This window comes from Phycodurus eques, chromosome 1 (genome assembly GCF_024500275.1).
Source record: "Phycodurus eques isolate BA_2022a chromosome 1, UOR_Pequ_1.1, whole genome shotgun sequence".
Lineage (NCBI taxonomy): Eukaryota > Metazoa > Chordata > Actinopteri > Syngnathiformes > Syngnathidae > Phycodurus > Phycodurus eques.
This window is the reverse complement of record NC_084525.1, coordinates 29,551,350-29,623,438: the sequence shown is the minus strand read 5'-3', so window position 1 is coordinate 29,623,438 and position 72,089 is coordinate 29,551,350. Positions and strand designations below refer to the sequence as shown.

General features: G+C 41.4%; 2 protein-coding genes across 2 annotated transcripts in view; one reads left to right on the top strand and one right to left on the bottom strand.

Annotated features, from left to right (window-relative positions):
- The window catches only part of vwa5b1 (von Willebrand factor A domain containing 5B1), a 47,013-nt gene extending 45,338 nt beyond the window's left edge, over positions 1-1,675 (top strand). Inside the window, exon 22 of the mRNA XM_061686500.1 lies at positions 1,130-1,675. Coding sequence (XP_061542484.1) covers positions 1,130-1,675 — 546 coding nt within the window. The remainder of the gene's footprint in view (positions 1-1,129) is intronic.
- Positions 1,676-11,778: 10,103 nt separating this feature from the next.
- Positions 11,779-66,720, bottom strand: LOC133414187 (XK-related protein 7-like). The gene is made up of 4 exons (XM_061699419.1): positions 66,122-66,720; positions 17,599-17,798; positions 13,984-14,203; positions 11,779-13,543 (listed from the first exon to the last, which is right to left on the bottom strand). Exons 1-4 carry the CDS (start codon positions 66,718-66,720, stop codon positions 12,739-12,741), a joined length of 1,824 nt encoding a protein of 607 aa, XP_061555403.1. The 3' UTR covers positions 11,779-12,738.
- Between the last annotated feature and the right edge of the window lie 5,369 nt (positions 66,721-72,089).

Here is a 72,089-nt window from a genome sequence, read left to right as displayed (position 1 = left end):
TAAATCCATCCATCCATCCATTTTCATTACCGCTTATCCTCACTTGGGTCGCGGGCTGCTGGAGCCAATCCCAGCTATCTTCGGGCGGGAGGCGCGGTACACCCTGAACCGGTCGCCAGCCAATCGCATGGCACATATAAACAAACAACCGTTCGCACTCACATTCACACCTACGGGCAATTTAGAGTCTCCAATCAACCTACCACGCATGTTTTTGGAATGTGGGAGGAAACCGGAGTGCCCGAAGAAAACCCACTCAGGCAACGGGAGAACATGCAAACGCCACACAGGCGGGGCCGGGATTTGAACCCCGGTCCCCGGAACTGTGAGGCAGATGTACTAACCAGTCGTTCAGCATGCCAGCTCCGGATGTAAATATACCGATTTAAATCATTTTAAAAGGTAATCAGTCGATTTTATTGATACAGGGAAATAATCCCCTGGATTGAAGCACGGCAGGTTTTACGTAGAAGGGTGTATGTTTTTTAAGAAAGTAATTGAAATAGTTACACTACTATTACATTTTCAACAGCATAAATTGTAATTGTAATCAACTACATTACCAAAGTAATCTTCCCAACACTGCACGTGAGTAACATTGTATGCTATGTTTGTATATGTTGCTGCTGTGGGTGTTAAAGTAGCAGTTGTTTGAAGGTTCATAATAACCATAACATCGATGCTAATTTCACTTAGCTCGTGTATGGCGTTTCACATGATACAGTATGTACGCATTCAGCTGTAAATGTGTTTTTAAGTATACAATGTTTGATATTATTTGGTTATATATGCCTGTTTTACAGTAAACTTTAACTGGGGGTGACAAAAAAAAACTGTTTGAAGCAAGCACGCTTTGCCTCTGTGTGGGCGAGAATATCTTCTTTTAGTTTGCTCAAAGTAATGTCATTAAAATAGTCTCCATTCCTTGACAGCGAGAGAGTGAGACCAGAGGCGAAGGAATACTTTATTAAAAAGTGTGTTTTAATAAGTTTGTGGGAGAAGTAAAACTATTAAGTGTATTTTTATATGGTCTCCATATATTGTTTTTCACCAATCGCGGGTTGGTCTGGAACGTGTAACCTGCGATAAACGGAGGTTGATTGTCAGAATTGTGTTTGGTACTCCGCAGGTGTTGCTGCAGCTGGCGTGCGGCGCTTTCCCGCTTGACCCAGCCCTGTGTGATGCCATCAACGTGCCCATGGACAAACTCAAGTGGACATCCCCCTTTACGAGCCACCGCACCAGCCTGGGACACCTGTCCCACTCGAGCAGCCGGCGTCCAGAGAGCGCCGAAAATGATTCGGGACCATCATGTGACCCACAAACATGTCCGAAACATCCCCTGCCATCCGCCAGATACCAGGTGGACGGAGGATCAGGCGCTCCGGAGACGAGCGCTCCTAGCGATGCACAAAGGAGGATGCTGGACCCGGAGAGCCTGGTGTGGGCAACGGCGGTAGCCCTGGCCTGGCTGGAGCACAGCTCTGCCAGCTACTTCATCGAGTGGGAGCTGGTGGCCGCCAAGGCCAGCTTGTGGCTCAGCGGCCAGGACATCCCGGAAGGCCGGGATGTCGCGTCGGTCAAGGCGGCCGCCAACCAGCTCTTCATCATCCTCAGACACTGGGACGACAACCTGCAGTTGAACATGCTCTGCTATAACCCCAACAGTGTGTGATGCTAATGCTACCTGCCCACGCTTGTCTCTCTGGAGTCTGTCAGTGTTGTGAGCAATGTGCATGCTCTTTGGTGTGCATGTGTCCTTCAAACATATCAGAGTCAGTACGTTTACATGTGCAGTATATCTCCACTAAGACATTGAAATCAACTGGTTGCATACTACATATGCAGAATGCGCAGAAAATTACTGTCCAAAGTATGCCAGCTACCATCGGTAGCGCTTTGCCTTCTAATTATACTCTACTCTACCTACTGGACCTCTTATTAAGCCACAGACCACCCTCAAATATGTATCCCTGTGCATTCCATCAGTGTGTTGTACACCTGTGCTACAAATGACCTGCATACTTGGGTACATTTACACAACATTTATTCTTTCAAGTTTCAAAAAGAGACTCACTAATGGTGGAGAGGTATAATTGTCTGACTTCAGTACAGGCAGTGTAGTTAGGTGATGGTGTGAATGTGAGTGAGTGGTTGTCTGTCTCTATATGTGCCGTGCCACTGACTGGCGACCAGTCCAGGGTGTTGTCGGCCTTTCGCCTGGAGTCAGCTAGGCTAGGTACTAGCTCGACGTGATCCTGAAGAGGATAAGCGATATAGAAAATGGATGGATGGAAGATTTACATTCGCACAGACACAATGTAATTTGCATGCCAGACAAGTAGTTGCTCATGTCCCTTTGAGAAGAAACACGACATGCATGATAACCAACTGATTGTTTTCCTAAAAAATATTTTGTTGTCTGGAGGTAATGTGAGTCACTTGTACACATTAGTGGTGTCGTAAATGTGCACTTGGATGGAGACGTGTAAATTCAACAGCTTTGTTGTCAACCATTGTTGTTATACTTGTAAACTACCTGAGTGTTAACACTTGCGCATATGCATATTATCATCCCATGTTTTAAAAGTTTGCGTTTTCGGGATCTAAAGTGCTGCTGTCATGTAAACAATCGGGGAAAGCAACAGCGCAACTCCCAAAATCTGTTTTCAGCTCAAAACTGGTTTAGATAATTCTCCGTGCGCATTAGCTCGGTTTTGTACTATTTCAGTCATGCGCACATGCGGTATAAAAGTCCAGTTTCATAAATAATTCAATTAACGCCATGTAAACATACTGGCCCTTCTTCCTGAAGCTGAAATCAGTGTTAGGTTTGTATACTTCAAAACAATTTTGTTCACGTTATTTCACTTTTTTAACACACATTGTCTCGTACTTAAGAACATTTTGCCAAGTTATTTAGTGTTTTATGTTAACCAGTCCATAAAAGGCATTTACACATTACAACCTTACGAACAATTATGAGCTAAATGTGAACAATTACTCATGTAGCAGACAGAACAAGCCAAGTCAAAGAACAAACTTTATGGTTAGCAGCTCTTTACTTGCAAATGGCAAAGTAAAACAAATGGCAGTTAAAGTTATTATTTCTGCTGATTTTTATTTATTTTTTTTCAACTCGGAAACAACATTTTAATCTATATTCTAGTATTGTAACTAGAATGGCACATGGTAGAAATCCTGGAGCTACTCCGTCTAGGAATAATAAAAATGATCTTCAATCTGTATTTTTTTTTAGAATCCCACTAATGAACGAATGAGCTAGCCTGCTAACTAGATAACTAACAAACTAACTACAGTAACTGACAGAATGACAATTATCATTCATAATGATATTAATAGCAACAAAATATCCTATACAACTCAAAATTCAAATATAGAAATATTTTAGTCTAAATGACATTCTTGTCAATTGAATATTTCTCACAATGATGTCAAAATGGGAAAATAAATTATGAAATGAAAATGTCTTGAGTTTTGAATTGATTAGACGATAGTTTACTAACTATTTTACTTTACTAGTGGCCCAAAAATGACTGTTAACTGAATATGTTGTGTGGAACCTAAATAGAGTTAAACATATTTGTAGCAGTTATTTATCAATATGCCATTTTACCACAAGTGCCTATATTACAAATACAGTATGATTAAGTCATTTTTTTGATTGTTTAGTTTCACATTTTTGATTCCTCTAGCGTACTCTGTGGTGTCTTTCCACTATTCATTTTGCTCCCTTTGCGTCAGTGTTGCTTTACTCAGGTACCTATTCACCTTGTCTATGGCTGATTGCGTCACTTTCCTTGCATGAGCGACGGTCTTGTGTCACCCTAATGATGTTAAAATATGAAGTGTTTTAGTCTTGCACAGTGTTACTACTGCGTCATGTAGTCCTATTTCTTTTGTGTTGTAGTTGCAGTAACGTATGCCGCTGTGGTAGTGCCAAGGTATAATTTTAAGTGAACTTGCTATGTGTGCCTTTAAAAATTAATGTTGACAGTTGTACTGATGCTCAGACTAACTCTACAGGTGCATGTAATAAAATCATTCACAAATAAATATTTGTACCTACCTACTGCACATACTGGCAATTATTGGCCATGTTTGGTGGACACTCAGTCGATGATACTCAGATTTACTTTCCCTATTATCAAAACAAAAATAATGTAAACTGTCCTGCCATCGCAATGGCAATTTGATGGACTAAATAAATAAAAAAATACATAAAAAACACTGACATATTTCCATGCCTCCAGAAGTATTTACAGAGCTTATTTTTTTCCATTATATGTTAAAGTATAAAGTATAAAGTATAATTTAGATAATTATAGTTTACAGCAAAAAAAAAAAAAAAGAAAATGCCATCTCTAGAAACTAGAATATTTCATAACAATCTATCAAGAAACAATGAAAATGATTTTTAATGTAGAAATGTAGGCAGGAATTGGGCCTCTGAAAAGTATTTTCCCAAGTGTTTAATGAATCTATATAATGTATGAATACTGAAACAAATGAACTTTTCTACCATATTCAAATTGAATGAGATGTCCCTGTAAATTTGGTCGCACTAACCTCCACAGCTTCTGTCAAACCTTCGGTTTAATTATCAGAAGTGTGACTGTTGAGGAAGCGTGTCTGAAGAACGTTGCTTTTCATCTTAAATTCCGCAGTAATATGGTGCTGTTATTAAGTCAAGTAACTGCGTAGCTCTCAACATTCAGCCGTCTGAGGTCAGAGCAACAACAACGTTCATGACGTTCTTATTATGGGGCTCAAGTGTCCATGCAGCATTTTATGAAACCCGGCATTGTTAGTTAGAAAAGGACATGTACGAGGGCAGCAGAACAGCGGTGAGGTGTGCTGTAGGTGTGACAAAGGAGTTTAAGGTGGAGGTGGGACTGCATCAGGGATCAGCTCTGAGCCCCTTCCTGTTTGCAGTGGTGATGGATAGGCTGAGTGGAATCCCCGTGGACCATGATGATTGCAGATGACGTCGTGATCTGCAGTGAAAGCAAAGAGCAGGTGGAGGAACAGTTCGAAAGGTGGAGGCATGCACTGGAAAGCAGAGGAGTGACGATTAGCCGAAGTAAAACAGAATATATGTGCATGAATGAGAGAAGAGGAGAAGAGATACCGAGGGTGGAAGACATTAAAAACTTAGGGTCAAAAGTCCAGAGCAATGGTGAGTGACTGAAAGCTTCGCAATTGATTTATTATTATTATTATTATTATTTGTGTGTGTGTGTGTGTGTGAGAGACAGTGGCCTCTTGGAAAAGTAATTTTAGCCTTCTGTATGTTCCACATAGATTGATGAAATATGTTACCACATTTCATCCACAGTTACACTCTAAATTCTAAATATATATAATTAAATATTGTTGTAAAACACAACATACGTGTACTTTGACCGATTGTATTTGTATGGCTTGGCAGCGGCTGAGTGGGTGAGTACCAACCCCGCACTGGAAGGATCAAACTGGGAAGCATTTGTTTTCTCCCGAAAACCGCCAGCAGATGGCAGCAATGGCTTAGATAAGAGATCAACCACGATCAGCAAGCCAAAGAAGAGGGGAGAGAAGACGACAGTTAAGAAGGTGCAAAGAGAAAGCAACATGTCGAGAAATCAGTCGTCATAATTTTTTATTCTGTAAAAAAAAAAGAAAAAAAAATCTGTCTGTTTTCAGTCTGTCTGTCTGTTTTCAGTGTTTTTTTTCCAGTGTTTGTTGTTTTATAGAAGGAAAGCACTGTTTAGATGTTTGAGGTACCACAAGAGCAAAAACTATTCGTGTCAAAATAAAGATTTAGCTTGAAATTTCGTTTTTTTAAAACCTGGGAACAGGTATTTTGGTCAAACTTAAGCTATGTTCTACAGCTGATTACTAAGGGACAAATAATATATATATTAGTTTTTTGATGAAAGAAGAGATTCTGGTCTTTCTTTTGGGAGGATCCATGTTTACATAGCCCCAGAACACAATACTCTGGAGGCCTTGATATATCAGTCAAAATCCTCAGAAAAGGCTGGCACTGTGAAAACTGCTGGCACTGAAATCAATTGACGTCACAATAACCGTGATTGCAAAATTTCACCAATTTTGCAAGCCGTTTATTCTCTTTGTGCATTCAGTCGACAAACCGCACTGATCTTAAATAATCATGTCACAGACTCATTTTGATCTATATTATGCATAAAACTGTCGAAAACAGAAAACTACCCCTAATATTATATTAGGCCTGATCCCTGATTATAGATATTTCCCAGTTGTCTTCATAACATATCTCTGACTGCATGGTAAAAAAGCAAAACAAAACAAAGATAACATACGTTTCATCCTGTTTCACCAGCTCTTCCAGCTCCTTCCCTCAGGTAGGCGCTACCGATCAACGCAAACTAGAACTAGTAGACATTCCAACAGCTTCTTCCCTCTTGCGATCAACTTCTTAAACACCTAACCTATAATTCCATTACAACAAGCTGGACATTTTTTGACTTGAGTTCGTTGTCACATTTCTGTGGGGCCAATTATGTATTACTCGTGCACTCACTGTAGTTGTCTCGCCATGCTGCACTATTTGCATATACTGGCCACTCATGCCAGAGTAGCATCAATGGTCATTGCACCGGACTATTGCAATATTAGTCGTTCGAACTGCTCTAAGTGCTCGAGGACTCTGCATCTTTTTGCACCATTGTTTTTTGTCAATGTCTTTATGTCTCCAAAGTGTTCTGTAAATTGACTGTCTGTTGTACTAGAGCGGCTCCAACTACCGGAGACAAATTCCTTGTGTGTTTTGGACATACTTGGCAAATAAAGATGATTCTGATTCTGATTAAAAAGGAATTGAAATCAGCCTGTTTGGAGGGGCGGTCCTATCTCATGCAAATGAGGCACTCCTCAAGTATTTGACAGCTAAACCAGATGAATTATGATGTAAATTCTCAATTCAGCAAAATTAAGAACGGCTTACTCACAGACATAAGTAGGCAGCTACCAAAAGATTTGTTGTTTATTTTCACACTTGATGGGTGGACAGACCCTCCAGCAACCCAATTATTTTATATACAAAAATGTTTTTGAATTGAAGTCAGTTTTCCATACCGTTTTACTGATAACATTTTGATGTTGAAGGTTAAACTGTTCCTCGTAGTTGTATTTTGTTTGTTAAACAAATTGCAAGTGCGTTGAGATGGAGCAGAGATCCAGATATAGTTATGAACGAGTTTATGAGAAATAGCAGATCATTTCTAAAGTCCTGGTCGCAAGCTATTGGTAGATTTGCACACCTGAAAGTCAGCTTTTTGAAGAGACTTAGAGGCGATTCCAAACCAGTGGCCGAGTGATCGACCATGAAAAGTAGTTGCTGAACCCCACACACTGCGAGCGAGGTCAGTAGGTCGCTCGATGTGCGGCAGGCTTAAACGATTATCCAGACTGATGACTCTGTGGTGTTTTTTTTCACATTTCAGTCTTGCTACCACGACAGACATCCGGTTTGGGGCAGGAGACTCGTGGTTGTCGGTGGATATTTTGTTGTGTGTGATGTGCCACAATATCAGAGCAGGAAGCACACATTTGCCGATTTTGTTTTTCAACATGGTTCCAATTTTAAAAAACAATGTCTACCCCACCTAAGTAACTGAAATAGGTAGAAAAGACAGAGATAGACTTATTAGTTTTCCTGGTACTGTACTGTATAAGTCACTGATAATGTATGCACATTATAGTTTTTACAATAAACAATTCATAAATACAGTCATTTGAAGAAGACACACAGACATTGCCTGCTGTTCAGCCATATTTACTACAGTAATTGTTCCCATCTACATTTATCAGCACAGCTTGTCGAGTGTTTGATCCTTTTTTAAATTTAATTATAACACCGTCAAGAAAGTTTCACTCTGAAGATTATGATGCAGCATGATCAACCGGCTTCCAAACACACTTTACATACAACACACGCACACACCCACATCCCAGTCTGTTATGTACATATCGATGGAATGAGTAAAAAAAAAATCTACTTTTTACATATTAATGTACGAGTCATATCATCCCAAAGATATGGCCACTGAGTGATTAAACAATAGGAAATAGATATAAAACAAATACAAAAATAAACATAATAAATACTGCACTTGCATCAATGAACAGAATATGATTGATATTTTTTTTTTTTATCTCAAGTTCATAATAATCACCACAGCAAAAACAAAATAATTGGTTCATTAGAGAGCGAAGGCCCGCCCTCAACCACCGACAACTTCTGTACATTAGCTTATCATGTTTGACATGATGGGGGGATGGAAGGATAGTGGGGGTTGGTGGGGGGGGCAACAGCAAGTTGTCGTCTGCAGCACCATTAACGTTACCACGAGTTGCGTTACCACGGCGACAACACTGATTGGCTCTCTTCTCGGAGACGAGCTCATCGTCATGTCACGTGACCTCGCTGTGCCGTCATTATGTACATTCTCAGACGCGAGGTGACACATGAGGAGTGCTCGAGTTCAAGCAGAAGCAGAAAAGAAAATATGTTGAAACTTTCGAGTCTGTGAGGGACAGTCAAGCTCAAAATAAAATCTGAGAATGTGTTTTCCTGTGTTCTCCCCTTCGCCCCAAACTCGAAGTGTAACGTTGCATGCTCATCCAAGGACATTTTGGTCACGGAGGATTTATCTGTAATAACATTATTATTGAGAAAATAATTGATTTCCTCAATGCCAGGATACAATCCATTCAGAATAATCACACCCCCCTTCATTTTCTCACCCTGCTCTATTCAAAACCATTCAAATGACTTGATTTACGCAATAATTAGTGATGAGACTTTCTTAAAAATGATATGGAGGCTTTAAAATGAATGAATTGCAAGTAATCACATTTTAGTGGAATAATTCACACAATAAGCTATGCTCCATTCATTTAAATTTTTTGTCGCGCATGTCCTCATGAGGACTGGTTGCCAGCCAATCACAGGCGCAATTTAGAGTTTTCAATTAACCTAACATGGATATTTTTGGAATGTGGGAGGAAGACTGAAGAGAACATGAAAACTCCACATATGAATTCAGTTCTTCCAGTCCCCCCTCAGTTCTGTTGGTGTCGATACATCCCGCTTTCAAATTGTTGGGGACTGTCAAAACAAATCAAAGATTTCCGCCATCTATGGAAAAGGAATACTAATGCTAAAAACAATGCCAATCACAGAACAATTGAAATTCCAACAATTGCTTTTGTCCTTTAATATTGTACAATATTCTACTGCAGTGGTTAAACAAATACTTACAGTAGCTCTCCAAATACCACCGTCATTGAAATACATTAGTGTAGTATGCCGAAGTACAGCAAAAACAATGCATGGCACAGTAAGTCAAAAAGGCGGCCGTAAAACAAAGGAAGTCATTACGACGGGCCAACAGCTTGTAGTATGTTATTCTTTGATTTGTTTCGATGCCAATAGGAAAATTCTGACTCAGTGTTTGTTTTTTCCCCCCACTCGCAAGTTGACTGGACTTACAACCGACTCGTTCGTAGCACTACTAAAAATGATAGTTAATATTATTGTAAGCCACTGTAACTGTATGGTTTATATTAGAACATTTTAAAAATATACTTAAATAATGGTTCAATTAAAATGTATTTCGCATAAAAGTTAAATAAAAAGCATACCTGATTAAAGGTTGAATAGGGATCAGTTCTTAAAAATGAAATGCAAACGTATTGAAATTCAAAGTTAAATACAACTGAACTGTACTTGGGCAGTGGTTCTTTCACGTACCATTAAAGGGAGCCTGATTGTAACTCGTGGTACTCGTACCACACTTTGAGAATTACGGTTCCAATTTATCATGAGTAGGAAGTTACTTAAATTACGATACCGAGGCTCCTACAGAATAAATGTAAAAAAGAGAACGGAGGGGGTCTGAATACTTCCTGAACGCACTGTATCAGAAACACGTTACACTGGAAAAAAGTAGCCCTCTTCATCTTTTTAGCACTTCTCAATCAACACTGATGCATGGTGGGCACAGAGGGAGTACAAGGGTCCGAAAGGAAGGGAACAGGTTGATATGTCGATAATTTCACTAATCCTGAAAGTCCACTCTTCGTGTATGCTATCCATTATGCCGATGGCGGAGGTGTTTTCGTGACATCTTAAACTACAAGCATGTTGTATTCTATATTAACAGGCGGGAGAATATAGCCATGAGGTTTGGGTACAATCCTATAGTCACTGACAAATGTTTAAAAAAAAAAAAAAATCACAATCTCACAAAAATGAATCTTGTCATCCGTGTCAGGCTGAAATCATCCTTACGCAAATAGTCCCTTCTTTGAGAAAAGCCTTTGCTTAACAAGTCAGAATTAATACAACTTCATTCACAATTATGGCGATACAACTTCTCTCATGTACACCTACAGTACATACAGTACTGCACAAAACTGTCAGTCCACCATTAGCTTGGTTGTTTTACTGTTGTTTCACAGCAGTCATGTTGACACGGTTCATTTCATTGTTCGAATCTCTCTGGCATGGGTCACCACTCACCACCTGGTGCCCTCAGTAATACTTACTTACTTCAGAAGTGTGTATAAACCTGGTATCAATTAACTCAGTACAAATACTTTGTTACTGTATTTAAGTAGATTTTCTTTTCTGGTGTCTGTACTTTACTTGAGTGTTTATTTTTCTGGCGACTTTGAACTTTTACTCCTTACTTTTTAACACAAATATCTGTACTTTCGACTCATAACATTTTAAAAAAGAGCTTGTTACTCTTAAAACATTCTAAGGTTTTTGCCAGAGTTGTTTTTTGCACAAGCATCAGTACTTTTACTTACGTACTGAATTCCAGTACTTTTGATAACTCTGGTGGTACCCCTTCACCTTAATCAGTAGCCATGAAATAACTCTCAGTTTCAAAAAGGTTGGTGACCCCTACTCTACGGTATCGTCTGGGGAACCAACCACCTCAAAATCACAATGGCACAGTCCGTCTCGTCATCATCCCCGATGAACCAGGAAGTGAGATAAACCAACACATATTATATGACGCAAAACTTTTTTTTTCCCCTTCCAGTTCCGTCAACAGTTTTGTTGCCATGATGCAGGTCTGCACTTGATTGAGTGAATTTCTAGCAATCTAGACATTAACAATGGATCTAGTGGTGGACTAAGACTTTTATGGTACTGTATGTTTTGCATACTATTAAATCACAAAAGCAAATTCTCTAAGAAAATTGAGGTTTTCTGTAAAAGTCTCTGTCATTCCCGTCTGCCGTGAAGGGAATAAAAGTAATCAAGAATTGAAGGCTATTCTCTAGAGTACGAGAGGTGGCTGAATTTAGCTTTGGCACGTTTACTGTTGTTGTCTAAAATTAGTTATGCTGTATCTCCTTTCTTGTACTTCTAAGTGTACCTTTATCTGCAAATAAAAGGCTGGTATGTGGTTTTCTTTTGTAAACAACACTGCCCTTCAAAAACCCATCCACCGTCTATCTTTTATATGGTAACTTGTGAGCCTTAACGACAACATTTTGCTTTTAGTGTATCACCATTTTAAATTTTGTTTATTTTGTTTTAATCAGAATTAAACCACCCATCCGTCCCTTTTCTATGACGATTGTCCTCATTTGGGTCAGAGGCAAGCTAGAGCCTCTCCCACCATTTGCCGATTATTCAACAATACTTTCCCAATAAAAAGTGAAAAATGTCGTAACAGGAAGGAAACTATGTTTCCCACTATAAACCCCTCGCTAAAAGTCAACTTGAATGAACATTTAGACTCTGTCGAGTCACTCGTCACCTACAGTAACTACGTGTTTTACTAGCTTATATCTGACATTAGTATTTACTTGACTGTACATCAGTGTGAGGTGGCTCTCGAGTCACATCAGTCCTTGGTCATTTGACGTTAACACTTCATCTGGACCTAAATAGACGTGTGTGGTGCTCTTAGAGGTCAGAAGAAGGACATGCAATCAACTGGAGGGAAGTTGGGACTGGGTCTTGACTTGGTGAGACACTAGTCAAGATGAATTGTCCCCTCAATGTTAAGTTAAAACTGGGCTCCATCTACTGATATGGTGACATTTTTTTTTTTTTTAATTATCCGCATATTTGACATTTTTATACTGCAGCCCAGTTTTGACCTTTTTTTTCCATTTCAATTTTGATTAAGGGAAACATTTAAATTGTGGAAAATCATCATATAATTTTGCTTCACAACAATTCCATGTGCCATTCTACCACCCTGACAAAACAGTCTTCAAATTCTCTCTCTCGCTCTCTTTAGTAGTAGGGGGTGGGGGTCTCCACAGTCTCAGGCTTACTGTATGTTCGTGCACCAGCTCATTTATGTCATTCTGACCATGTGGGATGAAATCTAATACTGTAATTCTCTGTCCCACAATGGGAGATTACGTTTCTCACCTACAAGCATTTCAATTAGACGAAGATTATCCGATTCCTATTCCCTCATTAGCTCAAGGATGGAGCTTCAACCTGGACCTGGTCAAGCGGAATGAGTGCCTTGGCCAGAGATTGCGCTTCACATTTTACAATCAAGTTTTCACACCTATCTTTAATGAAAAACAGTTGACTGTCCATGTTCCCTGTCCAATTCTCTCCTGGCAAGGGAGTCCTAGGAGGAGAACTGGTCTCTGGCTGAGTCTTGATCCCAGACTACATTTCTCATTTGAAGAACGCCCGTCGACTTAAACTGTAGTCTCGTACTCCAGCACCTCTTTGCTGCCCATCATGCTACTTCTGTACTGTATCCTGGGACTGACTGCTGATGTAGTCTCCAGAAGTAGGATGGCCTTGCGGAGGCGGCGGTCAATGAAGTGGGTATCCCAGGCTGGATATCTCTTCCTTGGGAGGTCGATCCTGATCACAGGGCCCTCTTGGGAGCTGGAGGTCCTGTGGAGGAGTGCTGGGGAGTATGAAGGGGAAGGACGCACCTGAAAAACCGGCAGGCAACTATCCCGATCCCTTTCCCTGTCTCTATCCTGCTCCCCAGCAACCATGTCCCCCATGTCTTTAGTCCTGGGGAGAGTCCTGGGAGGACTGGTGATCACCATGTCCGTTTGTGAGCCTTGGGACGGGGTGAGACAGGCATCGATCACACCCACTACACCACTTGCACTCACTATCCCCTCATCCACGCAGCCCCCCCAATTTGTGCCCAAGACCGGCCCATCAGGATGCAGCCAGCAGTAGTAGACTAACATGAAGAAAGTCCCCAAGGCGAAGCTGCAGGCCACCAGGCACACCACCACCAGGGCGTAGGAGTCGGAGGTGTGAGGGCCACGGTACGTGTACCAGGCGGCTGTCAGCGCCACGTTCTCAGCCAATGTCACGGTGTAGTAGACGGTCATGCGGACGCGGCTGGGGCCCTCCTTGACGTTGAACCAGCAGAAGATGTAGATGATGCCCACCACCATGTTGTAGATGATCTCCTCCCACTTGGACATGCAGAAGTCGGTCTCACCTTGGATGATCCAGAATGTCATTATACACCTGAAAGACCAAAAATTAAGACACTCACAATGATGATCAAACACATAAAAGACAACCTAACGTAATTGGCTCACATAGTCTGAGCCAAGGTTTTGCACTCGAACACACCACAAGAAGCTGTCTGACTGTACAGACTATTAGCAATATCAGACAGGAAACCTGAAACACTCTCGATTTTGTACTGTCCTTCAACCCTAATCACTACCGACAACATGACGCATGAGAACAAATGTAATTTCATTCAGTATGTCATTGCTCATTTCCTGCCAAACTCATCTAAACAGTTTATATAGATAGATAGATAGATAGATAGAGATAGATAGAGAGAGAGACAGAGAGAGAGAGTGAGAGAGAGAGAGAGAGAGAGAGAGAGAGAGAGCGAGAGAGAGAGAGAGAGAGAGTGAGTCAAATTTGCTGTGGTGTGTGGTGTTGTGACACACCAGTGAGTGACGATGAATATTCCGAAATAGAGCTGGAAGACGGAGGCAAAGAGGGCAAAGGCCACAGTCCTGGCCCCGATGGTGAAAAGGTGCCAGAGGATCTGGGCGATGACGGCCTTGTAGGACATGGAGAGCTTGTCATCACGGGAGTCCCTCAGAACCTTCTGGTAGGACGCAATCATCCAGGCTAGTGACACCAGGGACGCTGAGGCCGACAGACCTGCACAGAGACAGCAGATTCATGACAACTAAATCACCTTAAAACACAATTTTGGTCTTGTAATTCATGTTTAAGATGAAGTTTTGATTAACTTCCTGTCTACAGTTTTTGCTAAATCAAGCAAGCCAAAAACTCTTCCTATTATTTGTATAAAATGCCACTACCTAGTTCTTGCTAATCTTTGTTCACGTTTGAATGTAAAGACCTCTTTTCCAAAATACTATGAATCAATTTTGATTCATTGACTTAAGCAGACCTGCAAATTTTACAAACTTAAATTTTATGCTGTAAAAATAATTAATTGGCTCTGCTTGAACAAAAGTTAAATCACCTACTGTATATACAAACCACAATACAAATGAAGTTGGGATGTTGTGTAAGATGTAAATAAAAACAATACAATGATTCCTAAATCCTTTTCAACCTATATTCAATTGAATACAGTACAAAGACAAGATATTTAATGTTCAAACTAATAAACAGGGGGATGTTTCGCACCTCCTTTTAATGACACCCAATACATTTTTGCGAACTGAGGAAACTAATTGTTGAAGCTTTCTAGGATTAATTCCTTCCCATTCTTGCTTGATGTACGACTTCAGTTGCTCAACATTCTGGGGTCTCTGTTGTTGTATATTGCGCTTCAGAATGCGCTACACATTTTCAATGGGAGACTGGTCTGGACTGCTGGAAAGCCAGTCTCATACTTGTACTCTTTTACTACGAAGCCACGCTGTTGTAACATGCAGAAGGTGGCTTGACGATGTCTTACTGAAATAACCAAGATCGTCCATAAAAAAAGACATTGCTTGGATGGCAGCATATGTTGCTCCAAAACCTGTGTTTACCTATTAACATTAATGGTGCCTTCACAGATGTGCAAGTTACCCATGTCATGGGCACTAACACACCACCGTACCATTACAGATCCTGGCTTTTGAACTTTGTGCTCATAACAATCCGGACGGTCCTTTTCCTCGTTGCCCTCGAGAATATGACGTCCATGATTTCCAAAAACAATCTGAAATGTGGACTCATCAGAACACAGCACACTTTTTGACTTTGCGTCAGTCCGTCTCAGATGAGCTTGAACCCAAAGAAGAAGTTTCTGGGTGTTGTCGATATATGACTTCCGCTTTGCATGGTAGAGTTTTAACTTATATAATAATAATACGTTTTTTTATTTATAAAGCTGTCATGATCTGTGCCCTGAAGTTCCTATTTTGGTGCTTGGGTGGCGCTTGGTGCCCCGCCCTCCCCGCTCTCTCTCTCCCCAGCAATTACCACCTTGCCTGCGCACCTGTTTCCAATCAGCACTCATCCCTACAGACTACTATCACGCCTTGAATACACGAACTCTGAGCCACTTCTAAATAAACTAGTCTCATCTACTCCCTCCCCCTCAGTCTGCTTTTGGGTCCAGTCCAATTAGATACGATTACGTATAGTCACTGGGGCCCTCCACATCCACATTAACAGGTGAGTATGCCATAGAAGCCACTTTGTCCTTCTTTTAAAATTGGTTACAATTATCTGACAGCTTAAGTTACTATTTACCTTACATAACCATTTTATATGATCCCTGTCCTGTGAATAATATTTCATATTCAAAATCTTTGGTGGTAGTGTTAATTATCTACTAAAAAGTGTGAATTAAAATTTCCTGAGCTAGATAATGTCTTTAAAATCCTTCTAGAGGATTATCTAACAAGTAGCGCTGTTCACTAATCGCCCAAAAAGAAAAAACAACTAATCAGAATTTTCTGATTTGAATCACGATGAATCAAAGAATAACATACTACTTTATTCTGACAAGCGCTGAAACTGCTACCATGCCGCATTTACTTAAAATACTTATACTATGTACGCTATTGTAGCTACAGTTTCGTCCTCCACCATGATCTCTGCGAAAGGAGGCGTCCAATAGTTTTGCCTGAGGAGCTGCAAGGATGTTCAAGCCAGTGCCACAACCGAGCCGAAAAGGAGCTATTCCCGAGGTGGACGGCGACCGCGGCACAGTGAATGGGAGAGCGTTGCTCCAACACAGCGTGGCAGACAGCCAGTCGGCTCTGTAGCCTTGGCTAGGTAACCAGCCGGTTCGCTAAAATGGAGGAAGCTGATCTAAGGCAATGAGGATTTACAGCACTAAACAGGCGCAAATCCAACCTGGGTTCTACCTTTGGCCACGGTACGCCAAGGTAACGTGGTTAAATTAAGCCATTTTAAACTAAAAAGAAAAAGCTTTCCGGAGGGAGAAACGGCAGCCAAAACGAACCAGCGTACTCTCTCTCTGGTTCAATATGTATCCATCCATCCATCCATTTTCTGAGCCGCTTCTCCTCACTAGGGTCGCGGGCGTGCTGGAGCCTATCCCAGCTGTCATCGGGCAGGAGGCGGGGTACACCCTGAACTGGTTGCCAGCCAATCGCAGGGTACATACAAACAAACAACCATTCGCACTCACAGTCAAACCTACGGGCAATTTAGAATCTCCAATTAATGCATGTTTTTGGGATGTGGGAGGAAACCGGAGTGCCCGGAGAAAACCCACGCAGGCACGGGGAGAACATGCAAACTCCGCACAGGCGGGGCCGGGGATTGAACCCGGGTCCTCAGAACTGTGAGGCTGACGCTCTAACCAGTCGGCCACCGTGCCGCCACAACTCCTCGCTCCTGCACTTTAAACAAACTGTCAACCATTCTTGTGCAGAAAAAAATAAATAAAAAATTCACAGTTATTTGTGTACATTTGTTGAAATCGACCAATAATCAGCTGCTCTTCGGTACCCAGCATGCATTGCACCATGCAATGCTGACCTTTTTTGATAATAAGAACGTTAATCATTATTGTTTGAGTGTGTCTATGTTACCCGTATTATGGTGAATGGGTGGCTTCATTAACCGTCGGATAAATTTTATGTTGCAGGGAATTAACAAGAAACTGTGACTTTTGTGTGATACAGTAGCATGGCGGTCAGTTCCTTCAATTGTTAAGCAAAGGTTAGCATTAGCTGGTATCTCACCTGGCTATAGCGTGCTCTTCCTGGTACTGACCAGTATTTCCTCCTTCTTTGTATTTAAGGAGTTGGTGCTTCCTTTAGCGACTAACCAGTGCCTCAAAATTAACCATGGATGTCTCTATATTCTTCTCTAATGGAGACGAACTTGTGGAAAAGCTACTCGGCGATGTCTGTCATCTTGTGGTAAATGGTGTTGTATATAACTTAAAACTGATAGTGCAGGAACCATTCTTAAAATGTTTAAAAATTAATCGAGGGGCCACTCTGAGTGTGGGCGCGGGACATATCTGCAAGTTGCCCATTACAGCAATGGATTATCAAAATATCACTGCCTCATGAATCTCGCGGTTCAACGATCACCTGCGAGTGTCTCACCTTGCAGTGGAAGGACAGTGTTTCCATGGATCATGATGCTAAGCTGCAGCACAAGCTGCGGTGCTGACTTGAGGAAGGCCTCCAGGATGCGGAGCATAGTGATGTCAGCGCTCTCGAACATCAGCCGCCAGTGGAAGCGGTGGTGGGAACCGTCACCGTGCCAACGACTCTGGGCGCCCAGGTAGAGGGCATGGATGTACCTGAAGAAGGGGAAGGAAATATAGGTAGTAATAAAAAGTTTTAAAGGTCACTAATAAACTGTGAAGTACCACTTTTTTGCTCACAAACCTGTGACCTATTGGTAGGGTACCTAAAAGGTGGCGCTGAAGAACACAAAGTGTCCTTTTTCTGGGTTCTCTCAGACTCGAGCATCCAAACTTTCCCATCCATCATCCTCTTCCCGTTTTGTCACATTCATTCTCCACCCTTGATTCCTTATCTATCTTAGCCACTTTGTACTCTACAACTTCTCCAAACCAAGCAAATGCTGCAGTAAAGAGAAAAGGGGACTAGACAACTGAGCCAAAGGTGATGCAAAGCTTCTTCATGGTGATGAAAGAGTGAATTTCAGCGTTTGGGTTTATATGTGCCATATTCCTATTTGTGGCATTTACTACCCTCCACTGTAGATCTGCAGTGCATTTCTCGTGGGGGGTTTTGTACATAGATCTCCAGCTGCCCCTGGGAGATGAGCCTGGTGTCAAAGCACCCATCCAACTTGACGTCCTTATTAGCGCTGCTCTGTTAAGAAACTTCACAGACGCCATATACAGGACCATCGTTGAAGTCTCTGCGAAGTTCCTTAGTGCTGGTGTTTTAAAAGACAGGAGGGCAAGATCTGCTCCTCTGCTGCAGCACAGACGTTTACAGATGGGAATCCAGGCCATATCACCAGGTGATCCATTGCGGAGTCTGCTCCAAGCGCCTCTCTGAACAAACCAGGAAGTGCAGTGGGCACTTCTTGAAACACTTTCTACACACACTTTTTTGAGTTGATGTAAAACCAGTCTCGTGGCACAGTGTAGCAGGTGCTTTCGACTGTCCTTCTGATCCTAAATTAGCTATCTGGCTGAGTCCGGCTTTAATAATTGCTCTTCTTATACTGTCAGAGCTGGGCATCCTGCAGCATATTAAGGGGTTATGAAACAAGGGTTCCTCCCCAACACAGCCATACCATGTGGAGGTCTCGCTGGGCTTTTAAGACTGTTCTCCACCCTCTGTGGACCGACTGATAAAAGCTTTTTCATAGTCTTCACATCTGTGTGTATATATATATATATATATTTTTTTTTTTTTTGTAAATATTTTTGCTATGTTACAAGAACTGTGATATCATCAGCATCTGCTGACAGTTTAATAGAGTTAGAGGGATTTTGATCAAGGAAAATCCTGAAAGACATTAACTGAGCTGATGTAAAAGAGGCTCTTTGCACAGAGTATAGCATACCAGATAAAGGACAGCCTTACCTAATTCCCTTTTTAACAGGAATTGGATGGCTAAGTCCACCTCCCACCTTTAACAGAAAACTAGCATTGGAGTGTAACAGCTTATGCCATGAAATCAACTTTTCACCACAACCAACTCTTTTAAATGTTTTAAACAGATAAAAATGATAAACACAGACACTAGCTTTCTCTTGGTCAATAGACAACAGGACTATGTTCAAGACTTATACCTTTTGAAATGTCTATGATGTCGCGTATTAAAACAAATTATCCATAATTGTTCATTCAGGGACACAATATGTCTGGCTATCGTAGTATTGACTCCAAACATTCCTTAAGTCTGTTTGAGAGACACTTAGCAATTAGTTTAGAATCGTTCGATAACACAGAGATGGGTCACCAGTTCTTCAGCAACCCAAGATCTCCCTTTTTTGGCAACAATGTCAAGACAGCTGATAAGAAGCTCAGTGGCAGCTTGTAAAAACTTCCAAAAAATATTTTCCGATCGAAGACCCAAAACGTTTGTAAAACTCAGCAGATAAACCATCCATTCCAGACGCCTCGCCTGTCGACTAAGTTGACTAACCTAACTAAACCTTGTTGCTTGAACTGATGAAGCCTGCTTGGATGAGAGGTAAAACGTCTTCTAAGACAGTTAGAGTAGTCCAGTTGTGATCGATTCAATGCCCTGAGAATGAAGTGACCTGAATGAATGACAATATTCACGGCATGTTTCTTTAGTGACTTAGCTATGGTGTTCTTACTAGTATGTGTGTGAGCGTGCATGTTTTATGTCATTACAAGTTCTTTTGACCTGCATGTGTGTGCATGTCTGTGGACAAGTGACTGGGGGGGGGGGGGGGGGGGGGGGTTGATTTTAATTCATGCAAAGCACTTTGGGTTGGATTGCATGTACAGTACAAAAATTGCCATATAAATAAAGATTGATTGATTGAATATGTGTTGATGGCGCATATAAAGGCGAAACAGCTGTATACTAATCGTCCATCACCTCACCTTTCTCAATTAACAGGTGGACTAAACCTTTCTCCCTGACAAACGCCACGATGGTTTTGTTTATCCGAATGCTGTATGTTATATTCCCATGTCCTATCTGTTCTTCTTTGACAGGAGAACCTGTTCTACAGTTTACAGAGCATCAGACACCACTCTCACTCCATGTCTACTTGACAAGGGAGGCAAATCCTCCACAAGGAGGGACGCCATACGTGCCCTCCTGCTCAATTCTACCTCCCGCCACTTTTTACCTTCCACCAACCTCAAAACAATGAATAAAACCACACTTACCTTTTAACAAGAAGCATTAAGAAGTAGATATCAACCAGTGTCAGTTTTTGTTTTTTTGCTTTACGCTCATTCACTTATTCAGCAATTCCACAGTAACTCACACTCCCAGCATACAGACAGATAGAGAGGAGAGAGAGAAAGAGAGTGAGAGAGAGAGAGAGACCAAGAGAGTGACAGAGACACAGAGCGAGGGAGAGAGGGACAGCGAGAGAGAGAGAGAGCAGGAGATAGATAGAGAGAGAGTGAGAGAGGGAGGGAGGGAGGGGGACAGAGAGTGAGAGAGAGAGAAAGAGTGAGACAGAGAAAGGGAGAGAGCGAGACAGAAAGAGAGTCCACAAGTATGCAGTTAGGATCGTAAGGAGAAAATACGGAGCATAGGAGAATGAGGAGGAAAATTAGGAAAACAGGGACATTTGAAAGGAGGAAGAGACAGATGAGTGAAAGGGGAAGGGAGAGAAGGAGACAAAATGAATGTAAGAAGATTAGAGGAGGAAGACAGAAGAATGGAGAAAAATGAAAGGAAATGGATGTAGACGGGAGCAAGAGAAGGAACAAGGATGTAGATGAGGAAGAGAGGAAACATTGGGAGAGGATCAGGGAATTGTTGAGAGAAAGCGGATGATAAAGAGAGAGCAAATGGGAGAAGAGGTCAAAAGAAGAGATAAGAAAATGAGTGGCAAAACAAGACTGGAGGTCAGGAAGGAGGAAGAGAAGATTAGGGAATCAGGACCAGTGTAAAATGAGGTGGAAGACACGAAATGACAGCAGAAGAGGAAGAAAAAAAACAACAAAAATAATGCAGTCCAGTTTTCTTTTTATAACCTGTAACTGTGAAAGACAAAACATCCATATCATCTATCTACTTTGAGCTAGAACCGATCCAAGCTGTCTTTGGGCGAGCCACACCTTGGACTGGTCGCCAGCCAATCACAGGGCATATATGGACAAATAACCATTCACACTTCACATTCACACCTAAGAACAATTTTGTCTTCGAAGACCAGAACATGCATGTTATGTTTTTGGAATGTGGGCGGAAGGCGGTGCACTGGGAGAAACCCCACGCAACGACAGGGAGACTATGCAAAGCCCACGAACCTCAGAACTGGGAGGCACGCATGCTACCAACTCGTCTCACACACACAAACACGCGCGCACACACAGAGCAAAGAAAACAGGGAAACAAGAAAGAGAACTTGGAATACTTGGGAGAAAGCAGGAGATGGAGGTGGAGAAGAAATAGACATGGAGGAATGAGAGTAGGATGGGGAAGATAGCTGATCTGCCTCCTGTGCTGAGCCATCACAGTTTATGGCACATTCCCAGAGAAATGGCGAGGCGAGCATGGATGGACAGATGAAAGAAAAAGAAATGAATAATAATGGGCTTGTAAAAGTGACGAATGGGAGGTGTCTGGTCCTTGTTCTCTTTCCACTTCTCAGCAGTTTCCTTGCCTCCATTCATCAATGTGCCAGGAACATTTCAGATCTGAGGAAACAATTCCATCTCCATTTGAAAGGAGTGTGTCTTGTAATGACACTTACGTCCACACGAGACAACGGTGAGCCAACATATCAGACGGGACCACATATCAGTCAGGGTAGTTGTGGATTAATCCATATGTCCTCATGCAAGTACCATTCAATCATTGTCTTCCACTTATCTTGTTCAGGGTGGTGCTATCCCAGTTGCAGACATGCAAACACCAAAGTGACCAAATAAAACAACAAAACATTGTAGGGGGATCTGAGTGAGGGAGGGGGTGTTGCCCTGTGCCACCGCAGAGAAATGTCTTTTTTATTTTAACATAAATTTAGCAATCTGGAAGACTCTGAAGAGTGCAATAAGGCAAAATACACAATTTTGCTCAACTAACATGTAGATGTACAAATTTAAGATGAGATGAAATTTGCCTCATTTCTTTGCTTTTTGTTTTGGCCTCCAACTTGAGCCAGGCCCATCTCCACCTGCACCTGATGCCTGCATCAAGCTGTGCCTCGTCTTTAAGCACTCTCATTCTGGAAAAGAATTGACTCAAATCATTGTCTCTTTCACCAATTTATATGGCTAATCCCAAATGCATCCTCCAGGAAAATATTAAGTACAGTATTTTTCTGTTTTTATTGGCCATTTGTGAATTTGACGTTACTTCATTCTGTGTTGCGACACAATCCATCGCTCCTTCGCTTAAAATACATTGAACATAAACATCCGTAAACTGATTAGGTAATTGTAGCCGTGTTTCCTAATTAATACAAGATGTACCAGCAGATCAGCTCTTGTTGCCTTCGCGGTGCCGCTGGGACCACAACCAGGGCCACGACCCGCAGCACCTCAACACGAAAATACAAAAGACCCGTGCAACAAACACGACACTGGCTGATCTGATGAGGAAAAACGTTGCTTAAAAGTAAGTGTAGCAATACACGATGTATTGTTAGAGTAGCCAAATATTGTACTCAAGTAAGAGTAAAAAGTAGTCGTCCAAAAAAATTACTTAAGAGTAAAAAGTGCACAGTGAAATAATTAAGTACTGAGTAAATAGTAACTTCAGATTTTTTTAACCACAGCATGAACATCAAAAAATAAAATAAAATAAAATGTGAATTGCTGTGTGTGTGTGTGTTCGTGTGCGTGTGTGTGTTTGAGCACAGCCAAAACTAGTTTTCTGCAATTGATTGGAGCAAACAGCGCCCAATGCGGACGTCGAAGTCGTAGTCTCACCCACAAAACAGTTGATGAATAAGCAATAATTGATCAATAAAAGAGACATTTAGATAATTGTAACAGAATAAATGTACTTCTTAACAGCAGAAACGGCGGAAGTGTTTTTCTGGTCTCGTCAACTCCTATCCACAGCAGGTACGAAACAGCCTATGACGCCAGCGACGGCGAACCCCCCCCCCCCCACACACACACTATACGATTTACGTAAATGGCCTAATTTGAGCTCAAAATGGTGAATTTCGCCGAAAGGCGACTGATTTTCATGTATGCAGTTCACATCAGGTGAAAGACAGACTACACCCTGGATGGGTCACCAGCCAAACACATAGCACATACAGAGACAGACAACCTTTGGCAATCACTTTCAGAGCATCACTGAGTGGGAACTCTACCCACTGTGTCTGCACAGAAGTCAGGCGAGTGACTTGAACCACTATACTCAGTGACCATGCAAGAACCATCCATCCATTTTTCTATGGCGTTTCCTCAGAGAGACAAGAGACAAGATGGCGCCTACCAGTGTGGTCGCCTCGCGCTCTCTAGTATTGTCTTTGTTTTTGTGTTTTTCGTCCGTCTTTGGAGACCTTACACGACTCACTTACACAAGGGGAGACCTGCTAACCATCAATGAGGCTACTCCGGACTTTCTGTCACCAATTTTCAAAAATCTGCTCAGTTTTTTCCCGAGTTACTCACCGGAGCGGCGTCCGCGGTTTTCGGCGCATGGAGGCGGAAGCGGCGCCACAGAGGAAAACGAGCCGGCATTCAGGTGAAACTCCGCAAGAGAGGACACAGATTGGCGTTCCCGTCGATCCACCTCGCGAATGTACGCTCCCTACCCAACAAAATGGACGAGCTTCATCTTCTGTTAAAGATCAGTAAAGACTTCGGACGTTCCGCGGCCATGTGCTTCACGGAGACCTGGCTTTGCGACGCTGTACCCGATGGCGCCGTCACGCTTCCCGGCTTCAACATTCATCGAGCGGACCGCGACATGGAATCATCGGGGAAAACGAAGGGCGGTGGGATATGCCTCCATATAAACGAAAAATGGTGTACGGACGTCACGGTGCTCAGCACACAATGCAGCCCGCATTTGGAGTCGCTGTTTTTGAACTGTAAACCATTCTATTCGCCACGTGAGTTTGCATCGTTTATACTGGCTGGAGTCTATATTACACCGCAAGCTAACACGAACGCCGCATTGCTAACGCTCGCCGAACAAGTCAACGAAATTGAAAAAAACACCCGGACTCACCCCTCATTATTCTCGGGGACTTTAACAAAGCTAAACTCAACCACGAACTCCCTAAATACAAGCAGCACATCGACTGTCCTACCAGGGAAAATAATACTTTAGGGCCACTGCTACACTACGGTAAAAAACGCATACCGTGCTATACCTCGTGCAGCCCTGGGCTCGTCTGATCACTGCTTAATTCACTTAATACCGACGTACAAGCAAGAACTTAAATGTGCGAAGCCTACAGTGAAAACAGTCAAAAAGTGGACCAATGAAGCCAAGATGGAACTTCAAAGCTGTTTAGACTGCACAGACTGGAGTGTCTTTGAAAATTCAGCTGGCAGCCTGGATGAATATACGGACACTGTCACCTCCTATATCAGTTTCTGTGAAGAGGTTTGTGTACCAACAAAATCATTTCGCACATTCAACAACAACAAGCCGTGGTTCACTGCTAAACTTAAGCAGCTTCGCCAAGCTAAGGAAGATGCTGTCCTACCATTTTAGACCGACTGTCCTACCATTTTAGACCAATGAAGCAAAGATAGAACTTCAAAATTGTTTTGAATCCACAGACTCATTTCGCACATTCAACAACAAGCCGTGGTTCACTGCCAAACTTAAGCAACTTCGCCAAACTAAGGAGGATGCATATCGAAGCGGGGGCAGGGCCCTGTATAATCAAGCTAGAAACCAGCTTACTAATGAAATTAACATTGCAAAGAGGATCTATGCATCAAAGTTGGAAAAACAGTTTAGCGCAAACGACTCTAAATCAGTCTGGCATGCATTCCAATCGCTGACTAATTACAAGCGACGATCCCCCCAAGCTGAGAACAATAGCACACTAGCCAACGACTTGAATACCTTCTACTGCAGATTTGAAAAGGACAGTTTCACACCACACACCCACCCGGCCGCACCCGCGACCACAACCACACCTCTGACTTCTGCGTTAACCATCCATGAACAGGATGTGAGACGCATCTTCAAACAACAGAAGATTAACAAAGCGGCAGGACCGGACCATGTGTCCCCATCCTGCCTCAAAGTCTGCGCGGACCAGCTCGCTCCAGTCTTCACTCAGATCTTCAACAGATCTTTGGAAATGTGCGAAGTTCCATCCTGTTTCAAACGCTCCACCATCATTCCAGTCCCCAAGAAACCTGCAATCTCTGGTCTGAATGACTACCTTCCTGTCGCTTTGATATCTGTGGTCATGAAGTCCTTTGAACGTCTCGTGCTGGACCACCTCAAGAGTGTCACAGGTCCCCTGCTGGACCCCCTGCAGTTTGCCTACCAAGCGAACAGGTCTGCGGATGATGCAGTCAACATGGGACTGCACTTCATCCTAGAACACCTCGACAGTGCAGGGACCTAGGCGAGGATCCTGTTCGTGGACTTCAGCTCAGCGTTCAACACCATCATCCCTGAACTCCTTTCAACCAAGCTTCTCCAGCTCAGCGTCTCACCTGCCATCTGCCAGTGGATTTACAGCTTTCTGACGGGCAGGACACAGCAGGTCAGGCTGGGGGAGACAACCTCATCCACACGCAGCATCAGCACTGGGGCGCCCCAAGGTTGTGTCCTCTCTCCGCTGCTCTTCTCTCTCTACACGAACGACTGCACCTCAGCGAACCCGACTGTCAAGCTCCTGAAGTTTGCAGATGACACCACTGTCATCGGCCTCATCAAGGACGGTGACGAGTCTGCATATTGACAGGAAGCTGAGCGGCTGGAGCTGTGGTGCGGCCGACACAACCTGGAGCGGAACACGCTCAAGACGGTAGAGATGATCGTGGACTTCAGGAGGCATCCTTCGCCACAGCTGCCCCTCACGTTGTCCAGCTGCCTTGTGTCAACCGTCGAGACCTTCAAGTTCCTGGGAATTACAATCTCTCAGGACCTGAAGTGGGCGACCAACATCAACTCCGTCCTCAAAAAGGCCCAGCAGAGGATGTACTTCCTGCGGCTTCTGAGAAAGCACGGCCTGCCACCGGAGCTGCTGAGACAGTTCTACACAGCGGTCATCGAATCAGTCCTGTGTTCTTCCATCACAGTCTGGTTTGGTGCTGCTACAAAAAAGGACAAACTCCGACTGCAACGGACAATCAAAACTGCTGAAAGGATTGTCGGTACCCCCCTACCCACCATTGAGGACTTGCACGCTGCCAGAACTAAGACAAGGGCGTGCAAAATCCTCTCGGACCGTCTGCACCCCGGTCACCAGCTCTTCCAGCTCCTTCCCTCAGGTAGGCGCTACCGATCAACGCAAACTAGAACTAGTAGACATTCCAACAGCTTCTTCCCTCTTGCGATCAACTTCTTAAACACCTAACCTATAATTCCATTACAACAAGCTGGAAATTTTTTGACTTGAGTTTGTTGTCACATTTCTGTGGGGCCAATTATGTATTACTCGTGCACTCACTGTAGTTGTCTCGCCATGCTGCACTATTTGCATATACTGGCCACTCATGACAGAGTAGCATCTGCTCCATTTGCACACTGATTGAGGAGTATCTGTAACATTTGCACAACCAACATTGTCCCAGATGATCGCACTACTCGTCACTTTAAACCGCATACACTCCTTGAAGTCTCAGCGCCCTTTGCACAATGGTCATTGCACCGGACTATTGCAATATTAGTCATTCGAACTGCTCTAAGTGCTAGAGGACTCTGCATCTTTTTGCACAATTTTTTTTGGTCAATGTCTTTATGTCTCCAAAGTGTTCTGTAAATTGACTGTCTAGAGCGGCTCCAACTACCGGAGACAAATTCCTTGTGTGTTTTGGACATACTTGGCAAATAAAGATGATTCTGATTCTGATTCTGATTCTGATTAGGGTTGCAGGTGAGCTGGAACCTATCTCAGCTGACTTTGGGCAACCTTCGACTGGTTGCCAGCGAATTCCTGGGCACATATGAAGAAACAACCATTCACAGTCTTGCTCTTCTAATATTTGGCAAGATCTAAATGGTCGAACGCAGGTCTCCTGTTTGTTCTGATCAGAAGTGAAAAATATGCTTGTTGGTTGTTCACCTGGCACCCATTTTGTAAGGCGTATGACTGCCAACACAGGACTGTAGTGGAACATTATTGCCACTCCAATGTTGCATGTGCCTGAGTGTGACCATGCATGCCTTTTTGACAAGATTTTTTTCTTCTGTTCAAGGAAGGAACAGAAATGATTGCATTACAGTTTTTACATTTGTGTATTTCTACAGCAGTAGTAGTATTTATTTATATTATGCAAATGTGGCAGTCATCATTAATGACTTACAATGATAAATTGCATTACAGTATGGTGAAACCCTGTGGAAATCTGCAAATAATTGCAACTTTTTTCTTCTTCTCATTTACGAATGAAGCGAAGCAGTGTGAAGGCGCAAATGCAAACCAAGATGGTGGCAGGCATGGTTGTGTCAGTGTGTATATTGTGCGTTCGGAAAGTCAATCTGACGCCCTAACTCAAACCTGAGAGTGCACATTCCAACAGCGCTCTGAATACAGTGCACTTGGAGGATATTTTCGAACCCATCCAATAGCATCTTTTGACCACTCCGAGCCAGTGTTGAATTCTGGGTGACGTAGTAACGATGCCCGTGTGTAGTGATGCCATTGTCAATGCGCCGTGCGCTTACATAGAAAACTACATTTCCCAACACCTTTAAGTTCATCCCAAAGAGATTTGCTTTTAGCTAAAGAGCTTTGTTTTGGCTAAAGAGCAGCAGCGTAAGGTCGGAAAAATAAGTTTGGGCATATTTCCTAGAAAATGAATAGTGTTGAAACAAACTTCAAACGTTATTTTCATTTGTGAGTCCTATTTGGTATTGAGATATGAGTCAGACCTACTTCAGCAACTTCAGTTCCTAAAATTGACAAACACAGACAAAAAAAAAATAAATCTATTGTGTCCATGCACATGCACGTACGTGCATGTGTATATGTCTGTCCAACACAGTATAACTTTTCCCAGCACGTCGCTACCATGGTTACGCAGCGACAAGAACCACTGTCAAAACAGTCGTATGAGTATCCACACTGCACACGCGTGCGCACACACACACACACACACACACACACAAACACACACACGAACACACACAGAAAACTCACTTGAGCAGCTATGTGGGACAGCAGCTTGGGGATAGACAACTGATTCACTTTGAGTGGTGCATGGATATTTATAGTGTGTGTGTGTGCGTGTGTGTGCATGCTTGTGTGTGTCTGCGCGCGTTTGCAAGTGAGTGCTATTTTGAGCCATGTGTTTGAAATCCAGGGAGAAGGAAGTGCTGTGTGTGTTATGCTGCTGTGTGTATCTTGTTTTTTGCAGAATAAACACGGCCTCCCCTGCTAGTGATGCAGGCATCCCTCAGGCCAATCAATGGAGGGGGAAAAGAAATGAATAAAAGAAAATTATGAATCCAAAGTAGGGCTGCACGATTATGTTAAAAAGAAAATAATAATACAAATAAATGATGTTGATCAATATTGTAATCATGATTATTAATCACGATTATTCCTCATGTTCGGGAAAAATCTTTTCTTTTGTACTACTTTTTAACAAACAATATGTAAACAGTTTTCAGTGCAAAATGAATCTTTAAATAAGAATAAATGATAGATAAGAATAAAACAATGTACCCTGAAAATTCTACTTTAGCACGCGCCAGCATGGTAGGTTGATTGAAGACTCTAAATTGCCCGTAGGTGTGAATGTGAATCTCAGTGCAAATGGTTGTTTGTTTGTATGTGCCCTGCCACAGGCTGGCGACCAGTTCAGGGTGTAACCCGCCTCTCGCCCGAAGATAGCTGGGATAAGAAAATGGATGGATGGCTGTTTTACGGTACTGAAACTTCTCATATAAGTAACAGGACTGAAAGTAACAGCAGTGTGTTTTTCTTTTGCATAGAATTAGCAAAATTTAAATGATTAGATTTCATGGAACCTGTCAAGTCTAATTTAATTTCGAAGTGGAGACGGGCAACAAATGTTATTTTTTAGTGTGCTAGGCAGTTAAAATTAATATTTTAAATTCTATTTATTTGTCAACGTGCAGGAGACTGCTTGATAAAGAAATTTTGATTATCATTTCTTGTACAGTAAAGTTTATCGTGCATTCATACATTTTATTTCACTGGAATGGCCTATGTATTTTTTTGAATCAGCAAGCATTTTAATCATAAAACAAAACAATCATCTGCTTCCCTTTAAATCATAATTTCCACTGTTCCCATGAATCTTCACACTAGCATCGTCTGTGCTGCTGCTGAAAAGTGGCCAAATCACAGCGGGAACTAAACAGTCTCCCCACTAAAGTACAGAATGAGATTTTCACCCACAGACAAAAGGAAGGTTGGAGACGGGAAGGGAGGAGGAAGTGGAGGAGGTGTTGTTTCTAATTTGGGAGGTGAAATGAGCAGCAGAGGATCATGTGAATAAATTAGGTGAAGATGGAAAAAAAAAAAAAAACCTGACCACACAAAAAGAGGAATCTGAAGAGAAAGATGGCTGATGATGATTGCGCAAAGCGGTGGACTGTGTGCTCAAATTTTCTTCATTCGTTTCCACTTCATCACAGGAGCGTGCACGACTCTGCAGCTGTTGCTCCATTCATGTCTTATGGGAACTGTGAATGAAACTAATGAGGAATTCACATTATGAAGACACCAGTGTGGGTAAGTGTGTGTATGTATTACTGTAAACTACATCTGTACATGAGCCACAGAAGAGACCAGATCGTGGTGCAATTAACTGTACAGTAACCCCATTTTACAATTGGAAAATAAAGGTCCCAATCATTCATTGACCATTGAAGTTTATTTAAAGCTTGACACTCAAAGCTGGCCCATTAAACATCGTTTCAATAAAGTGCTGCAATGTGCCCTGTTACCTACTGCACTTTCTAGCGGTCGTGCGTAAACATGCCGCCGTTCTGTCGACTCATGCTCTAAAGTTTCAGTGTGGGTGAAGTCATTTAATTACAGTAACCCACACAGGCACGGGGTGAAAATGCGAATTCCACACAGGCGAGGCCGGGTTTGAACACGGGCCCTCAGAACTGTGAGGCAGATGTGCTAACCAGTCGTCCACCGTTCCATCCAATCTATTGCACACAATTGACAATATTGTTATGCCCATCCTTAGCGAGTGAACTAAGAAGAAGAGCACTACTGTTTGGTTGAGTTTGATAATCTATTGCAAACAACAAACGTCTAAAGAGATCCCACACATGACGAAAACAATTGCCGTGCGTTCTCACTCTTATAGTGTCTGGTGTACTCAAGATGACCAATACAGCACACCATACCACACACATAACCATGTAGCCCCCCAAAAGTGTGAGTCTCCACCTCCAAATCAGATGTCTGTCGTATTACCAAGAACTTACCTGTTAGAGGCAGCATGGTGCCACAGGGCATCCAGACTGAGGAAAAATACAAAACAAATAAATAGCAGCAGAAGAAAAAAGAAAGGCTAACTGTAAGATTATCCGGTTTGTGGTTGACATTTTATTGTGGTGAATGACTTTCGAGACACATTACACAAATACTCAGCACAACCAGTTGTTTGTGTCCGACAACAGCACAAACTTTAGGTCACGTCCTATTTAACTATTGTTCCGTTTCACGTCACAATCATTGTGATTTTCAATCTTAAACATTGAACGGGTTTAACTCTTAAGAAAATCTCTCTGTCTTAACACACCCCAATAATTACTCAGGTTAATCGCTCAGACATCTGATAATTGGATCTTTGCTGACTTTCAGAATCGGACCGATTATTTATGTGTGTGTAACCACTCACTACTTATGTGAAGGTTCAAGATACGTATCTTCAAGGGTGCAGGAAATAATTTAAAACTAATGCTGACTTTGCACATGTTATGCTAATCATATCTGCCATAGCATCCTAAACAACCAAACTGAATTCTAGGGTTGTTCACGTAAGGAAAAACTTGCACCTGAATAACGACATTCCACAAAGACTTGAGCAGGAGGAGGAGGAGGGGGAACGCTGACATAAGAACATGATGCAAAGAAAGGAAAGAGCAGGGAGCTGATGTAGAGAGAGGAGGCTTTAATACATACAGCAAGGCAGGTGGAAGCACCATCTCAGGAGGAAGGAACGCAGATTCCCGCGTTCACTTTCGAGGTCAGGGAATCCAGTCACAAAAATTGATTAGAATGCTGCGCAAATACATGCGCTTAAACGGCCGGGCAGGACACATTTGACCAGCTGACCCATCAGAGCACAATGAGCTTGTGTGAGCAGACATGAAAAGTCTGAATGTGAACCTGAAAGTGGGAGTGTGTGTGTGTTTATCGGGCTTTTCTTGGTGTGGTCAACCTAATTTAATTACAAAGAAAAAAACTTTTGAAAGAGGGCACCCATCCCATGGTTTTCCAATTACATTTCCCAGTAAGGGCGGCGTGGTGGAAGGCAGGTTACCACATCCGCCTCACATTTCTGAGGACCTGGGTTCGAATCCGGCCTCGCCTGTGTGGAGTTCCCATGTTCTCCCCGTGCCTGCGTGGGCTTTCTGCGGATACTCCGGTTTCCTACCACATCCTCAAAACATGCATTAATTAACATAAATTAACATTAATCGAAGACTCTAAATTGCCTGTAGGTGTGAATGTGAGTGTGAATGATTGTTTGTTTCTATGTGCCCTGCGATTGGCTGGCAACCAGTTCAGGGTGTACCCCGCCTCTCGCCCAGAGTCAGCTTAGAAAGGCTCCAGCATTCCCGCGAGCCTAGAGGGGATAAGCGATGTAGAAAATGGATGGAGGAATTTTCCAGTAAATGTGACTCTTGGATACAAACTCCATGGTCTGGGGTCGAGAACACTCACCCACCCACAAATACACACATGGGTGGTTTGATGTAAATGTCAGCCAGTGTTCCTGCAGGGAAACACGGTCTCCAGAGTGAACAATTGGGGCAGCCATTGTCAAGTCAAAATGAAGTCTCACAGGTGAAACTCTCAAAGGACTACAAAAATGGCAGATGAACTACAATAAACCTGAAGGACAAATCACCACTCAGCTGTTGCCTGAACTCTAAAAAGATGGTGCAGTCACAGGTGGAACTAATTAAAATCAAGCATCCGACAGCGACGGGCAGAAAGATGTTTCCATCATTGTCTGAATACTGAAACCCATGCAAAACAAATCCATCTACAAATGCCGGTGAGGTAGCGGGTAAGAGGTTGTTGTTTGTGTGAGCGCTACCGTAGAGTTGGTTGCCTAGTTACGCGTGGGTTGTTAACCATTTAGTTCCCATCTGCGCTAATTCTTTGTTAACATCGCTGATTTATTAAAATGCAGTGAAACTAGACATGGAAAATATGTGGGGTTTTAATTTGATCTCTTGAGCAATTATGAAATGAACATTTATTGTGTAATCACAGGGTAGGTTCAGCAATGTAAAAATAGTGCGGATTTTAACTTTTAAGAATTCAATGCAAACGTTAAGTATTTTTTGAATGTTCACACGAAATAATTTGTGTATAAATTTGGCAGAATCATGCTTTTGGGCTGGCTTTCTTCAGCTCGAACTGGGGCCTTTGACAAGGTGAAAGGAATTATGAACGGTTTGAAATAGCTGTCACGGTTTGCACAAAACCTTCAGGCTTCTGCTGGAAAGCAAAAACATGTCTGGAAAAACCTACTAGAATATCTGATGTTTATTTGGGGTAAATCAGAGGTGCTTTAAATTGTGGCATACTAAAATAATAATAATAATAATAATAACAATAATAAATAAATCGCAATTAGATTATTTTCCGGCCGGCACAGTGAACGACTCGTTAGCGCATCTGCCTCACAGTTCCGAGGGCCCGGGTTCACCTGTGTGGTGTACGCATTTTGACCGCGTGCCTGTGTGGGTTTTCTCCAGGTACTGCGGTTTCCTCCCGCATCCCAAAAACATGCTTGGTAGGTTAACTGAAGACTCTAAATTGTCCGCATGTGTAAATGGGAGTGCGAATGGTTGTTTGTTTATTAGGCTTTACACGATCAGGATTTTTGGGGCTGATCAACGATCAGCGAGTTTAAAAAAAAAAAAAAAAAATCACCGATCCGATCACAAGATGGAGCAATGTGTCTATTTAAATGACCTGTTCATTTACTGTATATATATCTGTGTACTTAATTTTTCAAAAAAATTATATTTACAATCAAACTTTGTTCATCTGTTTATGCCAGTGAGGCATAGTGACAGACTTCTATTATGGTCTTCTATTAGATGGCTGGAAGTACATACAGTAAATAAATTTTTGTGACATTTTTGGTTGTTGGTGTGCTGTGAGATTTATTTATTTTTTTAGTTTGCTAAGCTATATAACGTTTTTGTTGCCTGCTTGCGAGCCGTATCATATTAAAAGTACGTGAACATACTTCAAGCAAGCCTTACACGAACGTCCTGAGCACCGGCGTCCACCGACACATGTTTTTTCCCCATTTTGTCCTTATAATACAGTCGTCGCGATCCACTCGTGTTGTCGTCGCCACGGTAACAAGTGTATCAGGTCGCATTTGAGTTGACAAGAAAAAGCCCAATGATCGTAAAAACCGGGATGCGGTGGAGCGGAATACAAGATCTTGCATTAGTCTGACATCGCGAAAGAGCAAATTATGCGTTGTTTGTCTCAGACTCGTTGTCTGTCCCACACCGTCCCTGTCTGTCCCACCTTTTCTTTCAAAATAACTTTATTGGCATTCAGATATTTATAGTACTACGTCAAAAGACACACAATAAGGCTAAAAATAAATTAGCTTTTGGATTCAAATATACTGTGCACGATGGCGACGTAAAGTAAATGTCTTTTGCGGAGTCGATCAAGATCGGCGAATTCTGAATTTAAAGCCGATCAGCATTAAATGCTAATTATCGGCCGATACCCATCAGGCTGATAAAATCGGTGTAAAGTCTAATTTAAATGCCCTGTAATATTGAACAATAGTCCAGCCAGACGTTAAGTTAAAATAATTTCTTTTCAAGCTACACTTATACTGTAGTGTCATTAGCACATTCCTAACGCGATTAGTTTTTAATCAATCTGTTATTTTGTACCTATGTTTTAACATATGCTTCAGTATTTCTGTATTTGAGTGCATTAGTTTAAACAAAACGTGTACACCTGAAGTTTGTCCCTTCAATAACGCTGTGGCTCTCCTCCCTCCCCCAAAGTCTAATCTGTCGTGACATGTATTCGTTCATCACATTCTGAAGAGAGATACAGTAAATGCAGACAATTGAATAAATGTGCTCTTACAAAGTGTAGTCACGAATTGCAACTTCATGGAAGCAAGTACAGTTAATACACAGAAGGCAATAACATGACGCTGCAAGCACCGACTTTTGATTTGAAAAGCCCCGTTGTCAATATCTTGCTATATATTTTTATTTAATCATGGTATAATGAGATCTTATTGTTGACGAAACAATATATTTGTTAATTTATTGTCTTACACAACCAAAGTGGTTGAGATTCAACAACTCCTGACTGACAAATGGGATGCCATTCCACAGCAAAATTTGAGATTTGTTCCAGAGAAATTCAGGCCACTTTCTTTAAAGACGGGAACTTCATAATGTTAAAAAAAAAAAAAAAAAAGGTGGGGGGGTGGGAGGCAATGTGCAAATCAAAATATGTCAAACCATAGCAATGGAAACTGAAAACTGCATTCATTCTCCTGCCCTCCTATGAGGTAGTAAACTTGTGACCTTGACATATGGACCGCTGTTGCGCTCAGTTCCAGACTCCGGGCCGCTCACTCTTCTCGCTACACTGTACACACTGTAGGACTCACTGTCTTATTGCTTTGTGTGCATCTTTTTGAGAGGGATTATGAAATTGATTATTTCTACTCCAATCATCTTATCAGTCTAACTTTCTCGCCCTTGTTTTGTCGTTTGTCCCTCCATCCATTTTTTCCTCGATTTCCCCCTTCTTCATCCTGCATCTAAAATGACTCGTCTTAATTGTTTCTCATTTCCACTTTCCCTCTCTTCCTTTCCTGTCTTCATCCAACTCTCATACCTTCTCCTCCCCCTCGCTCAGCCGATCCTCGCCTTGCTATCTTAATTGCGCTGGAGAAGATGGCGTGGCTGGACTGCCTGCTGCCTGTATCGTCAGTGCTCTTATGATGAGCAGAAAAGAGAACAAGAAAGTCTTTTGTTTCCCTTTGATTGGTGCTCAAACAATGGCTGTTGCAGAAAGGAAATAAAAGGAACATTGCTCAGTGACTCCCACTACTTACATTGGTGCGGTGACACATTGTTCCACATTCAGTTGATTATTATAGACAAAGCATAATTAAGTTTTACAACAAAGCCTGTCAAATACAAGGTGTTCATGTTTCACATTCACATTCAGGTTTCATCAATTCACATAATTCACATGTTTCATCTCATAATTCACAGAACCAGGCCAGTGTTAAACACACGTGGTTGCTCCTGTACCAAACATGTCGAGGTGTGACTCAAAAGTAATGACATAATGACAGATGGGGTTGGGCACCGAGAATCGATTGCAACCGGGACTAATGTTCCAAAATTCACATAAACGTCTCAAAGTATCACAAACACTAATCTTGTGCCTCATCAGTGGGTAAGGAAGTCAGCGTTTTATAGCATCTGGTTCCATTCATTAAAAAAAAAAAAAACAATCACCGGGGCCGTGTGAAGTTACTTTTCGTGCCAAAAAGCTGAGTTCCGGTGCGTACCCTTCACAATAAATGGCTAGAAGCTTAAAACAGGAAGTCATGTTAAAATTTGTACATATAAACCATTTGATGCAATAAAACTGTTCCAAATAACTATTTTAACAATGCTATGTTTAACTTTTAGCTGAAACATTAATTAATGAGGTTTGATATTGATACTGGTTATAAAGAACCCCAGGTCAACTGTTAATTTTAGTCTATGCTGCGGGCTACTAAGAAAATGGATGTTCATAATTTGGACACCCTTGATTTAAACCATGCAAACATTTTTGACCCAGCCCCCTAAAAGAATCGGAATCAAGAATAGTTTGGAACCGGAATCAAAATAAGGAACCGGAACCAGAATCACTCTAATTCAAACGATGCCCAACCCTAATGACATATATTTTTTTTTTTTTTTAAATAGGGAATTAGTCAGCTCACTTTACTTCCACTTTAAGAGCAAAGAGCCAAATTGTTTAGCGAGTCACAGTCTTGTCTTTGGAAGCAGCCAATAATATTGCAGCCAACCCTAAAAAAACCTAATTATCGGTAATGGACAGTGTTGCATAAAACTTGACTTCTCAAAACCGTGGTATAACTTCAACACGGTCATTGGCCCATACCTGCTCTCATTAAAACATTTTTAGAGGTGCAACAATTAACTAATCGATTTACAAATTAATCCATTACTATGTTGATCGTCGATTCATCATTGAGAACCTTGTTTAACTTACAATTGTCCGAATCCTCTGAGTTTCAGCCTCTCAACAGTAAATATTCTCAGATTTCTGTAGTCCTACAGGATAGCAGACTGATTATCTTTGTGTTTAATTAAAACAAGTTTTTTTAGTTTGGAAAACAATGATCAATATCTTTGCCTATTTTATGACATGTTACGGACCAGACCAGTAACTGAATCATAATCCATTTATGTTTGTGCATTTTCTTCACTATCAATTTTAAATAATGTCCTGTTTTTGAATAAAGGAAAGGAAATTAAAAAATGTTTTTTCATCAGATTAATGGATTATTAAAATAATGTTTAGTTGCAGCCCTAAACATTTTTCAATTTGAGGGCACGTCACACACATGACCCCCTTTCCCACGGATGCTTTTCTTGCCAGTTGGTTTATTGCTGTGAGCACTTTGAAATCACTCCGTCTCTCCTATTGAAAGACGTTTTACAGCGACGCCGCTCCCGATTTGAACATTTTTATTATATTTATTATATATATTTTTTAAATATATAAAACCTGTCCTGCTCGACTGCTTGGTTATACAAAATGGACAATCCGTAAACCTTTTTATGGCGGAACAGATGTTCTGTCCAGAGGGTTTTTTTGTATACTGCCTCTGTTTTTTTGTATTATGATGTGTTGAACATTTTTAACTCAAAGCGTGGTGCTGTTACTGTTTACGTCCGTCCACCCTCCAAGTTGCCAGGTGACGCGACACAGCGTTCTGTCTTCGCAGCGCAAACACAATTAATGGGCTTGTCAAAGGCGCATGGCGCGTTGCTAAGCGTAGTGTGAAAAGTACTTAAGCCCTATGGTGGCATTAGTTTGACACAGGTAGAGTTGATCGATGATGTCTAGAAGGGGTAGAAAATTGAACTTGAGCGTAGCTAAAGCTAGATTTCAGCAGTTGTAATTCTTTTCACAGAGCAAAGCGAATATATGCCTGTGAATATTGTATGTTCTATTTGTATGTGTCATGTTTATGCCCAAGTAACAGTTGTTTGGAGATTTTAAACATAACTATGGCGTTTCTCATTGAATGTGAGTATAAAGCTAGCGGACCTATGTTTGGCTCATGCTAATGGGAGAGATGCTGTGTTGAAAGCACTTTGAATGAACATTTATGACAACGAAATAGCTTGAAGCAAGAGCTTCTCGTTTGGTCAACTGTTATCTATCACAAGGAAGAAAACACTGCCAACCTATACAGCTCAAAGTAACACAGAAGCAAAAATACTGCAAACAAAAAATATGTTTTGGCATTTTCGGAATGATGAGCTTGCACACTTGAGCAGTGCAGATCTGAATATAGACCTAGTATAAAAGTGGGAATTTATTTTTTTTAAAAATCACTGTTTTTTTTTTCATACGAGCGTCCAGAAAAGGCCCGATCGCTACTTCTGTTTGACCCAGTTTTGTATCTGCTCTGTCCATATATGGCTAAGACCGCCCCCTTTTCTCTGATTGGTTGCCTCCGTGAAAAAGACCCATTTGTGAGAGCACACGTGTTTATGTTTACAGTGCTGGAGCGGCTAGGTAGGCGAAGATCTTCGCTTGTGATGTAGATAAGGTTGAGAAATTCGAATGACCTGATTTCAGGCCTCTCCGCAGAAAAACGTCTGGAACTCAGGAATGTGTGGATGATTTAAATGTTTATTCCACGTTTGCTGAGGAACCATAGCAATATTACATTCCAAACACTATTTAAAAAAAACACTGTGATGTGTAAAATGCAGAGAACAAATTCTGGGTGCATGCATGCATGTTCATGACAATAAAGGTGATTCTTCATCTTCTTTAAAAACATGAACAGTTAACACTTTAACATGGAGCTAACAGAACAATTCATGAATAGTTTGATGATTTAAAGTGAAGCTAAAAATAGACAAGAATGTGACGCTGCTGGTCCGGGGGGGGGGGGGGGGGGGAACTCCTCAAATAAACCGAAAGGTGCAAAGCCATGGAGAAAAACTACGGTAATTGAAATTTTCTTTTTTTTGTTTTGTTTATCATGGTACTCCATACTGTATCAAATAAATAAATGAAAAATATGGACGACTAGTTAGTACATCTGCCTCACAGTTCTGAGGACTGGGGTTCAAATCTCGGCCCCACCTGTGTGGAGTTTGCATGTTCTCTCTGTGCCTGCGTACTCCGGTTTCCTCCCACATCCCAAAAAACATGCGTGGTAGGTTGACTGAAGTCTCTAAATTGCCTGCAGGTGTGAATGGTTGTTTGTTTCTGTGTCCTGTGATTGGCTGGTGACCAGTTCAGGGTGTACCCCGCCTCTCGCCCGATGATAGCTGGGAGAGGCTCCAGCACGCTCGCGACCCTAGTGAGCATAAGCAGTACAGAAAATGGATGGATGAATGATAAGAACATTAATCAAAATTTAATACAGTTTACCATTTAAACCGCTTTTATACTCTCATCTTGCTGATGAAAAGTGTCCCTCGTGCCACTCTCCACTTTATCTCTATACTCGGCTGTCACTGACGCAGTGCATGCGATACAGAAAATGGATGGATGGATCTTGCATGTGGCCAGTCGTACTTGGCCTTTGCAAAAAAATAAGACCCTCTAATCATGACGGCACAATGCCAAACTGAATTTAGGTAGAAGACAAAAGTAGAAATGATTCTACAAAGAGAGGCACTTTGCTTGTCTCACATGATTTATTTATTCTGGGCTCGTGATCAGTGTCGCAATGCTGGCTTGGTCTCACAATGTGCTTTTCTAGAATCTGGATTTATTTTGTTGCTTTTTACTCACTGGTATTAAATAAAGACCATGTATTTTACAAAATAAATAAATACAAATCTGGCCTTTGCACATGGATCACTAAAACTGCAAATGGTTAATATAGCTAAGCTCTCCATCAAACATTGTGTTCTGATAGGTGAGGTGCAGCAACCAACTTCTTCCATACTTCCGATCGTACGTATTCGCACATTTCTGTCAACTTTGGGTTATAGTTGAACCTCCTCCTATGGAGAAAAAAACAACAAAAAAAAAAAAAACAATGAAGATTAATTATAACAAACATCCATCCATTTTCTGAGCCGCTTCTCCTCACTAGGGTCGCGGGCGTGCTGGAGCCTATCCCAGCTGTCATCGGGCAGGAGGCGGGGTAAACCCTGAACGGGTTGCCAGCCAATCGCAGGGCAAGTACAAACAAACAACATTCGCACTCACATTCACACCTACGGGCAATTTAGAGTCCCCAATTTATGCATGTTTTTGGGATGTGGGAGGAAACCGCAGTGCCCGGAGAAAACCCACGCAGGCACGGGGAGAACATGCAAACTCCACACAGGCGGGGCCAGGGATTGAACCCTGGTCCTCAGAACTGTGAGGCTGACGCTCCAACCAGTCGTCCACCGTGCCGCTTGTAACAAACAGTGTTGCATTATGTTAGTATCAAGATTGTTGTTTTCTACTGCTAGATATAAATTACACGAAATCATATTCAGATGGATAAAGTTTAATCCAGATCACAGACTCAACAAAGCAATACAACGTTAAAAGAATCACAAAGGCAAAATGTGTTTGGTTTTATCGTGGTGATTCAGAAGTAGAGATCAAGAAATCATCTTGTGTTGTCCTAACCTTGTTGCCTAAAAGCTGAATGACAAGTTGAACTGCTCAGAATGAACAAGAGCAACAGACAAACCCACAAACAATCCCATAATCCCGTTTCTTAAATTCACACAAAGAACCGCAGACATTTCTGATGGTTTACAAGTTGAACCTGTGGCAAGAACTGTTTCAAATAAAGCTTAGACAGTGGGAGAATGTAATTCTACTGTATGTCTGACTCAGCAGTGAAGAAAATGCCATGTTGATGTAAAATGTGTCTGGGTAGGTGATGTCATGTGCAACCATACAGTAAGAATTCAATGAAGTGTGATGAATAAAAACTACCGGTACTTCATTTCTGCCCTTTTAAAGTTCAGCTCGAGGCAAACGGGCCTGGTGACCCAAGTGAGAGCGGAAGCTCAACTCGGTTGGTGATTGATTGTTCAGACCTGGTCCTGTCTTAGAATTTCATCAGTCAACAGGATCACGGTGGGCCCGATCCAAGTGCAACATCCATCAAACGGAACCAACAAAATGGCTGAAATTAATGCACCCAAACAACACAAATCTTCTCTTTTCCTTGCGTTGTGCAGTTTGGTTGATTGGTGTTTTTAGCATTGATAATCCTTTCAATACAGTTTGTATGCGGAATTGTGTGCTTGGCAGAGGTAATTCAGGGTGCTTTCATACCCACAAATGTCTCCCTCTGGTCGGAATCAGTTAATGGTTTGTGAACTTTGTCCCTTCCTCGGTTTAGTTTCTTTTCACCCAGGAGAAAAATGAAGTGACTCATTACTGATAAACCACCGACGTGTTTGGTTGACTTTGCCGGAAAAGGGGGGGGAAAAAAAAAAAAAAAAAAAAAAAAGACACACACACTTCCTGCTGGCCTTGCAATTGCGATAGTCCCATTGATTTAATCTTGCATTTTTCTTCTAGAAACAAGAAATAGCCTCCAAAAGCTAACCAGACAAATTCATGTTTTTAAACAACAGGATACCTCTGGGTGCAGAACATAGTGACTATCTCTGACCTGAACTGAAACGATGACAAATACTTATTGCATCCCCAGATATAAACCAAAGCCCCTCCCCACCCTACAGCTATGCCCCCCAACCCCAGAACAAAGCATTGCACAGCGACCAGAACAGGGCACAGAAGGCGGGCCCGTCAAAGGCAAGAGGCACTGACACGCTACCATAAGCTCCAAGTCAGCTGGGAGCCCCACACAGCCTGAGGGAGAGAAGGGCGACGACCACGGCGGAGCACACCGGGGAGAGGGAACAGCACAGCCCCCGGAGTGGGGAATTGAGAATGTATTTCTACAGATTTGTGCTGAGTAATCCTTGTCAGTAGACACTGAGAGGTCTTTTTCCCATTTTGTGATTGGGGTAAGTGTATTAAATTAGTACTTGAGATTAATTTGTATATTTTTGAAACATGTTTTTTGTTTTGTGGGAATACCGTATTTTCACGACCATAAGGCGCACCGTAAAGTCTTAAATTTTCTCCAAAATGGACGGGGAGCCTTATAATGTTGCGTGCTTTATTTGTGCACAGAGTTCCAACATCTATAAATGTTGTTGTGTGATGAGCGCTCCGCTTGACTTATTTTTTTTTGTATTTGTATTTTTTTATTTTTTAGCATTTGCTGCCAACGCGCTGCTTACACAGAGGAAAAGCGGACGTGGCTGAGGACAGGGGAGGGTGCGTGAAGGAGGACGCTAAAGCCACGCCAGGGTGTTTTTTTGTTTTGTTTTTTACCGCTTGACTGACTGGGAGCATTTTCGGGGTGTGCATGGAGCAAAACAACGTCTGTTTGGCTAAGGACCACCGAAAATGTCACCTACGAAGAGATACGCTTATGACGCACAGTTTAAACTGCAAGCTATCAGTTACGCGGAGGAACATGGGAATCGAGCAGCCGCGAGAGAATTCAAGATCGACGAATCCATGGTTCGAAAGTGGAGGAAGCAGGAAAACGAGCTTCGCCAAGTCAAGAAGACGAAGCTGAGTTTCCGCGGGGAAAAAAAGAATAAGAAAACGCGGAAACAAGGCGAGGTGGAGCAATGGATTAATGAGCAAAGAACAGCCGGGAGAAGCGTCTCAAGTCACCATTAGACTGAGTGCAATAACTCTGGGCTTGCCATCATTCCGAGAGGCTTGACGAACCGCTGGACGTCCGTGTAAACAGGGCGTTCAAAGTGAAGTGAGCGGCGTGGGAGCCATGGATGACCGATGGCGAACACAGCTCTACTAAGACGAGGAGGCCGTGCCGGGAGTTACTCCACAATTTGTGAATGGATTGTGGATGCTTGGGCTAAGTGTCTGCTTGCACTGTTGTTCGACCTTTCGTAAAAGCCGCCATAATTTCTGAGGAGCCGCAGGGCAACAAGACTGACTCGAACCTGGCGCGTTTGATTGAGAACTAGCTGTTCATTTCGGATACAGAAGATGAGGACTGATGGATTTGTGGATGAGGATTGATCAAAAAATAACATGAGTACATTGTTAAATACTTCAATATAGTACAATCAAACTCAGTTTTGCTCCCGCTGCCTTTTTAAAAACATTGTTTTAGCGTGCATACATACTACCGTATGTTTTAAGATAGCGTGTTTTAGCATACCTGTGCCCAATAATACGGTGCGCCTTATGTATGTGTTAAATACAGAAATAGACCCAGTAACGGAGACTGCGTCTTTTAATACGATGCCCCCTATGGTCGTGAAAATACGGTAGTTCTATTTTCTGAACAAAAATGGGTAGTTCTAAAGTATTCATGTGTGTTGAGAATTTTTTTAGGATCGCTGTTCTTACTCCATAGTATTGAAGGAAGTTACCACCTCTAATTTGAAATTCTTGGAATAAGCTTTCACGTGATATGAATGCATTATTTTTTTAATCAGTGATGTAGACTGGGTGGATGACTGGTTAGCATATCGGCCTCACAGTTCTGAGGAGCCGGGTTCAAATCCGGCCTCGCCTTTGTGGAGTTCGCATGTTCTCCCCGTGCCTGCCTGGGTTTTCTCCGGGCACTCCGGTTTCCTCCCACATCCCAAAAACATGCATGGTAGGTTGATTGACAACTCTAAATTACCCGTAGGTGTGAATGTGAGTGCGAATGGTTGTTTGTTTATATGTGCCCTGCGATTGGCTGGCAAACAGTTCAGGGTGTACCCCGCCTCCTGCCCGCAATTAGCTGGGATAGGCTCCAGCATACCCGCGACCCTAGTGAGGATAAGCAGTGTAGAAAATGGAGGGATGATGCAGTTCTCATGTGCTGCAGTAAAGGGGTATTTTGCTAATATCAAAATCGGGATTGTGCCAGATTGGGGAGGAATGACACTGTTTTCTAAGAATTCCAAGGAGCGATGTTTGGCACCACGTGAGGTGAAATCTGCTCACTCTCGCTACTGTCCAAACTATCTCCAACATTCTTCAAACTCTAGTAGCCTATACAAACAATAACATCGTTATCCAAACTCTGAGTTTACAGATTACAAAAACAAATCCTTGCAATTGTACATTGAAAAATCTTGTTCTTAAGATCTTGGACTATTTGTTCACGCAGTTGTTCACAAAGTGGTGAACCTTGCCCCATACTTGCTTGTGAACAACTGAGCCTTTTGGGGATGCAAAATCATTTCTTACAATCATGACACTCACCCGTTTCAAGTTAATCTGTTCATCTGTGGAATGTTCCATAAGTATTTTTTGAGCATTCTCCGACTTTCTCAGTCTTATGTTGACCCTATCCCAGGTTTTTTGGAACGTGTTGCAGGCATCAAATTCAAAATGAGAGAATATAAGCACAACCACGACAACACTCATCAGTTTGAACATAATCTTATTTTTGGAGTGTATTCAGTTAACTATAGGTTGTAAATCTTTTATTTTTAAATCTTTCTTTTGTTTTTATTTCCGTTTTACACAACATGCCACATACATTGGAATTGGGGGTTTATGTTTTTGTCATGTTATTAGATATTAATTGTGAACTGCTCTATGTAGTGTATACACTACAACCTCTATAGAGGTTTGGAGTTATTTGGAGGTTATGTATTTGGAGAGAGAGAGGTAACTGTGTTTCTTGCTTTAGTAATAATGGTATTCATCCTCAAATACATGAAATGTCTCTGTCTCTTCTTTAATGCCAAAAATAGTTGTATAGCGCTTTATGCATTGTTTTGCAACGTGATGGTGTTATTAAGAGATGGATTAGGTCATTGAAGGCCCTGGTCCAAAACTCACCGCCCGCCACTGCAGTAAATGCATGCATTTACTCGACTGTAATATCAGTGAATATTCCAATAAAACCACTAGAATATTAATGCATGCATTTACACAGCCAGAATATTAATGCATATATTTATACTGTTGGTCTGGAATTTAGTGCACGTTTATAGCAGAGAGTGTGTGTGTTCGGATCGGCTACAGTTTGTGCAATTCTCAACATGTTTGATCTTTTTACACAGGCTGCTTGAATCAAGGTCACTTGGGTCATTTAATAAAAAATCTTTGTCCCAGTAGGACTTGTTCAAAATCAATAGGGAGATATATATTAATGCAGTGAAATTTCTAACATTGAACACAACTGAGGTCGTGAAGTTCAGAATTTGTTGGAAAAGTATGCTGAAGTTGCAGGTTTTGGAGTTTGAAACTCCGTCATTCAGAATGTTACCTCTGCGTACTTAATGGGACCTCAGCTCAGTGAACATGAAAGAATTAACGGTTTTTTTCCTTCTTCTTGGGCCTTTTGTATCTTTTTTTCGTGACACTTATTCCAAACAGTGCGGCCTCACGCAGGGGTTTTAAGAGAAGAATGTGAGAAGAAAAGTATCATTTACACAGTAAGTTTAGTGAAGGCAATAGACTCCCATTCGAAGCAGTAAGACTCCAGCATCGTGCGTGCCATCCCTTATCAAAGTTAAAATGTTTTATTGTTTTGACATTTCATTATAAACAGTGGTTAACTTTGTTTTACATGTATGACAAAGTGTTATTTGTGATGCCAATCCCTTTAGCATTACACCATAATCATTCAAATGGAATGTCTTATTGTTTGTAAATGTTAACTTTAATGAAGTGGTGAACTTATTTTTACTCTTGCACATCAGTTAAGTGTTAAAGTACCCACAAAGTGTCTGTGAAATTAGTACAAGTTTCATATTGCAAGAGATTATAAATCTATTTCCATTACTTCCAATGGAAAAAAGGGTTAGGGGGGTTTGGCGTGTGTGACCCAGAACAACATGCTTTTTTGCTGTAGTAGAAAAGTGTAATTGCACATCCACAACAGTAGGTGGCAGTGGCACAGTCAGAGTGTGTGCAAGGAGTACTAGCCGTAGGGTTTTTCACAGAGCATGCGCACACACAGCACAGGGCAGGAGATATGAAGTTGAGTGAACAAACTTTCAAGAGACACAATGGAAAAAGATTTAACAGGAATGAAAAAGGCGGAGAGAGACAGAGGTACTGAGACAAATAAAAGTCTCCTGAAAGCTAAGACGAGGAAACGTGACAAAGCGGATGCAGAGCTCGACTTCACTGTGGGCGGAGAGGAAAGAATGATTGATTGTATCTAAAAATGTTGGCATCGGACAATATGAAGCCAAATAAATTAAGGCGTCACTTAAAGACGCTACATCACATTCACTCTGAGAAGTTTTTTAGTAAAAATATTAACGACAATCATCCCGCTTTGTGAATGCTACTTCAGTAAACAAGCAAGCACAGTTATCATCATATAAGGTACCAAATAGCTCAGTGCAAAAAAAAAAAAAAAACACACCATAGCAGAGGAGCTGATACTGTCTTCAGCATCATAGACATGATCTCTGTCATGCTGGATGATGCAAGTGCTGCAAAAATAAAAACTATCCCTCTGTCCAAAGACAAAAAAAAGTTCATAGTTAATCCATCCATCCATCATCTTTACCGCTTCTTCTCACTAGGGTCGCGGGCGTGCTGGAGCCTAGCCCAGCTATCTTCGGGCGGGAGGCGGGGTACACCCTGAACCGGTCGCCAGCCAATCGCAGGGCACATAGAAACAAACATCCATTCGCACTCACATTCACACCTACAGGCAATTTAGAGTCTTCAATCAACCTACCACACATGTTTTTTGAGTGCCCGGAGAAAACCCAACCTTGCACGGGGCGAACATGCGAACTCCACACAGCCGGGGCCGGGATTTGAACCCCGGTCCTCAGAACCGTGAGGTAGATGTGCTAACCCGTCGCCCACCGTGCCAGCGTTGATAGTTTAAATAAGGATTATTATTTTTGTTTACATTTTAGGCAAATTGATGCACGAAAGGCCCTATATTTTACCGAACCAACTTTTTCTAGTATTTGTGATCTAATATTGTCTCTATCGTGCCTGAGTAAACATGAAATATGAATTAAAATGGTCCACGCATTCCTGAGTGCTCTCTCTGCGGAGAGACCTGAAATCAGGTCATTTGAATTTCTCAAGCTTATCTGCGTCCTCAGCGAAGATCTCTGCCTTTCCGCGCCTGGGCCTGTCATGAACGGAACAGAGGATAGGACCCAAAAATGCACGACTCCAAAACAAATGGACAGTTTCCAAAAAGAGAGGTTTAATAGACGGGCATTGGTCGGTACACAGGCAGGCAATTCAAGAAAGGCAACAGTATCCAAAAAACATGAGGCAAAGAGGCGAGGTCGATAATCGGAACAGGGTCAAGTCTTACTGTGAATCTGTGACGTGGAAACAAGGAATGCTGGAATGCGACGACAAGGTACAACGAACTGGCGACGAGAGGGAATGAGACACGAGGTTAAATACAAGGGGTAATTAGGGTGAACGAGGCACAGGTGGTGAAGATGCTCACAGGAGCAGGTGTGTGTGAAACAGGGGGAAGACAAAAACCGGAACGCACACCCATGACAGAGTCAGCGCTGTCAGCATAACAAACGTGTGCTCTTACAAGTGGATCTTCCACATGGAGGCAACCAATCAGAGGAAAGGGGGCGGTCATAGACTGATATGAACAAAGCGGATACAAAACTAGGTCAAACACAAGTCACTGGAAGAGGGGCCCTTTCTGGACACTCATGAAAAAAACCAAGGTCTTGTTTGAAATGAAATTGACACTTTTATACTAAGTCCACGTTAGAGAGTCACCCAAGGTCTAAATAGCCACAATATGGGACCTTTAAATATTTTCTGTTCGAGACTAAACAGCGTTAATAAAGTTATTCTTTGTTGTAAGTTGATCTACATTTTTTTTTTCTCATTTTCTTTAATGTTACTAAGGATACAGTGTTATGCAGCAGTGCACTTACAGGGCTCTAAGTTAACCGATTCCCGATTACCCGGGGCAAGTTAAAAATAGTCACGGGCAAGCTAGCAAAACATACAACATTCCCAATTGGGCAAGCGGAAGAAAAAAAATTTAATCCCTTATGTAGGGATGTCACAATAGTCACGATATCGTGAAATTGAAAGCGCAATATCGTTGTGGCCTGGTCTCAGCATAAAATAATGAGCTTCTGTGCTTAAAATGTAGTTTTGTGCCATCTATACAAAGCCAAGCATTAAAATGTTAACTTCGAGCCTTGACTTATAACAATTTTATAGACAAATTATACTATTTATAGTCGGAACAGAGAATGGGGGGCGCAAAATGTTTTCTTATTCCTTAGGGTGCCGTAACAGACAATAATTGAAACGCACTGATCTAAAACAATCAGAGTTCAATGTTAGCGACGCCGTTCACAAGTGATTGTCATGTCTGTGTGTGTCCCTCCTATCCTCCCTGACTTGTGCTCACCAGCTCCTGATTGCGCCTTCCTTAGCGCCGCCTCGTTATCACCAAATATTTCACCTCTTGTCTAATTATGTCTCGTCGCTAGTTTGTTGTACCTTGTCATCACGTTGAAGTATTTATTTTTCTCGCCACTGACTCATAGTTAGCGTGGACCCTGTTTTTTTATTGACCTTGTCTCTTTGCCTCATCTTTTTTTAACACCATTACCTTTTCTGACTGCTTAACCATGTAGCGAACCCACCCTGTTTAACTTATCCGCTGACAGCCGTTTTCAAAGCACAGTGCCCCACATTGCCAGCTGTTTTTGAGCATTTTGAATGATCAACAGAATATTATGTTCTGTGACAATATAAGCACTGAAAGAAGGTGTGGACTCTTTTCTTGTTTCTTGTTTCTAGCTTTTTGCGTTCTTTAGTAGTAATCTGTACAGCACGGGCTTGACCAAAAAGACCAGTTTCTGACCAAAAGTGGAGTAAATGAGCTTTTTGTAAAAAAGAAGCATGTCAAGTATAACAGTGATTTTGCAGGGAAGAGGGTGCAGCATACCAGGAAGTAGCATGGAATTAGCACTGGAAAAACAAATCGAATAATTCTGCTAAGTCAACTTAAAAAATAGGTAGACACTAAATTTCTGCCTCGAAACTCCAGGGAAAAAAAAAAAAAAAAAATTCCACCTGGACCCGTGTTTGCTCCACCAGAACCAATGTTTCACATGCACATTTATTGCAGATGAACACAGTGTTGGGCCTAGGGGTATCCTGATCCGATCTTTGAGATTGGAAGTCTGTCCGATGTCTTCAAAAAACAAGTATCGGATCGGACTGAATCTAAAATCTCCGATTTTACCACTCTTATACAAGCAGTCTATTCCATGCTGCGTTCCAGCAATCCTATCCAGCAGCACTCTGACGGCATGGAGAGCCCACATGATCACAACAACAGGTTGCAAAGTTGCTAACATAGTAGCAAGGAGTAAAAGTGAATGTTGCTTGCTGAAAGTCATTTATTGACACTTCAGTTTAAGTTCACTGTAAAACTAAACGCGCATAAAATAATTACACCTATTGAATGTTCAAATACATTACAGCCTTCGTTTCTTTCTTTGTTTTTGTTCAAAGCAAACAGACAGAATAACAGAATAAATAAATGAAAAACACCATTGACGAGCTAACGAAAATTAGCATTCAACTCGCGGCGCTTAAATCTCTCAAAATAAATATTGGTACACAAATGCTGTGTAATGCGCTCACCGGAAAAAGTAGTGACAAGATAATGATAACACACAGTTTGAGGAGGCTTGATGGAGACAAGTTAATGTAACAAAACGGAAGCCAAGATTGAAGATGCATAAGAAACACTAATATTAATTATGTTTAAGCTATAGTATGTAGGTTTTGGCATTCTGCATTTCAACAAAAGAACAGAGCCGTCGCTTCAATATGACGTAGACAATGTATGTTATGCAGCTTATATGTGATTCTACAAAATGTTTACTTTGTTTTTGTGCTGTCATTTGTGGTGTGCCACCAACTGGGCTAGCGTGGGAAATTGATAGGGCATTCGCTAAATATAAAAAAATAAGATACTGACAAATACAGCAAGAGGTTAGAGGAGCTGAGTGGCTTCATCAGCATTGTGTCATCTCCTCTAGTAGTGGCTTGGTGAAAATGACTTTTTTTTTTTTTTTTTTTTTGTTGTGTACTATAGCTTTAACTTTGGCAGCACTGTGAGCGCATATGGCTGTATGTGGAGTGGATGCACACTGTTGAAAGGGCGTGTCGAGGTTCTGCCATTTCAAAGACGACACAGGATCAAGTGGTGGAAAACCGCAATTTCTGGTTTCGATACAAAATTGTTACAGCCCTACTATACAATACAATAATACGATACAATAATAACAATAAAATTCACGTGTGGATGTTTTCTCTCCCAACCTGCTGTGGTATGCCAGCTCTACTTTGCAATAATTGTATATCACTTTATTTTCATCCCTTTTTAGTCTAAAGTGTTCTCAAACCTTGGACATCCTCTTTCTGCTCTTCTACACCTGGGACCGTTCGGAAACTCAAAATGTTGTTGGAATGTCCGGAGCACGTTCACTCTGAGAGTAGCGTTAGGGCGTCAGACTGACTTTCCGAACCCACCCTAGATACACCAGTGCACTGTACCAGCCCAGCTAACCGATGTGCCTATGTGGCGGCCATGTTGGGGAGGTCAATCTTATGGTCATGGTCATGTTGGGGAGGTTGACATGAGTGTGTTTTTCTGCAAGAAATGTCTGTGTGGAAAACATGGACTGTGGTGCAAACATGGCTCTGGAAGAGTTTCGGGGCAAAAATTTTACGTCGGCCTATCTTTGCGGTTGAATTATTGAAATTATTCAATTTTTTTCCCCAATCAGCCTGGCTCAAAGTATATGAGATTTTAATGTGTCATTGTCAAAAATATTTATGGATTAATTAGCATTTACCGATTCTGTTATCAACCGTAATTAAAAAAAAAAAAAAAAAAGCAAGTCAATTAAATCAGATTAATCAGATCTCCAAGATCAAAATTAAAACAACACTCAGCACGAACAAATAATTTTGCTTCCGATTTTGTGCAATATACTTCTTATACAAATGTCTTCTCTTGCTATCTTTGTATTTCTGTATCAACTATCGCTGCTGAAACAATGCAAAGTTCCCCATTATGGGACAAATAAAGGTTATCTTATAGAAGTAATATAAATTAATAATAATATACTTTTAATCGTATAGGTCCCTGTTCTCAGGTGACGTATGCAGTGATGTACTAATTCATTTCGGGTTTCAGATGGCGTCTTGTGTGGCTGTGTATTATTTTCTTTCTAGACACTTATTAATTTGCCTGATATTTTGCTGTTCCAAGTTGATTCATCATCGCTATATTGCTTTTTCAGCCAGACCTACGGTATGTGACAAGTGTACTGTATCAGCCAATGACTTATTTCTGTGTTTTGTGACTACATGTCACGATTAGAATGGTTTCTGAAATCTGTACTTTTTTTTTGGTACTGACCGAATTCGGTCTGTGCTACCAAGTAGGGATTCATCTAAGTACAATCGGTACCATTATTCAGTACCTAAGCCCGACCGTTGCAGCAGGAGTGGAAGAGTTTTTGCCCAGTCTCTTCCTTATTGATTTATTATTCCTTATATACCAATTTCCATGGCGCATTGAACGCATCGATGCCGCACAAGAGCATAATGGTGTCACTCACAGCAAACAATCATGTGGATCAAACGCACTCAAAAAAAGGGTTAGAAAAGCCATTTCTAAAGCATTAGGATTTGAGCAAATCATAGGGAACGCCATCATCCTCACATGGAGAAAACCTGGAACAGTGGTGACCCTTCCTTGGAGTGGCCGGCCTACAAAGATTACCCCAACAAAACAGTAACGACTCATCCAGGAGGGCACAAAGGAACTCAGGACAACCTCTAAAGAGCTGCTGACCTCCCTTGCTTCAGTTACAGTCAGTGTTCATGACACAACAATAAAGAAGAGAGATTAGGCAAAAACGCTATTCATGGCAGAGTTCCAAGGCCAAAACCACTGCTGACCAAAGAGAACATAAAGGTTGAGCTTTTTGGAAGGTGTGTGTCTCGTTACATCCGGCGTAAATGTAGCACAGCATTCAGAAAAAGAACATTTTACCACCAGTCCAACATGGTGGTGGTAGTGTGATGGTCTTGGGCTGCCCTTCTCCTTCAGGACCTGGACAACTTGCTGTGATTGGAACCATGAATTCTGCTCTTTAACAGAAAATCCTGAAGGAGAATGTTCAGCCATCAGTTTGTGACCTCAAGCTGAAGCGCACTTGGGTTCTGCAGATCGATATCGATCCAGAACGCACCAGCAAGGTAACTTCTGAATGGCTTTAAAAAAAAAAAAAAGAAGCTTTTGGGGTGGCCTAGTTGAAGTCTAGACTTGAATCCAATTGAAATGCAGTGTCATGACCTTAAAAAGGCCGTTCATGCTCAAAACCCCTCCATTTTTGCTGAATTCAAACAATAATGCAAAAAAGAGTTGGCCAAAATATCTCCATGGAGATGTGAAAGACTTATTGCCAGTTATAGAAAACGCTTGAGTTCAGTTGTTGCTGCTGAGGATGGCCCAACCACTTATAAGGTTTAGGGGGCCAATACTTTTTCACACTTTTATTTCCTTAATAAATGAAATCACCTTTTAAAAACTGCATTTTCAGTTCAACTGGGTTATATTTGTCTATTTAAATGTTTTGATGATCTTAAAAATTAAAGTGGGGAAACTATGCAAAAATGTAAAAAATTGAGAAGTAGGCCAATACTTTTTCTTGGCACTGTACCCAAAACTACATTTTAAGCACAACAGCTCATTATTTTGGGTCCTGATCCTCGTACTGTCTATGACAGTGAGCCAAGTTTTGAATTTCAGTAAAACCAGTGGGCAACGGTCTGCCACTAATGAAAACTAGTGGCAAAACCCCACACGATGTGTGACACTAGTTGGTTTTGGCCATGTCGCACAGTGTGCAGCTGGCCTAAGTTGTTGCACTGCATCAACATTTGACACATACATAAAACCGTGATAGAGGGTACAGTCTTTATGCATTTTCCCTTTTTTTTTTATCTCTCAATACAGCGTTAAGTATTGAAGTGTAGCCTATGATGCATCAAGTAGCTTTTAGTCCCATGTGGGACACGAGCGGTTCATCTCAGAAAAGCTGCAGAGAATTACAGCTGATTTCCTTCAGTCTGCGTTTAATGGGCTCCAAAACCATTAGAACCCATTCAACAGCAAAATAGTTTAAGCAGAGTTTGCCTTTCAGACTGCATCAGCTGCTTCAGATTTAATTCAAACACTAACATGGAGCAATTCTGACAGAGCGCTTCATTTGGAGCAATAGGCCATAAAACAAGAAACTTTGCTGCTCCCTGAGGAGTAGCTAGCAACTATTTGCAGCCACTCATGAAGATGTGCAGACGTTACTGGAGAGCAATTTACCACGTAGGGAGACTACATACCAGGAAAACTATAGTACAGGGGGTCATCTGTTTATGACAAGTTCTGTTCCTATGGCGGTGACATAACCTAAATTTGTACATAGTTGGAATGTGCCGTAGGCTATCATTAACCCTCGCTAACACAGCAGTAAAGTCATAAATATAGTAAATCGTTGTATGAAAAATTATTTTGGGCCACAAATATTAGGGGTGTCCCCATCCGATCTTTGAGATGGGAAATCGGTCCGATGTCAGCAAAAAAAAAAAAAAAAAAAAAAAAAAGTATCGGATCATACTGGAACTAAAATGTCAGATTTTTACCACTCTGACACAAGCAGTCCATTCCAAGTTCCACTCCAGTACTTCTATCCAGCAGCGCCCGGATGGCATGCAGAGCCCATGTGATCACAACAACAGGTTGCTAAGATGCTAACATAGTAGCAAGCATAAAGTCGTTTATTGACATTCCAGTTGAAATCCACTGTAAATCTAAACTCTTATAACAAAACAATTACACCTATTGAATGTTCAAATACATCACAGACTTTCTTTTTGTTTCGTCCCCCCCCCACCCCCCCCGCAAAAATCACTACCTCAAAGCTAACACACAAAATTAGCATTCTACTCGCACTTATATCTCTCAAAATAATGAATATTGGTACACAAATGCTGTATAAACACATACAAATAGCCAATATAACAATACTCTGTCAGTAAAAAATAACTGAATTGAACTTGAATTGTTATTTTGCACTTTAAAAGTATAATTTGTATTTATTATTTGATAATTTTTCATGGTTTTAAAATTTCTTTTTTTTAATTTAATCTATTGAAATGTAGAATATGCTTATGTTTAAGTTATTTTTTGTTAATAGTTGTATTGAAGTAATTTTTCAGGATTTTCTAATTTATTTATTTTATTCAATTGCAGTACATTCTTATTTTAAAAGTTACTTACTGTAACCCATTGGTGACTAAAAAAATGGGTCAGTTTTTCTCATACCAACTGTTGCTGATTATTGTTCTCTGTTTGAGTAATATCACTTGATCAAGCCTTTCCTAACATTCCGTACTACAAAATAAGTAGGTATGATTGCTGATGATTATTATTTTACCGATCCGATATTTGTATCAGCCAAAACTCCAAGGTGCAATATCGGTATCAGATTGGAAGTTGGATCAGGACATCCCTAATCAATACAAAACAGTGAAATGAAAAACAGCAAGTACGGCGGTAACTCAGAGTACCTTTTTGTGCTGTGTGACGACTTATTCTCTCGCCACGCGCCACTGGTAACTTTGAAATATTGTATATTGTTGACCATTGTAAACTGAAACCCCCTCTACTCTTTGTGCTTTTAAAATTTGAATGTGTACACCAAACCCAATGCTATATCACACACAAATAACACAAATAATTCACAAAAACAAAGCTGAAATAAAACTGTTGTAAAGGCCATCTATCAATCGATCCATCTGTCCAGCCATCCGTCCATCCATTTTCTTCAACCCTTTTCCCTCCTTTGGGTTGCGGGTGAGTTGCAACCTATTCAAGCTGACTAAGCGAGGTCACCAGTCAATCTCAGGACACATTCAGACTCACATTCAGACTTTTGGAGAATTTAGTCTTTAACGAACCTACAATGTTTGTTTTAGGAATGTCGGAAGAAGCTGGAGTACCCATAGAAAACCCACACAAGCACGAGGTGTACATGCAAAAAAAAATGCAAAACACTCGGACACTGCTTCCCACTGTAAAGAACAATAAAATGTAATGTCAAGGCCATCCCCACTGCAATAAAAAAACAAGTGGAAATTTACAAATTCTTCTTTTCCTTTCGGGTTGTCCCTTTAGGGGTCGTCACAGCGCGTCACCCTTTTCCATGTAAGCCTATCTCCTGCATCCTCCTCTCGAACACCAACTGCCCTCATGACTTCCCTCACGACATCCATCAACCTTCTCTTTGGTCTTCCTTTAGCTCTCTTGCCTGGCAGCTGCATCCTCATCATCCTTCTACCAATATACTCACTATTTCTCCTCTGGACGTGTCCAAACCATCGAAGTCTGCTCTCTCTAACTTTGTCTCCAAAACATCGAAGCTTGGCTGACCCTCTGATGAGCTCTTTTCTAATTTTATACAACCTGATCACTCCGAGAGCGAACCTCAACATCTTCATTTGCGCCATCTCCAGCTCCTGTTGTCTCTTCAGTGCCACTGTCTCTAATCCGTCCATCATGGCTGGCCTTACCACTGTTTTATAAACTTTGCCCTTCATCCTAGCAGAGACTCTTCTGTCACATAACAAACTTGACACCTTCCTCCACCCGTTCCAACCTGCTTGGACCAGTTTCTTCACTTCCTGACCAAATTGCTCTGAACGGTTGGCCCAAAGTATTTAAAGCCCTCCACCCTTGCTATCGCTTCTCCCTGTAGCCTCACTCGTCCCCCACCACCCCTCTCATTCATGAACATATATTCTGTCTTACTTCGGCAAATCTTCATTCCTCTACTTTACAGTGCATGCCTCCATCTTTCTAACTGTTCCTCCACTTGCTCCCTGCTTTCACTGCAGATCACAATGTCATCTGCAAACAGCCTATCCATCACCATAATTTACAAATTACACTGAAAAATAAAAACAAGGGATAAGGATTATGCGTTGTAACTACTAGGAAACCACACATTTTCCTAGTGGGCATCCACCAATTGATTATAGGGCTGTATATTCATGCTGGGACTCGGGGTGTATATACCCACTCGCTAAACGTGTGGACGTGCATGAATGACTACCGAATCCAAAAAGGGCATTTAAACTATGAGGTGTTTTGTTATTTCATGAAGACACCTGGGAATTGTTTTAAAATGTGAAAAAATGCATAATGTCTTCTTTAAAGACTATCCAAGCTGACCTATGCATACATTTAGGCTTGGAAAACCGAAAGCAGTGAGACCTACAATGTTCAAATCACGCATCCAAACAAATAGATGCAGGACATTTGATTGACAGCTCCCCAGAGGGCTGCGGTGAATTATTCAGCAGAGGCTGACAGACAAACATCAGTCGGGAGCATCAGACAGGCAGGTGGCTGCGGATCATCAACACTTTCCCCGCAGGCATATTTTTATTCATAATCAATAACTATTGAATTTTACATGAGCCTTGGTGCATTCGTCCACCACTGCCGTTACGTGCTTAAAGAGAAACGCCTTTTAAAGACACACTGTTGCTTCACACACTGCTGGCCACTGCCAGGGAGACGCATAGCAACTCCGACAGCCTGGCGAGTGGCGAGCCAATCCTTTTACAGCTAAAGATGCTCCTTAGCATCAATGGCATGAATCTATCAAGGGTTCAAATGCTAACCACAAATCTCCGAAGACCAAGACAATAAAACATTATTTTTTTTAACTTTAATAATGAAGATGTACCGTAACATGAAGATGATTTCCATCCCAGATGTACCTCACACATCTCTTATTTTAACCTTATGAACTGTCATACTAGTGTGAAAAAAGGTAACTACTGTTAAGGAAGGTTAAAAAAAACCAAACAACAACAATAAAACTACTTTCTACTTCTGATTTGCTTGATAACAAGTGAAGACGCATATGGTGAGTGGAGTGCATAAGTCTTGCTGCTCGGAATCTGAGTCTGCTTACTTCACATCACTTACATCATCCAGGACAATTGTTGAAATTAAGACTGGCTGATTATATGATCGCGATTAGTGATCGTGATAAATTTCAAATCGATCACAGTGATCAGCTGTGAGCCTATTTACTTGCTCAAACATGGCGGAAATGTGTGCGACAACAGCCAAAAAGAGTCACCCTTTTCCTGCTCTGCTTTCGCCCGCAAGTTGTGAAAGTAAACGTAACGACAGAATATGGAAATAGGGCATATGAGGGCAGCGAAATAGATGTCGGCTATGACTTGGAGTTAACCCCTGAAGGTGAGGCTATATTGACGAGAAGTCACTCCACGTCGGTTGTGTGGTGGTCCCTCCAAAGCATTGTGGAGCAATGATTATGTGGAAAGCATAAAAATGCTACGGGCACACGTACGTGCTGCTACACACGTGCTAATGCTACGTAGCATTAGCAGTTAGTCACTACTAACTGTGCTGCCACCAAAGCAGCAACGAATCATGTGATCATCATTATTCAGGTGGTTTGGGAAATGACAAACTAGCTGATCTGTATTGTTATTAAAGATGATCATTTGAAAGTAGCAATAATGTTAACAGGGTATGTAGCATCATAACTGGAGAATGATCATGTTTACAATCCAAGGTGTCTTCATTTATCCTGGAGGGGGCAGTTTGTTTGTTTTGTATCTTGTATACATCCAAAAATATTCAGGACAAGAAAATAGTGTCTTGTTGGATTATAGTTTTCCACATTCGCTGCACTGTTGAGTGAAAATTCTTCAATTTTTCTGTATTTATTTTATCTAATTTGTCTTATTTGCTTAGTATGCTAATATAATGTCGGGGTTGCTGTTTTAAATGTTGATCACGAGGAGTATTGTTAGCAAAAGGTTCAAAAGAATATTTTAAAAAACTTATATAATAATCGAGATCTGACAATAGGAAAAAATAAATCATGATCTTTTTTTGCCATATCATCCAGCTCTACTTCAAATATTGTTTTTAGTACATGTTCTTCTGAAAATTTTGGGTTGTGAATTGTTCAACCTCAGGGTTGTTTGACAGTACAGTTTCCATGGTAATCTACTATGATACAACTAAATGAAACACTGAAGGTTTGCGCCTTTTCTGGGGAGCTTAACACGACAGAACCAATAAGTTTTCTCCTAATGGAATGGCTGAGTAGCCGGTGGCACGGTGGCCAACTGGTTTGCACAGTTCAGAGGTCGTGAGCTCAAATCCGGGCTCCAGCCTTCGTTGTGTAGAGTGTAGGATCTCCCCGTGCCTGCATGGGTTTTCTCAGAGTACTCTATTTTCCTCCCACATTCCAAAAACATGCATGTTAGGTTCACTGAAGACTCTTAATAGTTTCTGATTTTGAATGTGAGTGCAAAGAGTAGTTTGTCTGTAGGATGTGGTGCGCCTGCAGGCTTTCAGACTATGCAGCATCTCACCTCGAAGAGAAACCGTAAAAGAGAGAGGCTCCACTCCAGCAACATTAAACAACACACATTGAAGGAGAAACATTTTTTTTCAACTAAATGCTTGGTAGAAGACAACCACTATCCCACTTGACAAGCCAGTGCATCCTGGTGAGACTGAAATGGAAATATTTTATTCACTAAAGACAAGGTGATGTGTGACATCTTATAATGCAAGGATGCTATTGCCACAATTAAGCACTGTTGAGAGGTGGGGCGAAAGTTAAGCAGTTTCTTATCCGAGTGCTGGACAACTCAACAATTCAATAACGTGAGCTGACAAATTTTGTGTTTTTAGTTTTGACAGAATCACATGTAAGGCAAAAACAGATGACACGGACACCACACAATTTTTTCTGTGTGTAGTTGATGATGTCGTATGCATGAGGAATTGCTTGATCTGAGGAGTCTGAAAATGTACAAAAAATTGTGATTATTATGACTCACTGTTTTACGAAAACAGAAAAAAAGTGTCCTCAAATTTGAGTGGGAACAAACATTTGTTGTGATTTTAATTATTTTTTTTTCATAACTAAAGTGATATTCATTTTGTAAGAACTATTTAGATCAACAAAAGTAATGGAAATTAAATTGATAATGCCTTGATGAATAACTAATTTAAATAAGACAGTGAGGTAATAGCGAGAATAAATGTTTGCGTGTGACATTTTATGCTGATGAAATGGATTGATGGATGACAAACAGAAATCTATGGGGTACGCCTCGTGGGGTAGTTGGTGCATTACACTTTTGTCAAGTTTTTGACAACAAAAATAACAAATTCATCAAAACTTAAGATGCCACTTCAATCAATAATATTTGTTCAATGGTGTCAAACGCTTGCTGCCCTTGCCAACCACTTTTAAGAGTCAGTGACAGGCTGGTGAAATTAAAATTAAAAGTGAGGGGCAATAATTCACAATCACACACATCCACCCACCACACACAACTGAGCTGGCAGTGCTCCGCTTTAAAGGTGCCATATTTTACCAAATCAACTTTTTCTAGTATTTGAGATATACTGTAATATTGGCTCTATGGTGTCTCAGTAAACATGAGAACAATGAATTAAAATCGCCCACACATTCCTGAGTTCTAGACGTTTTTCTGCTGAAAGGCCTGAAATCAAGTCATTCGAATTTTTCGAGCGACAAATCCAAGGTGTTTTTTTTAAATGAAATTGACACTTTTATACTCAGTCCATCTTAGAGAGTCCCTCTATGGAGGTCTAAATAGCCAGAATATGGGACCTTTAAACCATCGGTCCACTCGGAACAGTTAAACTCTCACTGGGATTGAGTGATCTGGTCTGGCACAAATTGACATCACAAATGATTGAATGTCTTATTTATTTTCTTTTTCTTTCTTTCTTTCTTTTGTACGACTGGAGAAGACCACAATACAGTATATCCCCTTAAGCATCATCTGCGTTTTCTTATGCACTCCAATGTACAATTGAGGAGTTCAAACTATTGTTAGGTAGATATATCGGGAAGCTCGAATCAATCAACATTTTATTAATGCTCGATATGGAAAAATGGGATCAGTGATTTGATTAAAAATATATTTTCTTTTTTGGTTGTAGTTTGCAGTGGCAGGGCAAAGGGAATATTGCACACGTTCGCCATGCTTGTGAATCAAAATTGCCTGTGTCAGAACTCAAAAGCCCTTCCTGATAAAAGTAAAAGTGAGCGTGCTTATTCTGCCGTGTGTGAGCGGTGTTAATGGTTTAGTTTTTCCCCCCCCGCTCCGTAAAATGCTTCAATCCGCCGTCCAGCCGCTGCTGGCTCAGCAGTCAGGCTCACGGGCTTTCCCAGCTGCGGGGAGCTGCATATCGTGCAAGACAAGGCCCGATGGCGCTTGGTGCCGAATTGAAGCATGAATATTTATTACCGCGATGTACGTTTGAAGTATCGATGGTCAATGTGTCCTGCAATTTACATTAGTTCTCACAGCTAGCCTTCTTTATCAATGCACGAGCCGCTAATAGCACTTTAGTTGTCGTGCCAAAGTGGCTGCATGGCCGAAGGAGGCTGGAAACAGGGACGTACGTAGCTAGGTACTCATTTGGGGGCCCACGGCAAACAGTCATGGCCGCTCCCATCCCCCTTTATGTAATTTAGACCACTTTGTCCTGCTTTTGAAATCTTTTAATCTGTGACAATTATCTGACAGCTAAAGTTAGCTACTAATATTTACCACCACAGATTTAGAATATTAATGTTGATCTTCAACTAACAAGTTTGAATTTGAAAAAAAATTCTGATTTAGAATATTAATGTTGATCTTCAACTAACAGGAATTTGAATTTGAGAAAATTCTACATATAGTCCTAAACATCCTTCTTGATGATTATCAAATAATAAGTGAATCAATTTAACAATGTTACGCTAATTGATAAGAACATTCATCAAAATGTAATAGTTTACCATTTCAACTGCTTTTATACTCTCATCTTGGTGATGAAGTGTCCCTCCTGTCACTCTCCACTTCATCTCTAGACTCGGTTGACACTGACACCAGTGCTACTGCTACTGGCAAGAGCATCATGATACAGTATTACATTTTTAACCCTAAGCCATGAAGTTAAATAAATATATCAATATTCTACTGTGATTGAAGGTTTTACAGTTCAATAGTGAAATAAAGCTTTCTTCTCCATATCAATTCATCATAACACTTAGGCATGGCCTAGAGGAAAGAGTTGTTTGTTTGTTGCCTATATTCAATGTTGTGTTGGTCATGCTATAGAATAATGTATTTCTTGTTTAGTGGATAATGCTGAAGACAAAAAAAAAAAAAAAAAAAAAAAACTTCCTCCCAAAGAATGCTGCTGAATCGCAATATTTGTTTAAACGAAAGAAACAAAAAAGAAAACCTTGCAATTAAGAGTATTTTCCCAAATCGTTCAACCCTACCCCTGATTGATGACAAGGTAGTTATAATTGGGCCCACAGTGTTCAAGCTTATCGGCTTCCCAGTGACGGGACTGGCTAAGTGTGGCTAAAGATTTAACCACCTGAACACACGTGTCTACAGTAACTACACAAGAGTGTGGATAGGAGATTTTTATACTGTTTAGCCACATTGGATAAGAGGTTTCATGAGCCATTCCCAACCCTGCACTGGTGCACAACTGTACAGCATCACACGAGCGCTTTCTCATATTTGGACTAGCATAACATTTTCTTTAAGCACAAGCATCTCATCAGCCACATTGTTCTTAATTCTGCATCTCTCAGCATGTTATTATTGATGGCCTTTATTACCATCTCTGCATGTAATTATGGAAAATCCCACATGCTCTCTTTTGAAATTAGCTAGCGTAAAGTGATTAGCAATGCTTAACACCTAGGTGTGGCCACTCATCTCTTACAGGTGAACTGATTTTATTCAGCACACAAGTATCTCTGTTAAAAATAATTGATATTTGCCACAATATTAAACGATGTGGTTATTCATGTATTTTTATCTGTGCTATTTCATATGAAGATTTCACATACATTTCAAAGGGATGACTTTGTAGGCATTCCCCCGGCAGTGGAACATCTTGTCTGTAATAAAACTCATTTTTATTTTACGACAGCACAACTGGGATATTTTTTGATAGGCGCTGCTGACTAAAACTAATTTTTTATTGCTCCAAGACGACGTCGGCTAAGCCCAACCCCCCCCCCCGTCCGCCTGACTGTCTGCAGACTCAAACAAAGACACACTGACCACATTTTCTATTGCTTTGTACTACTTAGAATTTTAAAGTGTTATTTCTTAAGGGTATTATTATTTCTTAAGAACCCTCTTGAGGAATGTTCCCTGTCTTATGTTTCTGCACAGTGTATGTATTTTACGTATGCCCTGTTTTTTATGTTGAAACAAAAATCAATTAAGAATAATAATTTAACAATAATCCCATATATGTGGCCATGAGAAAATCAGCAACAAGTCTCCCGAGGGACATTTTGAATTGTTTTTAGATTCTGAAAGTGTAGTTTTTAAGCTGTCTAACATAAGCCAATTTGAAAGTATCTGAAGAAGATATGGCAATATAAATGTGAGCATTCCTCCAACTAGCTTATTGAGAAACCCGCCTCAAAGTTCTTCACAAACCTGTGGAGCCAGGTGCTCATTTGCATTACATTTACATGAGTCCTACCCCCTACTAGTCTCCCTACCCCCCAGTCAATAACCCATGTACTCAAAGCTACGGTAGCTAACTAACCTAGCTAACTTTATACAACAAACAATAGGCGACATCCGCTTGAGCCATCTCATTTTCCAAGTCAAACTGAGAGTAAATGCATCGTCAGATTTAATTCAAACCTCACAGAAAACAAGAACAATAATCGTGAATCCCGTCCATGTAGTTTCCTGTTTTGTCTGAATACTATAAAAGTGGGATTTTTGACACTGAAACACTTTTTACAGTCAGATTTGCACACATTGTAATGACGATTTAATTCTGCAATTTGTTTTTCCTGGTCCATCTTTATTCAATTGACAACAAACGGAGCTTCCAAAATTAGCAGTAACAGTTACTAGACTACTTGAAAAGCAGGAACGGTTGCTATGGTGTTCGAATCCTCCTATGAACGGGTAATTTTCGACACCGAAATTGAGGAACATTTTCATCTTTGTCAAAACTTTGTTTGAATAAACACTAACATAACGTAGATAACGTTAATGAATTTTTATTTTTATTTTTCTTGATTAAAAACAATAAAATTTATTGGGTACCTGTAACGGATTACGGGCATTTTTATTTATTTCAATGGAGAAATGCGTATGACCGGGGGCATCAAACTGAGAGGAAAAAAAACCCGACAAATACTTTTTGTAAGGGCCCTCCATGAAGGTGTTGTATGGGGGTCCAGAATTAGGTGCTAAACAGGCATGTGCACACACAGCCACCAGGTAGTGCTCAAGCATCTGCCCTTTTGCCCTGAAAGAAAAAAGTGCACTTTTTGCTGCAGCTGTTTTTTTTTTAATTCATCAATATTTAAAAATAATAATAACAATTATCATCTCTGTCATCAATTTTACCCAAAGTGGTTTGAAACCTGACAGGTATTTATTTGAATCCATCGAGAATTGTACATAACTCAAAACTCAACTTTTAATAATAAAATTTTAAAACAATTAGTAACAAGTAAAATAATAACATTAAAAATATAAATAACAACAATATACTGTATATTCAGCCAATTGAAATAATTTTGGTAATCCTAATTGATCTAAAACAGGAAAATGTCAATCTGATTTCATGTCAGACAGGGGAGAAAATGACTGAATCTGGTGTTCCTGCTGGGCACGCCTTGGCCTCTTAGGGGCAGTGTGGTGCGATGCATGGATGGAGCTACACGTTTGCCGTAAAAAAGAATAGAAGAAGAATGTCGTGATAAAACATTAATTTAAGTAGTTTTTTCACGGATTAGGAAGCATACAGTGGGTACAGAAAGTATTCAGATCCCCTTAAATTTTTCACTCTTTGCTATATTGCAGCCGTTTGCTACAATCATTTAAGTTAGTTTTTTTTTTTACTCAATGTACACACAGTACCCCATATTGACAGAAAAAAATGAATTGTTGAAATTTTTGCAGATTTATTAAAAAAGAAAAGAAAGTTCTTCAGACACTTTGTTGTGACACTCATATATTCAACTCGGTTGGTGTCCGTTTCTTCTGATCATCCTTGAGATGGTTCTACACCTTCATTGGTGTCCAGCTGTGTTTGATTATACTGATTGGACTTGATTAGGAAAGCCACACACCTGTCTATATAAGACCTTACAGCTCACAGTGCATGTTATAGCAAATGAGAATCATGAGGTCAAAGGAACTGCCTGAAGAGCTCAGAGACAGAATTGTGGCAAGGTACAGATCTGGCCAAGGTTACAAAAACAATTCTGCTGCACTTAAGGTTCCTAAGAGCACAGTGCCCTCCATAATCCTTAAATGGAAGCCGTTTGGGACGACCAGAACCTTTCCTAGAGCTGGCCGTCCGGCCAAACTGAGCAATCGGGGGAGAAGAGCCTTGGTGAGAGAGGGAAAGAACACAAAGATCACTGTGGCTGAGCTCCAGAGATGCAGTCGGGAGATAGAAAGTCAACCATCACTGCAGCCCTTCACCAGTCACGGCTTTATGGCGCAGTGGCCCGACGGAAGCCTCTCCTCAGTGCAAGACACATGAAAGCCTGCATGGAGTTTGCTAAAAAAACACCTGAAGGACTCTAAGATGGTGAGAAATAAGATTCTCTGGTCTGATGAGACCAAGATAGAACTTTTTGGCCTTAATTCTAAGCGGTATGTGTGGAGAAAACCAGGCACTGCTCATCACCTGTCCAATACAGTCCCAACAGTGAAGCATGGTGGTGGCAGCATCATGCTGTGGGGGTGTTTTTCAGCTGCAGGGACAGGACGGCTGGTTGCAATACCTTCTCCAGAGTGCTCAGGAACTCAGACTGGGCCGAAGGTTCACGTTCCAACAAGCCAATGACCCAAAGCACAGCTAAAATAACGAAGGAGTGGCTTCAGAACAACTCCGTGACTGTTCTTGAACTGTCCAGCCAGAGCCCTGACTTAAACCCAATTGAGCATCTCTGGAGAGACCTGAAAATGGCTGTCCACCAATGTTCACCATCCAACCTGACAGAACTGGTGAGGATCTGCGAGAAGGAATGGCAGAGGATCCCCAAATGCAGGTGGGAAAAACTTGTTGCATCATTCCCAAAAAGACTCATGGCTGTGTTAGCTCAAAAGGGTGCTTCTACTAAATACTGAGCAATGGGTCTGAACAGCTGTGTGATATTTCAGTTTTTCTTTTTTAATAAATCTGCAAAACTTTCAACAATTCTGTTTTTTTCTGTCAATATGGGGAAAAAATGAACTTAAATGATTTTAACAAATAGCTGCAATATGACAGAGTGAAAATTTTGATGGAGGTCTCAATACACACACACACACACACACACACACATAGAAATACACACAGTTTGCATGTCACTTTCAGTCACTTATATTATTCCGGTACTAAAAATACTGCAAAACGTTACATAGTCTAATATAAAACAAAGCTATTAATGTTCCATTTGGCAAGAACCTTTGTAACCTTTGTATCATTTTACCACTTTGTGACATTTAAAATGTCATAAAATGAATAAAACCGATCTTTTTCACCCGATCAGCTGAAAACCCCGATTTTCGAACACGTGATCGGATCGGTACATCCCTAATCAATACATAAATTAAAAAGTACATGTTTTTTCTTAGTTGCATGACTCATCGTATGAAGTCGTGTGAAATGTGTCATTGTACTCGGAATATAATGATTTACTTTCCTCATCTTTCTTACAGCTAATGTCCTGTCTTTTGTTGTCTTCTCTCACTATATTATTTAGTTATTGTTTCACTGTCTCTCTCTTTTGTTTTGTTTTCTGTCGCTCCCTTTTAAGATTTTGTGCTGTCCGACTGAATTTTCAATAAAAATCCATCAGCATACAACGACCCAGAGTGGCAGCTTAAAAACTCCACAGTGGCACAGTAAAAGTGTTCCGGCATAAAAGGGATACAGATCCCCCTTTCTGCTTGACCTAACAGCCGGGGACAAAGGGAAAAAAGGCATGAATACTTTTGGTGATGGGTGCCCTTTTTGGCTTGAGCACCTGCCCCCAAAAATGTCTGTGCACCTGGCTAGTGCTGCGCCCCTGCACATGACACACACACACACCAACGCACCACAGGAGTGTGCGAAGGCAGACTGAACACGTGTGCACGCGGTGCACACACACACAAACACAAACACAAACACACACACGCGCATGTCCTACCTCCACACTTGTCCCAGCTGCAAAGCATGGAGCACCGTTTGAAAGACCCACACGCACACGGCGCAACATCTCCGAGGTCGCCCGCTCCTCTCGGTCGCTGCAGACGAGCAGGAGGACGCGGGGACGGCGGTGGCGTTCGCCGCGTTCGCCGCGCCCGGACCGCGCTGGTCGCTGTCCTTGGTTCCCAACGCCGAGTCGCCGGTCGCTTCGCCCGTCGCTCCAGCCGACCCGTGAGCGCCGCTCAGCTCCGAGTAGTCGTACACGAACCACCAGAAACTGAGGACCTGCACGACGGCCGACGGCACCACGACGAAGACGAGCGTCAGGCCGAACCACCAGTAGTCGTCTCGCAGGTAGTAGTCGGCGGCCAGCCACAGGTCGGTGGCGCCGTCGGAGAAGAAGACGAGAAGGGCGCACAATACCCAGCAGCAGTCCAGCAGCGTGTACGCCTGTCCGCCCGACGGGCCGCGCCGGGACACGACAGTGGGAGAGGCGGCGCAGGCGGCGGCGGCGGTGGTGACTTGCCTTGGCTCCGAGAGGCTCCTGGGCGGGTTGTCATCTTCCACGGCCACCGCTGCTCCATCAGACTTAGCGGCCATGTTGGCTGGGGTAGCAGAGAAAGACGGAGGAGGTGATGGAGGTGGGGAGCAGGAGGAGCAGGAGGAGGGAGGGGAGAGGTGACGTCATAAATAGCCTCATCATCAGCCAATTAAGCGCCAAGGAGCATTTGGTAAGCTCACAGCGGCATGCGCGGGGTCTTGATATTTGCCTCCCCAAATCGACTCAAAGCACATGCATATGGCAGGAGATTCGTGGAGAATACTGGAGAGGGAATACTGCCAATGTTAATTGCTGTACGTGTAGCGCGAGCGAACAAAAACAAACAAACAAAGATCAAGTCAAGAAATTGCATGGTACAAACATCTTCACTTTAATTAAATGAAAGGTTTCAACAAAGGTTAAACGCCGCCTGCTGGACAAGATCATGTTTCAGTCACAGTGTTTTCCAACCTCGTGTAATTAAGCCAATACAGGTATTTTGCATTAGAAAAATCTCACAGCAACACCATCAAACAAAAATGTCACAAAAACTATATATTGTATACCTAACCTTTTACATACTATTCATTTTTCATGCTCACAAATTATGAACTATGTATCTCTGCAAAATGTATTAATAGGCTGTCTGGTGTTAATAAATGGTTGTGATTAAAGTGATGGCAGAAAAGGGCTTTTAAATGTTTTACACCACTCGTTTTGTTGGATGAAAACATCTGTATGAGTTTTGTTCCATATGTATAATTATTATTATGCTGTTTTACTCTTTCACTGTTTCGAGACCCCCCCGCCCATTACCTTTTTTTTTTTTTGCAGGAACTTGTGCAAAATCCTCTGTGAACACCGTCAACACTGTCACGTAAAATTACACACATTCATGACTTGACTCTTTTCCTGTTTTTGAGTTTCCCCCATGACCCTTTAAAGACCAACAGGTGCATGTTTCTGCAGGAACCTCCGAATGTGCTGCAAACAGAGACAGCTCGGGACTGTTTCAAGCTCCCGCTTGAACACTGTTACCACTGTCCCTAGAAAAATACACACATTTATTGCTTTTAAAGTTTCACAGTTTCAAGATGACTACCATTACCACTATTTTCCTTCAAGGAAGTATGGGGTCTTAACGGTCCATATTACACTAACAAGTGGATTTTGTGTATTTGTTTTGCGCAAGAAAATGAAACTGTCAGTCATTTCCAATAATAGCAATCCATTTTGCAGCAATTGGTAAATAACTAATTGCCTTTGGAATGTACCATTTTCATTGACAAAATTAGCACGCCACCCATGGCTTGGTGTGACGTCAGTGGCAGAAGTGGTGACCAAATTAACTGCGTTGCCGGTGTGGAAAAAGCAATGCAATGTACTACAAAGTGGCAGCATTCACTCATATTTTATATATATCGTAGTTGTCGGCCAGAATCCCCAACCTCCAAAATGACAACTTTTCAGGAAATAATAAAAAAAAAAAAAAATGACACTTTGCTTGAATTTTCAAACACCTTTGTTTAAGTTGGTATGAAACCTTATATTGCTGTCATATTCTGTTGGACTCTGACATGAACAACAGCAATTCTAACATAAACAACAGCAAGAACCCCAATCATATGTTTAATCCATAATTTAAAATGCTGAAAAATCACTAATTTATTAGGGTGTGATCAATTAAAATTATACAAACACCGCAGCGGGTGCCATGCATTCTTGCAAGCCTCATCAACCCAAGCAATCATATACTGTACCGTTGCTTTGCACTCTGACTTGAACACAACCGCTATAGCACCCCAAAATTATGTTCAGTCACTCATTTAATATGCTGAAAAATCACAAATTTATTACGTGGTCATTGATTAAATTGGTATGAGCACGTCAGAATGACCATCCGTACATATCAAAGTCTGCAAGCCGTGCAGATCAAAGTCGAGGTCAGTTGAGCCAGACCATCCAAAACATCTTTGATGTGTCACAAAATCGAACGCCTGTGTAATGTCATCGTCCAAAACTATTGCGTTCAAGCCTGATAAAATAGTACGAATACAGCACAGTGATGGCAGGTGTCCACCGTGTTGACAGCCAGCTGTGCTCAGCAAAGTCCACTGTGTCACCGATCATACAAAAACGTCTTTAACGCCTGTGTTATGTCATCTTCCAAAACTCTTTTTCAAAGCTGAGCGATGCAACCAACCCAAGAAACGGCTCACCAAAACTTGTGAATATAGGCGTAACTGAATCGCTTGCGTCAAGTGGCTGCTCTCTACAAGGAGGCATTACAGTGATTGAGTTCAACAAAACAAGCCTCCACAAATTCATCTAACCTCACTATTTTCACTCGTTATTGTCTGAAAAAAAACAAACATTCAGATTTTAACTATAGGTGACAATTACGCTCAAGGGCCCTCATTTATCAAGGGTGCGTATGCCCAGAACTGTGCATAAAGTATGTCTGAACATTTCAAAGCAAAGTATACTCAGAGTATTCTCAAGTACAGTACATCAAGTTGGACTTATTGTGTGGGGACGTGCGTAAATTTACACAGGGCTCTGACCATGCGCACACACAAAACTTTGTGGTAGAACAGTGAAATTGCACACAGAATACACTAACCTCTGAAAATATCAGAATGATCGTCCCAATATTTTGCATTTTATGGATGTTTTCAAGGCGGTTAGACTGGTTAGAGCGTCTGCCTCACAGTTCTCCGGACCGGGGTTCAATCCCCGGCCTCGCCTGTGTGGAGTTTGCACGTTCTCCCCGTGCCTGCGTGGGTTTTCTCCGGGCACTCCGGTTTCCTCCCACATCCCAAAAACATGCGTGGTAGGTTAATTGAAGACTCTAAATTGCCCGTAGGTGTGAATGTGAGTGCAAATGGCTGTTTGTTTATATGTGCCCTGTGATTGGCTGGCAACCAGTTCAGGGTGGACCCCGCCTCCTGCCCGAAGATAGCTGGGATAAGCTCCAGCACTCCTGCCGGGACCCTTGTGAGGAGAAGCGGCTCAGAAAATGGATGGATGGATGGACGTTTTTCTCATGAAACAACTTTCATTACTTATTTGTGTACTTGCGGCGGGTGCTCGCACGTTTGATAAATACAGATATTTTTTTTGTACCTACACACATTCTAATTTCAGTCCTACGAACAAATTTAGAAACTGTTCAACGCACGCTTCGCTAAATAAGGGCCCACGCTTGCAGACAATGCTTTTAAGTCCAGAACTATGCAATAAGTACTTGCCAATGTTCACAATATTCAGGAGTCCCTTTGATTTACTGCACACCAATAAATCAAAAATTCCTTGTAGTAGACACAGGTCAAATTGGACACTCAACAGCCTCAATGTGCACAAGACTTTGTAGCACCTTTACAAATGAATAACATATTTAAATACTTTAATTTTGAGTATTTTTGATCATTGATGAAAGAATTACAATTAGGGTATTTTTTTTCTGCTGTCAAATGTCATAACAGGTCAGATTTGACTGAAAGAGTATGTGAGGGTTAAAAAATGATGGGTGCAGAGGTTAATTGTACCTCCTGCTACTTAGTGAAACAGCATTTCTTTTCCCTGCCACTATACAGCGTTGGCATATATAGACAGATCAATAAAGACACATTCATTGTCGTAAGGAAATCATTTTTAGACCATCCATCCATAACGCTCATTCTGTTCACGATCGTGGTGAGCCTGAGCCTATCCCAGCTGACTCAGCAGGGCAAAAGGCAGACAATACGCCCATGGTCGCCAGTCAGTCATAGGGCATATATAGAGACAGACAGCCATTTACACTCGCATTCACACCATCACATAGTGGGAACTGAACCTACACTGACTACACTGCAATCACGAGTACCACTATTTCATTAAAGTTTCTTCTTTTTTTTTTTTTTTTTTTTTTTTTTTAACTAATTAAGTAAAATTGGATAGCTTCCTGCTGCACATCTGATACAGTACAGTAGTGCACTGCTGCACAGCAGTTTAAAAATCGTTGTGTTAGACAATGATATTGGTGAGTGTGAGTTTACACCTTAATCGTGTGAATGAGAGAGAATTCATTAATGTGCTGTTACAAAAAAATCTCACTGACCTCAATAAACAGATCTGATTTCTTCACCCTTTTCTGATTGCGGTAAAGTGAAACCGGAGATTCTTTCAAACCGCAACTGATGATGGCTGTTCAAACATCCAACTACACAGTGAGGTCCATCATTTATATTGGTGAGTGTCTGTGTGCAACATTGTGGTGCTTGTCATGATGGTTTTAATTGGACAAGCTCCGGTAGCTGTGTGAAATAATAAAAGTATGAAGTGGCTAATGAGGAGGGCTACATATTTCCTCGAATTGTTCGTCTTCGTTCATTCTCCCTTCTTTTTGTAACACCAATATAAAACGAGCTTAATTAATAAACTTGGTGTACTACATGGAAAAAAACTCCATTTTTATCCACACGTTGACCAAGCAGGGCTCATCAGTGTCGTCCTGAATCCAGAATGTCTGTGACACTGAAACAAATGCAATACAATGTCCAAAAAAGCATGACAAATCTGCAGTGTTATTCAAGGTTTTATTTAGAGCAGTTTAGCAGCCTTTGCCTATGAAGTAAAGCAGTGCAGCTTGGACTGGTTTTGTACACAATGTTTGTGTTTTCAATGTCCAACGATGTGAAAGGTACCAAACTAGCCATTACTTTCTGTTGGGATACCAAGTGCAGCTGTAGGGTCTCTAAAGTGTGGTGCTAGACACTGCAGTGTGTATATTGCTGGGCACAGAATGGATAAAAACAAAGCTCTGTTCTTTGGGACATGTCAAGAAGAAAGATATCCTCAATTGTTGTTGTTTTCTCACTCTTAGCAGACGCTTCAAGATACATCAGGATTGACCCATACCAGCCTTTACCTGGACTGTTTTACATGTTGGTAACATCATTTCTAACCTTAATTTGATAGTCCAAATTCCAAGACAACAATTTCACATCAGTTTGTTATTTCAGACAGTGAGCCACACCGCCCAATGTGCTCATTAAAGGCTAGCCGTATTTACTTCTTGTTGAATATATAGTATACGGGTTTTTAGAGGCACAGATTAGACCAGACGGAGGCCCATTATGGGTTATAGACAATAGGAGCTGTTTGGGGAGATCCCAAAGCAGCGACTGTGAAATTCCCACCACAAAATGTCTGAATATAAAGTTTTAGCCCGACTGTCAGCAATGTTTTAACTTAACTATACTGCACACTGCACTGGAAGTTAAAACCTGACCCAAATAGGAAATAAGACCAAAGTATCCATGCTAAAGTATTAGTCCAACATTAAATGTATAGGTTTATTTATCCCCCAATGTCCATATACTGTATAATTTTATTGTGTGGTGTAGATGCTTCCACTGATGTCAAAGTGACTAAAAAAATAATT

Bases quoted from the DNA above. Each gene is read 5' to 3' on its own strand.
- LOC133414187 (XM_061699419.1), bottom strand. From the start codon at position 66,720: ATGGCCGCTAAGTCTGATGGAGCAGCGGTGGCCGTGGAAGATGACAAC. The intron at 17,799-66,121 runs GTAGGACATGCG...CCCCTTCTTCAG, and splicing joins CAGCTGGGACAAGTGTGGAG to GTACATCCATGCCCTCTACC. The intron at 13,544-13,983 runs GTGTGTCACAAC...TTGGTCTTTCAG, and splicing joins ATATTCATCGTCACTCACTG to GTGTATAATGACATTCTGGA.